We start from the raw sequence: 72,089 nt of genomic DNA on the forward strand, positions 1-72,089 counted from the left end.
GTTTTAAGTCATAACACGTGTATTTTTGTTTTTATTATGATCTGTAGTTCTAAAAAGGAAAAAATGTTTGAAAAATGTTCTTTTCGGTGCACAAGCTACTGTTTTGCAAAATTACTAAAAAGGATAAACAAATAATTGTATTACTACATGCTTTTATTTAAAAATAATAATAATAATACAAAATGCTATGCGGCTTTTTGCATTAGCTCTATTAAACTTTATTTTTTGAGTTAGATTACTATTTCTTTTGGCTTTATATTGTGCTTTGCACTTAAACGGCCTCCCAGCGGAGATTCTGTTTGACCCTTTGGGCATTCCACTTCCTGAAATAGATGTCGGTTGAAGTTTTATTTTTCTACCTTTCTGTCTGGGTGGAAAAATTTTACTTATTAAATTTAATTTTTGATTCAATTATGTGCCCGTTTTGATATTTATCAAATAGCCAACTTTGTTTTATCAATATTTTCATATGACACTAGTCTTTTAAATTCGTCTACAAATAACTGCTTATCTTAAGCTGAGGCATTAATAATTTGAGAATTAGTAGAGGGAGCCTGTATTTCGTTTTTGATTTCTTGATGGTCAAGAGTGTCACTGATTTCATTGACTTCACTATCTAATATGACATTTTCAAATTCCATCTCAAAGATGATGTTTCAGTTAAGCAAAGAAAAAAATTAGAGGCGGGACATTTGGGACCTAAAGCAATTTTAGCGAATTCATGCCTATCTATATAATTAAGTTTGGTACTATATTAGGGGCAATATAAGTCCGTTTTTATTCTGCAGCAAACATTCGTAAATGAAGTCATTAGTAAAATAGAAAGAATTAGTAAAAAAGTTAGAAATTTAAGCGGCAATCGCGACTTGCGCTTGCAGCTCGAAGGTTGGCGATGAATCCCTTCCCGAACGTTTCTCCTCGCCAATCGATCGTAGCGCCATCTGTGCGACCTGCGTACGCGGTTGTGTTTCTAAATTCGCAACCCGGAACCCTCCATTCACTAGTCCAACGCCTTACCGATCAAGCTACCAGGGCCGACGAGAGGCTGTGTCAGCATAGTCGGAAACTAGGGGCCCACCCGTTGAAACGGTCCAGCTCGGAATTGGAACAGTATAAATTTAACAAAACTTTTGAGGGAATGGGGGGGGGGGGGGGTGACCAATCTGACAGTTGGTCCTGCGGCCAACATACTTAACAGAACAGTACTGTACTACAGTGCATAAGATGCAAATTAGTCAAAGCTTTGAAATTAAAATCATTTAATTACACAAAATTTCTCACTAATAAAAGTCATGTCGACAGCGTTCGAATTAAAGATGTTCGACTGTAACAGATATTAAACTAACTTCTCGTCCGATTTGACATTTCGAACAATTCTATTGTCGCCGCATTTACGTCACATTCTGTTCTTGCATGAAAATTAAATCCGCGATTTACATACAATAAAAAAGCCTTCAAACCCGATTAAATGATTCCTCAAATAAAGCAAAAAAGTACAGAAATACGACACAAAATAAGTCTTCGGAACAAAGTTAAACATTTCAGTTCAGCCATCATGACGTGAATGGAGATAAATCGCTTCCTTTGGTAACCAAAGGGCGAAGAAATGCTTTGGCAAGGAGCCAAAATTAGTGCTCGTGCACTCGGCCTTTATGGAAAGAAAACGTTCGCTTTTAAAATCTCTAAATTCATTCTTTTAACTATACCTCAAATCGTTGTTTTGTTCTCGGCTCTTAAAAACTCTCTCCGTGTGTGAAAATTATTTTGCAGAATTTTAATGAATAAAAATTTCAAACAAGAGCATATTGTTTTCCAAACAAAAATATTTGTTATTTGGAAAATGCTGCGAGATATATTTAAGAAATATTCGGATGAATTGCATGCTTTTCCGTGTTACAACTTGTGTGTGTGTGTGTTTAAAAGAAACGTTGGAAAATCTTATTGAACTTGAATGTATTGTTCAAGATATCCGAGGTTGATTAAGTTTCAATGAATAGAGCTTTAAAAACTAAAAAAAAAAAGGAAGCCGTCAAACTTATGAATATGTTTTTGTTATTTCATTGCAATCCAAGGATGAAAATATAGCGCAAAAATAGCTTACTTCCCCCAAAAACCGGAAACGTTTTCTGCTATAAGTCAGTAACCTTTCTGAAATTATTCTTGAAACTTTCTGAAAAATCGGAAAATCTCCATGTTAAAGTCAGTCACGTCTCTGAAACTTTCAAATTTAATTAGGTAGGTTTGAATTGATAAGAACCTTCCTGATTTTACCAAGAAAGCTCCAGAAACATTAAAACAGCCGTAGCCAAGGTAGAATTGCCTTGACACCCTAGCATATCCATTGCTTTGCAAAAAAGGCTGCAGCTATCTAAGCCAGCTATCCAATGACTATTCTGCCGTGAGCGGGGTAAGCGGCAGTATCTGCAGAAATGGAGTTTTCGAAACATTTGAAGAAATGTGTGTTGGATTCAATGCTAACAATAGGGAAATGTTGAAATTGGACGTTTTTATGGTGTCTTTTTTTCAGTGGATACCAAATAAGCAAGCTTGCACAATAAATCTTACGCATAAGAGATGGCAAAAAATGCAAACGAAAGAGGAAATTCGCATTCACCATCCTTTACCCGCACACGACAGACAGTATTTGCTTTTATTGGGATCACGAACTTTGAACCGAGTACAGATACAGATACAGATCATAGATAATATGAACCAGAGCGAAGCTCTTTTACTCAGTATGAAGGATGAGACGTGATGGAGTTGACATGAGTGAGGTCGTGAGGGGGGAGGGGGGGGAGGATAAAAAAAAAAGGAGTCGTTTCAGGGCCACTCTATTTACATATTTACATACATACATCATGTGTTAAGTGCAGTGTGTAATGGATAAAATGAGTTGGAAAATATACCGAATAAATAAAAAATACTAGGATAAGAATATATACATGAAGTTGAGTACATGAGAATGAGTATAATACAGTGACGAGTCCGCATTCTTACATCTTTTAGCATTTCAGAAAACTTTTTACCAAAGATACTTTATTTTCTCAGGAAATGGATGAAAACCTGTGAAATCCCGAAACTTCCCACGAAAATAACCAGTAACGTTTCGGATTTTTTAAATTTTTTTTACAGTGCATGGTTTTGAAACATAACGTGGTTTCGTCAAATACTAGCTTGACAAATTTGTGAAGCAAAACCGAAAGAACTGAAGAGTACAAAATGTTCGTAAGGGCATAAACTTTTCAGTTTTCTACCTGTTTTTGCCTTAGTGGTGTCCTATAAATATCAAATCTCGTGTTTAAACACGCTCGCAGAGTCAACAGAAGTTCTTCTTCCTTGTTTAACTTTCGACTTGCGCGGTTTATTTCTACTGATGAAAGAGATGTCCGTGAAACAGCTACAATTTTTAGTTTGTTTTATTTGGACTGAAATATCACTTAGTTGGTAAATTTTCTTCCCGAAACACAGCCGACAGATTCGAAAATTTTTAACCCTTCATAAAATGGTAAAATTCTGGCACTGTAATTGTTTTATCGGCCTCACTTCAAGCATAATGTCAAATACAAACAGAAAATTTTTCCTTTATTGAATTTTATCTGTTTTGAATAACAGGGGGTTACATTTTTGGCAGGGCGGAAATTTTCAATTTGCCGAACGAAACTCCGAATTTCGCCGAAAAGCACTCCAAATGTTGCCAAACGGAACTCCAATTTTCGCCTAAAAATTATAGTTTTGCCGAAAAAGAGCTCCAAATGTTTCCGAATGATGATAATTTTGCCGAATCGTCAGACAAAATTTGTCCTATAAGTACATTTTTGAAAGGTCACTGTGACCTCTCATGACCTCCATCGGGTCCTGTATGGTCCATCCTGTAACCCAAATAAAACTATCCAAGTAGCAGTGAAGAAGTGTACAAAAGATGCAAAGAAAGAAGTTACTTGAAAGGGAGCCACGAGCTTAAATTTTTGAAAAGGAGAAATTTTCAATTTGCCGAATGAAACTCCGAATTTTACCAAATAATAAATAAGCGCATTGCAACATTACAATTTTTTCCCAAAAAATTCTGTCTATAAATTTGAAGACAGCATTGCAAAATGGTTGCCTTGGTGACTAGTCTCCATGGATGCCCCGATAGCTGATTATGAGAGGTCAGTGTGACCTCCCAAAAAATTACTTTTCGGGCAATTTATTTTGTCTGGCGATTCGACACTTTTATAGTTTTATTTTAATGATGCAATACCGTCTCTTCTCATTAGCTGTGTGTGTGAGTGTATGGTCTTATTTTATCATTCTGCAAAACTTGGAGTTTCACTCGGTAAATGGAAAATCCCCCCCCCCCCCACCCCATTTGAACTTCAGAGCGTCCCTGTCCGTCCCACGGACGAGTCTCCTTCAAGACATGACAGGGGGAGGAAGAAAAAGAGGTTCTGTCCGAAGTGTAAATAAATCTCTCTATTTCTACTTTAGTCTTAAAAACAAAAAAATAAATAAATAATAAAGTTTATTTTTTGTATATGATAAAATCTAGTGATGTGCCGGATCGTCAAAAGAAGTAGATCCGCGGATACGGATACGGATCTCAACTTTCTTTCTTTTTTTTTACCCATTTCAACTATCCAAGTGTTTAATTTGTTACGAAAGGTATTTCCGTCAGAATAATAACGCTGCTTCTTCAAAAAATGTTCTGAATAGGTTAAGTCAGTTTTTATTAATATTTCCGGTAATTCAAGTTCTACAAAACCGAGACCAAGCTAAGAATACTTTCGATCAAGTCACCTTTTGAACGAAAAAAGAACTATCAAAATCGGTTCACCTGTTTAGGAGCTACGATGCCCCAAATAGACACACAGACACACTTTTAAAACTTATTACCCATTTCTTTTTGAAACAGGGGGTACAAATTGGCTTCTGAGATGATACCTTATAATTTAAATAGGGAATAAAACCTAATTTAAACGGAATTTAAGAGTTTTTTATTCAAATATTTAAAAAATTTTAGAATAGAAAAGATCCGTTTAAGATCCGTCAAAAAAGGAGCGGATACGGATACGGATACAGATCTTTATTTTCCCTAGGATATCAGCGGATACGGATACGGATATCCGGAACATCACTAATAAAATCAACATTATGAAAGCTTAAAAGGTAGCAAAACTATTCCAATTGAGGATTGCAAATCTTGGGCATACAATTTTACTAAAAATCTACCCTCCCGGAAATTATAAGATAACTAAGAAAGAGCAAGTGTTAGAAACGTAATGCATCCTCTATTATTTCGAAATTTCGTAATCTTCATTGCAGTTTATTTTGTAATCGCTTATCATGTCCTACTCCGATGCATGACACAGCCATCCTTTCGACACAAAATGGTACATGCCTTCTAAAAGCTGTGTCACGTGATGCAACATATTCGATCATGATCACATAGTAATCAGGGAGATTCAATATGCAAGCTGTTCATGAAGGGGAAAGAAAAGAAACGGAAAAAAAGAAAGAGGAAAAACGAAGAAAGAAAAGTTGTTAACTCTTGTTTATGAGTACAATCAACTCTCGATTATCTGCGAGCGGCTTGTCCGCAAACTTTTACACTTAAAAAAAAAAATGTTTTTCGACAATGATTCACTGAATGAATAAAATCATCAATATGAACTTAAAAAGTGAAAAAAATTCTATTTTTAGACATTCAAATATTTTTCCTTCCCCCTCCTTTCCAATGACATTGAACCTTCGAAGGTCACCGAAACCTGAGTAGTGGAAACCTGTTTTGTAGATCTGAACTACTCATGCCTTCAGATCTACACTACTTTCTGATTTCTAGATCTCTACTACGGTTGAAATCTGATTTTTAGATCCATACTACTTACGCGTGTAAACGAGTGACCAGACCTGTTTATTTTTTCGAAAAAAAGCCCTCCCCTCTTCCCTTATTCGTTTTTGGTGTTACCAAGCTAGAACTGTTTCACTTAATCGTTTGCGCGATTTTCACGCGTATGAGTGTAATTAGTTAGTAAGAATGAGCAATCTTTATATACAATAGCTTTTACATACACTGTCATCGTTTCATCGTTTTTGGCTAAAGTTTTAATGTAAAGTTTTAATGTGAGAAAGTCCTTCAAAAGAAACATTCTATTATTTAAAGCGAAAAGTAAATAAATTAGCAAAAACAAAGGCTCACAAGCTGTTTCTTATATGCAGTAAAATGTATGGAAAATAAATATTTGTATCACAAATATATACTCCTTTGTGTTCGGGGAAATTCGCAGTTTTTCAGCATTATTATCTGCATTTCTGCTTCTTTTGTAATCGTTAGTCATCTTGCAACGTATGACTCGAGCTTGAACCATCTTCATGGCTTGCAAATAAACTTATCTTTTCGATTCTACTGATGCAAATCAACTCGGCTAGCTGACAAAATACTGTATATGAGCAACTCAGATGATAGATAAATGACTGTATGAATTTATTAATAGATAGTTTATTCAGTGGCGTCACTAGGGAGGGGAGGCGTTATATCGCAGCAGTTATTTTCATTGCAACAAAATTACTGTAAGAAGCACAACTTAGCCGTTCCTTCTTCCTAAAAAAATTTATGCATTTTTATTTGCTTTTTACCTTTTCTTTTCCTTTGCATGCTTTTAAGTATCCAAGTCCAAGATCAAAGGCTTTGCTCAAAGTTTAAATTTGGAAGTGACACTATCACTATCCCAACGTTGTTATTATGCTACTAGAGGTACCCGCACGGCCTTGCCCGTAATAGAAAATTAAAAGGTCATTTGGTTCGCCTGTTTATTAATGGATGATAAATTTCTCGCCCATTTGCTACGTTAATTAACCCGCCCATGTTATAGGCTCACGTTATGGTAATTTGCTGGTCCATGTTATGATAATTTAATCTTTCATGTTATGATAATTTCCTCGGTAAAATGTTCTTAAAATTGGAATAGGAAAATAACAAAATCGAATTTTTGAAAAATTGCTTCGAGGTGTTCACCGCTATGCTACGAACTAATTTTGTGCCAAATTTCATGAAAATCGGCCGAACAGTCGAGGCGCTATGCGCGTAGCAGAAATCCAGATATCCAGGGGTCCAGAAACACGGACTTTCAGCTTTATACTATTTGTAAAGAAGACGATTACTATGATAACTTGCACACGGGGCCTGGTTATTTCAAGGGGAGCTAATATACAATGCTCCTGTCAGAAGAGGAGATAGGCAGGCAGGGCGGGCTGCCTTAGGAAAAACGCTTAGGAAGAACCCTGAATCATCCTATCTGTGTTGCAAAAAAGTGTTTTTAAAATTCTAATTGTTTTTTAAAAAATAAAAAATAAATCCTTAATTGGTGAACGGAACTTCAAGCCTCTATAAATCCTTTTTGGTTTAGAAACAACGGATCTTCGATTACACTAGTCAACAAAAAATAACTTTTTGTCTGCATCCTGGTTTTAAATAGTCAAGTCCTACTAATTTTGGGTCTAGAAAAACGAATATGGTTGTGGATTCTTTTTATTAGCTCTTGTTTTCAAGATGCATAATAGCACACTGGAGAAAGATGTACAGCAACCACACATTGATTTCAAGGTAATGTTGAAAAGGAAAAACAAATTCTATGCAATAAATGTTATTAAATAGGTCCTGTTTTATTAAACAGCTAGAAAATCGCCCGTCATGGTATGATGGGTGAAAATTGTTTCTACATTTGAACGAAGTCATTGCCTGTTTGACGATATTTTGATAGTTGAAATTTTAACCCTAACAACCAGTATATTAAACCTTTTCGTTTCTTTGTTCCCCTGAAATGACACAATCCTACTGGTAAAACTGTTAAGTTGCTAGATCGAGTTAAGTCTTGTCACAATAAAGCCTTTCCCCGCATGTTAAACAATACCAATATCAAATTATCATGCCATTGCACGAGTTTCATTGTTGAAACACGCGGGTTGCTTCATCATCGGCTATTATTTATGTAAGGATGTTTCTTTCTCGGAAAGCAATGGTTGCTTTTGGCTTATTGCAGTAAACGCTTGATTTTCGATTGCTATTTGCATGTCGAACAAGAAGTTCTGTCTAGAACTAAATGAGCCTACTTTCCCATATACCCATACTACTTTCTACTACCTGTTCAATATTCTGAAAAATAGCTAAAATCGCAAATTGTTTCAAACATATTTTTTTAATATCTTAAGCTGATTTCTAGGAATAAAATATTCCTCACTCATCTTTAAAAAAAAAAAAAAAAAAAAAAAACAGCATCTTTCAAACAAAGCAGCTAATACACTTTTTTCCATTAAACAAATTCTTTAACAGCTTTCAAAACGAAAAAATAATAATTAAAATTAATAAGCTTATTGAAATAAATACATCATATAAAAAAATCGTTTCTTTTTCCCCTGTTGCCAAAAATAATTTTTTAAATGAATTAATTCAATTACCAAAATAAATAAAAACAATAAAATGTCAACTCAAAGAAATAATTTTCATTGTCAAAAAAAAAAAAAAAAAAAAATCGTCTGCGTATATCTTTATGTAGAAACATGAATGACTTCGAGTTTATTCGCCGAAAACTGAATGCCTAAATTAAAACTTTAGCGTGAAAATAAAAACAAGTCATATCAGCAATAATTATTTCACAGTTAAAACCATAGCTGAGGAGTCGGAGTCAATCTCATTTTGGGATAAAGGAGTCGGAGTCGAATATCCAAAAATCGGAGTCAGTCATCTGTCCTCCGTGTATAAATTTTTGCCAAAGCTACGAAGTCAGAGTCGAAGTCGGGGAGTCGGAGTCCACGGGCACAGGAGTCGAGTCGGAGTCAGGTGCCCCTAAATTCTCGGAGTCGGAGTCTGGAGTTTGGCGTCAAGAGCTGTTTCCAACAAAATTTGTTTGAAGTAAATCCGCCTTCAAGTACGGAATCTACATTGACTTTCAGTTTCCCCGTAGGCGCTAATGTTAAGGGATTTGAACTGTTCAAAATTGAACGGAAAATTGTTCAAATCAAAAAGATATTTTATATACAAGTTTTTCATCAAAAGATTTTTCCTACAAAGTTTGTTTGAAGCAAATTCGCCTCACAGTTCGGAATTGCCTTGAATTTTCCCGTAGGCACTAATGTTAAATTTTTTGAACTGCTCAAAATTGAACAAAACATAGTTCAAATCAAAAAGTGAAATATGGGAATGAGGTGTACTCGCCGAGATCTTTCGAACAAAAAAAAGTTTGTTCGAATCGGACTATTCAATCAAAAGTTATTAGAGGGGGACAGACAGACAGACCGACAGACAGACCGACAGACATTTTTCCCCATCTCAATACCCTACTTTCCTATTTTTAATTTTTCAATATTTATTTAATTATTTTACTTTTTTTTTTTTTTTTTTTTTTTTTTTCCACGATATTTTTAAGATGCATTAATTCTCTATCCCAACCTGGGGTCCAAGTTTAGAAAGCAGTCAGTCCCTTGGGGGGTGTTTCTTTCTGCCAGGAAAAAACACATTTGTGCTAGTTGTACTAGTGCTAGTGCATTAATGCTAGTCTTAAAAACTAGAGCTAATTTCAACTTTTAATGGTGAGCTTCGTGTTTAGCAAGACAAAATACCTCGGAAATAGCATTTCTCAGTCGGATGCATTTTTGCTGTTGACTAGTGTAATAATTCCAGCAAAACCCTTTCCCCTTCTCCTTCTTTTCAGTTTTCTGATGTTGTTAACTCAGCTTTAAGAACACAGCAGAGCGCCTTCAACAAGTTGCAAGGCGTGATAAAATGCCTGCGTGTGGTAAATCTATCCGACGAAGATGGCATTCCGATCTTATTTACACAGTTGTATTTTACACGTACTACACTCTCAGCTGATAAGATGCATTGTTATAAAAGTGCTAGCATTTTTATTTTCTCACTTTCATTCTCTCTCTCTCTCTCTCCCTTTTTTTTTTTTTTTTTTTGGTTATCATCATTATTTTTATTTTTCAAAAAACTTGTTTATGCTATTATTAAATTTCTCTGTAAAACAAATCAGAAACGTTACAGGTTATTTTCGTGGAACATTCCAGGATTTCACAGGATTTTCATCTCTTTTCCCGTAAAATCATGTATCTTTGCAAAAGTTTCCAGAATTGCTACACGAATGCTGACTTTTCCTTGTTTTGAAAGATATTTTTAGCTACCAGTTTAAAGACTGACTAAGCGTGTCATACATCGGCAATTGTTGTCGGTCCAACTTGACTAAGCTGTCTATGAAAGCGATTAAGTCACTGAATAGCAGTAGCTCTGCCAGGCAAAAGCTGCAGACGAGGGAGGTGCTCGATTCGTCCTTACAATCCTGTCTTAGCTTAGTCCATCATTGTATTAAAGTTTCTACTCAACTGCGTCAAGCCTATCCAACTTTTTTGAAGGTTTCTGAGACATATCTGGCTTTAACCGGTTAGATTTCGAAACTCTTCGGAGAGTTTCAGAATGGTTACTCTCATTTAGCGGAAAATGTTCCTTGCTTTTGCCAAATATGTTACTGGCAGAAACAGGGAACATCAGCCGCCGATTATTTTTCAGGAACATTTCTGAATTGTTTTTACAGTGTAAGTAGCTGGTGATAACTATTCTTTCAATTGCAATAGTCATGTTTTTACTTGAAACAAATCTTTAAGCGACATTAGTTGCGTCTTTAACACATTATTGCACATCATTTTGTGCACATTAGCACAAGTTCCTGCAGGAAAACGAAGTAAAATGTTATAGGCTTAAACTTTGCGATTACGACGGGCTCGCAAAAAAAAATTAGTGATTTTACAGCATGAACCCCTATAGTATGAACCTTTATTATTACCCCTGGTAAACTGTGAATGGGAGTAGATTTAAACCAACGATGATAATAAATGATACAAGCAAATAGATTTCAACATTTTATTTCTTACATTTTAATGTTTAGACATTATTGTGTAAGAAGAAACACTTTGAATGAGGAAAATAATTTGAACAACATCAGCATTGGTACAGGGTGCGGCGAAAGGTATGCCCTCATTTTGGAGAGCAATAAATAAAATAAATGTAGAGGATTGGATTTTTTTTATTACCTTTGGTACTTCAAACAGTTTTTACTTTCTTCTATATCTAATATATAGAAAAAAGTATTGGATTCGTGCAAATTTTCGAATTTCGAATTTTGACGGATTTGAACGTTTTGAGGTGTGCTGAGTCCATTTCGACTATTTTTGGAAAATGTCTGTCTGTCTGTGTGTGTATGCGTGTCACGTCTGTGTGTGACCAGTTTTTTGTGGCCGCTCTACAGCAAAAACTACCGCATGAAATCGAACGAAATTTGGTACACATATGTGCCCGTATGTGAACTTGTGCCCATTGGTTTTTGGCGCGAATTCCTCCAAGGGGGGTGGAGCAATGGGACGTTTTTTGAGTTACGCGTGATTGCTATTCCTCAGGAAGTAACTGGCGGAATCAAACAAAATTTGGTTCATATGTTGCCATTAACAGGAACAGGTGCTGATTCAATTTTGGTGTCAATAACTCAAACGGGGGTTGAGCTATAGAACGTTTTTTGTCGTCAATTGTGACTGCTGTATCTCAAGAAATAATGAACGGAAGGAAAGAAAAATTTATCGGCAAGTAGCCCTTAGTGGGTATAAGAGCTGATTTTATTTTGGTGTCAACAGCTAAAAAGGGGTTAGCGCAATCGCCCGTTCTTTTTTTCCATTGTGAGTGCCCTATCTCAAGAAGTAATGCTACGTTCTGGTTGAAATTTGGAATATATGTGAATCCATATGTAAACAGGCTTTGGTTCAATTTTGGCGCCAATCGCGCCAAGAGGTGCTGATTTATTTTTATTATCATTATTTTTTAGCGAATTAAAATAGTTTTATTAATGCAACAATAAGAAAGATAAATCGTAATAGATTGTCGTCTGCGTATTTCTCGTGATTTTAATTGTATGGAAATGATCGGGAATATTATCTCAATGATTTAAAATTATTAACTGTTGCCATCTTATATTTGTTAAAAAATAAAATATTTGTAATTAATTCAAGCAAGGTTTTTAAAATAACTTTCAATTTTCGCTCTTTGCTTTGCTTTTGCAATAATTCAGACATTGGGATGGTCGTCAAGTTTTTGCATGTGTAATTTCGTTTTTGTTGGGAATATTGCTTCCTCGTCAAGCATGGGGAGGGATCAGAAAAAAAAAGAAAAATATAGAAGAAAGTTTCGTGATGGCCACAACATACTAGTTTTACATTAACGTTTAGAAGCAATATCTGAAAGATGGCGACCTCCAGTAGCAATGCACTGATATAGCCGAGTTTGGAAGCTTCTGGTTGCGTTTTGACACATCTGAATCGGAATGGGGTTCACCTCTTCGACGATTCTCCCTTTCAGTTCTTGTAGGGTATGGGGACGATGCTAAAACCGAAATGAGAAACATTTGCTGACTTAATTACATTTACTTTAGAAAATTATGAACTCAAGGAATAATTGCACATAATTACCGTACATTCAAAGTTATGAGTACAAACAATAACGAATAAAGAACTTTCGATAGGGTAGAAATTGAACAAGAAGAATGAAAAGCAGAAATATTACGATTGTCGTTTAATGTTAAACGATACAAACCAAAGCCTAATTTAAATAAAAAGCAAAATTTGTCAGTGAAGCGGAAACTCAATAGAAGACTTTTGCTTGTCACTGCCGCAGGGAATTAACGAAAATAGTTCAAAAAAAAAAAAGATTGGTAGGTAAAAATCAGAAAAGCAAATTAATGTTATCGGCATTTCCGGTGGAAATGGAAAAATTGAATAAATGCAACGCTAGCCAAACCTCAATCAATACGCTTTTCGATGGTTTTTCACGGAACTGCCAGGACTTTACTTTAATGGAAAAACCGATCATTACACATTTAAGAGCCATTGTCTGTAAGGATCAGGCAGGTTGTGATTGTTGACATTTTTAATATTCTTTATTTTCGCATATGTTGTTCCTTATCATGAACATAATGTTTGTGCAAAATATGAGCTTTGTACGCCTTACCATTTTTGGGAAATTATTTTTTTAAATTTAGGAGGCGTGGCACATTTTTGCGTGTTTTTCAAATTCGCAGATTTTAAAGTTCTTGTTGCTTTAAGCGCCCCTATAATGACATGGATTTTTAAATTCTATGCTATTATAAGGTCTTCTTAGATACTATTACAGTTATCAAATCGGTGTCACTACGAGGGCGACGGCCACGAACTCCGTTTAAAAATGACCGAAAATGACTTTTTTACTACATTCATTGCCAATTTTCTCAAAGCGCCTTCATGATGGCACCAACGTTTTACATCAATTCCTAGCTACACTTGCATATCTCAAAAATATGTAATAAAATTGGTGTCACTATAAGGGCGCCAGAAGATATTGGAACTTTTATGTGATACATTTCACAAAAATGTAAATGTTTAAAATCTAACCACTACTCTCGCCCTCATAGCAGAGATCTGAAACTAATTAAGTTTGATAACCAACATGTTCGTCTAACACATGAAGTAAAAAAATCGGTGTCACTCCTATTACTTTCGAAAATATAATCATTCGAAATTAGTATGTTATGGAGTTATTTAAAAAAAGACTTTTCTAATTCCAATGTTTTTTGCACGGTTTGTTTCAAACTTTAATATAAAATTACAGTAGTGACGCCTAAAATAATATGTTTCTAATGTTTTTTTTTTTATAAAAAAAAAGCTTTATAAAAAGCATTAGAAACACAGTAAATCGATATAGGCACAGATGGACGTATTGTGTAATGTGCATTATGGCTAAAATAGTCGTACTATATTTTTTCAACCATACTAATTTTTTATCTGTTGTTTATATAAAAATGCAACTATTTATAACATAATGTCTTAAATAGTGATGAACATAATGTATTATATAGCGAGCATTCAGAATCTGAAACATAATTTGAGGATGACGTAGACTAAAATAAAGAAAACATAAAAAATCAAATCACCCAGTTTCAGAAAGACGGTCATCTCTTATTGATATCTGATAATTTTGAAGCACTAAAGCTTGGGAAAGCATGATATTCCGGAGAAATAGTAAAAGTTGACCATTTGCTAATATGAATACAACTAGCCCCCTCATAGCAGAGATCTGAAACTAATTTGACAACCAACACGTTTGTCTAACATTTAAACTAATAAAATTTGTGTCACTCCTACTGCTTTTGGAAATATAATCATTCGAAGTTAGTATGTTGTGGTGCATTTTTTTCATTTATTATTATTTTTTTAAAATTATTTTATTTGTTTATTTATGTATTTTGTTAATTTAATCTTATCACACCCGGATAGTGTTTTGACCATAGTTATTTTTAATTTATTACAAAGAAGCAACGTTTAACATAAACAGCTTTGGGCAGTAAGAGCGTCTTTATCTTGAATAGAAAATGCTCGTTTTGATATAGGTACAGGTGGATCTATTGTGCATAATATGTTTAGATTATCACACCAATACTCGCCTTTTTTGCGGTCAAATAAATTTATTTATTCCAATCCTTCTTGCCATGCATTTGACCTTTACTTGCAAATGGTAATCTTCTACTATTTCTCCAGGATACCATGTTTTCCCAAGCTTTAGTGCTACAAAATTACCAGATATCAATAAGAGATGACCGTCTTTCTGAAACTGGGGGATTTGACATTTCATGTTTTCTTTGTTTTAGTCTACGTCATCCTCAAATTATGTTTCAGATCCTGAATGCTCGCTATATAATACATTATGTTCATCACTATTTAAGACATTATGTTATAAATAGTTGCATTTTTAGTATAAATAACAAATAAAAATTAGTATGGTTGAAAAAATATAGTACGACTATTTTAGCCATAATGCACATTACACAATACGTCCATCTGTACCTATATCGATTTACTGTGTTTCTAATGCTTTTTATAAAGCTTTTTTTTATAAAAAGCATTAGAAACATATTATTTTAGGTGTCACTACTGTAATTTTATATTAAAGTTTAAAACAAACCATGCAAAAAGCCATTGGAATTAGAAAAGTCTTTTTTTAAATAACTCCATAACATACTAATTTCGAAGGATTATATTTCCGAAAGTAATAAGAGTGACACCGATTTTTTTATTTCATATGTTAGAAAAACATGTTGGTTATCAAACTTAATTAGTTTCAGATCTCTGCTATGAGGGCGAGAGTAGTGGTTAGATTTTAAACATTTGCATTTTTGTGAAATTTATCACATAAAAGTTCCAATATCTTTTGTCGCCCTTATAGTGACACCAATATTATTACATTTTTTTGATGTATGCAAGTGTAGCTAGGAATTGATGAAAAAACGTTGGTGCCATCATGAAGGCGCTTTGAGAAAACTGACATTGAATGTAGTAAAAAATTCATTTTCGGTCATTTTTAAACGCAGTTCGTGGCCGTCGCCCTCGTAGTGACACCGATTTGACAGCTGTAATAGTATCTAAGAAGATCATATAATAGTATAGAATTTAAAAATCCATGGCATTATAGGGGCGCTTAAAGCAACAAGAACTTTAAAATCTGCAAATTTGAAAAACACGCAAAAATGTGCCACGCATCCTAAATTAAAAAAAATAATTTCCCAAAAAACGGTAAGGCGGACAAAGCTCATATGTTGCACAAACAATACATTCATGATAAGGAACAACATTTGCAAAAATAAAGAAAATTAAAAATGTCAACAATCACAAATGCCCTAAACTGCCTGATTCTTACAGACAATGGCTCTTAACTACTTTGAAAATCTCCTTCAATAAGATCTGTATGTTCTACAGAAAAAAAAAAAAAAAAAAAAACACGAAACATTGGGAGAATTTCTTCAAGAGGATGTCTTATAATGTAGGATGAATGTTCGATGAACCACTGTTTGGCTATAGAAGGCGTAGACAAAACCAAAAAAGGTCAGAAAGGTTCAGACAAAATAATGAGGGGTGTCACCATCGTATTTGACGGTGACTTTCATCCAACACTTCCTGTGGTGCTTTAGAGGAACGCGTGCAGATATACTTTAATTCTGATTCAAGTCTTCCCCTTTACAATCTCTGTACTGTAAAAAAATTCCGAAACGGTACTGAGTATTTCCGTGTAACGTGTCGGGATTTCAATGGTTTTTATCCACTTTCTGGAAATATCAAGTATCATTGTTAAAAAGTTTCCTGAATGACTACAAGTTGCAGGTATGCACACTTCTCACTGATGCAAAAAACATTTTTAGCTCCCAGTTAAAAGATTAACTTAGTGTATTTATAAAGTGATTCGGCTTCGATTCAATTAAGGCTCGTCCATGCTGATTAAGCTCCCCGAGGGAGCGAATAAGTATGGACTCCGCTGCTTTGCAAGAATTGCAGGCGAGTAAAATTCTCGATACTTGCTAGCAATTTTGGCTTGGCTTAGCTTTGGCTATGTTTGCAATACTGCTTACGGAACTTTCTTAATAAATTAAGAAGAGGCTAAGGTATCTACCAAAGTCTCTCGAAAGTTCCAGAGACACGACGGGCTTCAAACGGGAAGATTTCCGAATTTTTCAGGAGGCTTCAGAGATTATTTTAAGAAAGTTACTGAATATTATCGGCAAACGTTCCTGGCTTTTGTAAAATATGTTACTGGCAGAAATTGGGCATATCAGCTGCCCATTATTTTCCAGGAACGTTTCTGAATCGTTTATACAGTTTATAAGATCCCGTTTAGAAGATGGTGGTAAGAATTACTAGAGTCTTTTATGACAAGTAAATAAAAATGCCTGGAAAAGAGTGTCTTATTAAAATAGATGAGTTGGGAAGTTCTCTCTAAATGATTCGATTCTCAATGTTTATCCTGAAGCCAAGACTCTTAGTCAAAATAATTACTCGTGGATATGCGAGAGGGCTATAGTTTTTGCCAAAAACGCTGTGCATTATCTAAAAGAGTTCCTTAATTCCCTTCACGCCTTAGAACTTCTCTTCATGCTTTTAAAAACAAAGGCAATGTTCCAATAACTTTAATGCGCAACTTTAATCTGCCTAACCTGTGCAATGGGGAGTTCAACCCCAATTAAAATCACTACGGAATAATATGATATAGACTTAGAGTATTTTCAGTAAGTTACCGCCCTATAGCCAGGGCTAAGGCAGAAATACATGAAATACACCACCAGCTCAGTCAATTCCAGCAGAGGACTGCAGTTTCGTGCTTATTAGCACTCATCAGCCCGGCATAGGATTGACTGAGCCGGCTGGAATTGACTGAGCTGGCGGTGTATTTCATGTATTTCTGCCTTAGCCCTGGCTATAGGGCGGTAAACTTACTGAATATACCTGCCTTACCTGCAATATTCGAGTTGAACCGAACCATTGTTTCGGTCACTCGTCTGGTCAGTGCTAATTCTATATTAGCTACCAGTTTGTTTGACACTCTTGGCTTCCTTAAGAGGTTTTCCACCTCCAGCTCAGCTTGTCCTATGCCGGGCTGATGAGTGCTACTAAGCACGAAACTGCAGTCCTTTGCTGGAATTGACTGAGCTGGCGGTGTATTTCATGTACTTAGAGTATTGTTCTTACATCATCTGCAGCAGATCAGTTGGCTCTAGAGCTCCTCGAAAAAGACAGGCTGACTTATCCGACATTTTGGTTCCAAGACAAAATTGGATCCAACCTCGTTTCTAGTATTTATAAATACGTTATAATATTCGCTGGTTGCTATGTCGTAAAGCAATTGATGATAAGTTGAGTAAAATGTCAATTAAGGTAAATCGAGAAAGATTACTTAGTTCACAAATTCAACAAAAACGTATCAAGAAATGTTTACTGTAATAAACCTCATTTTTTCACCTTATTCGTTTTTAATTTGTATAAATTAAATCGTCTTCATCTACAGAATAAAATACTCAAACATCAATCAGGTAACACATCTAAAGCTTTGCCACCACTTTTCTGAAATGAGACTTTTGCAAAAATACTATTTTTTTCGCCCGACAATTTTGGAACCAAAATGTCGGATAAGTCAGCTCCCCTTATATAGGAGCCTTAGTTGGCTCATGTTCCTTGCATCCTTATGGTCCTTCAATATTTCCTCTTTCAATTTAAGTGATTACAACTCCCAATGAAAAGTTCTTTTGAATGTTACATATGGGAATATTATATTGCTCAGTGGGAATTATGTGTTGGTCTCTCTTGATCAGGAAATGAGGTAAATCAATTTGTTTCAAACCTCATAAAAACGAAACAAAAAATGTTGTTTACTATTATAATTAAAATTAAAAAAATCTGCATAGTACTTTTTAAAGATAGATCGCTTTTTAACCCGAACAAGATCGGGACGGGCCTCTAGTATTTTATAAACACGCTCAATCACTCTTTAAACTGGAAGTCAAAAATATTTTTCACAGCAGTGAAAATTTCGTGTAAATTTGAGCAATTCAGGAAACTTTTTTTGCAAAGATACTTGATTTTACGAGGAAATAGATGAAAACCTGTGAAATCCCGAAATGTTCCACGAATAGCCAGTAAGATTTTTTTACAGTGTAGGCTTGCTCCAACGATAGGAACTGTGTGACTAACTACACACGCAGTCCGACTGCATATAAATACTCTTTTTTCATTAGCGATTCCGTTTCAAAGTCCAAATTATTTCTCAACCTATGATATAAAATGCAGGCTAAAAACACAAAAATAATAATTTTCGAATTTCTGACAAATACATATTTTTTTAGATCACATTTAATGTTAAAAAAGAAGGTGATTGAAAATTGTAAGATTATTTTTAGGCAGACGTAAAGAGGTTACATTTTTAAATAAATGCTTGATTTTTTTTAAAGTAAATAAATGAATAAAACATGGTGATGACCTCGTTCTAAAATTTATTAATGTTTTCCTTGGAAAAAAAAAAAGCTATTTAATGCATAGTTTTTTTTGTTTTGTTTTTTGAGCAATCATGAAATGCTAATTGATTTGATTAGCAATTCGCTTCAGTTGATTGAAGTTGGAATTCCGTAACATTTTTGAGGTCCACCGGTCTCTTTATTCGGTTGCTCCTCCTGGGTGATAGCGAAGACGGACTATTCCAGCTTCTTCTTGTCCATGTCCTCCAGAATCGACTTTATTCATACACGACTCTGTCAACTTCTCACAATCCTCTTTAGACAAAAACAGCATCCAGCACACATCATCCAGCGCATCACATCCAGTATCTAGACACAATGTCCAGAACCTAGTCCACAACTTCCACTATGTAGCACACAACATCCAGTATCTAGACACAATGTCCAAAACCTAGTCCACAACGTCCACCATATAGCACACAATATCCAGCACATAACATCCAGTATCTAGACGCAATGCCCAAAACATAGTTCACAACGTCCACTATGTAGCACACAACGTCCAGCATCTAGCTCACAACATCCAGCACACAACATTCAGTATCAAGGCCCAGGCATTTGTTAAAATTTGAAGTCTTGAATTCAAATTATGTTTTTCACGATTATAATTGTGATAGCAGCCATTTGCAGAAACAAGAAACCCAACGAGTAGGTCCCTTCGCAATTTGTGATTGCATAGTTTGAATTCAAGGAGTAAAAAATTAAATTAATGCCAGGAGCTGGATGCTAGATTTTTGGGCTAGATATTTTTTTTTTTTTGAGCAATCACGATTGCTAATTGTTTTTACTTGATCATTCTTGACGTTCCGGTTTCTCTTTCAACCCCTCCATCCTCTACAGGCGCGGCTCCTTCGGTCCTGAGCAATGTCCCCCGGAATCCGCTTCTCCCGGTCGGTGGTGTCCATGTCCTACACACACACACGCTCATACACATACACACACGCGCCTTTAAACACATACACACAGGTCTACGCAAACACGCAAGCCAACACATACACATCAATATACACACATAACTGCCCAAGAGGAGGGGCAGGTTTGGAGGAACAGAAGCCGTTTCTAGAAACAAGTGAGTAAGGTAGTATAACCAACGAGTAGGGTCCTGTCGCAACTCGTGATTGCGAAAAACATAATTTGAATTCAAAATTTTAGAATTCAAATTAATTCCCTTTTTTTGTACTAAAAATGCTTTAATTCAGTAAATTTTCAGATTTTAACAGGGTGTGAGGTTTTGGGAAATTGTCAGTTAAGAAACCGCAATTACTTAAAAGTTCTAAATTCAAATGTTTAATTTATATAGTTGGGGAAGTCCACTTTAAGCTTACAATCAACTAACGTGTGAAACTTCATTTAAAGAGCTTTAAATTGATTAACTGACAATCAATTTAACCAAAGCTCTCTTTTTGTTAATCTTTATCTTTACTAATAATAAAGCTCAAAGTCTCTCTGAATGGTTGTCTGGATCTCTGGGACGCACATAGCGCCTAGACTGTTCGATCGATTTTCATTAAATTTGGCACACAGTTAGTTTGTAGCAGGGGGGTGTGCACCTCGAAGCGATTTTTCGAAAATTCAATTTTATTCTTCTTCTATTTCAATTTTAAGAACTTTTCCGGAGCAAAATTATCATAAGATGGACGAGTAAATTACGAAATTATCATGACGTGGAATGGGAGAGCGAATGAACATAGCCAATTAGTGAGAAATTCGTCATCCATTATTTGTTAATATACAGGCGAACCGAATGACCTTTAAATTTTCAACTACGAGCAATGCCGTGCGGGTACCACTAGTAAAATTATAAAATAAGAAAGAACAGTTTTTCTTCCCCTCAATTTTTTTTTTTTTTTAAATACCCATACGTTTAACTAAGTTCATCATCGAAGTATTGTTCTCGGGGCTTCTATTTATTTGAAAATGGGGCTATATTGTTGTAATAAGAAAGAATCTGTTATGAACATTCCTCAATCAAAGCTGCATGACCTTCAAAAAGGGATGTGCACTGCCGCAAGAAGGTAAAAGGTCAGAAACTGCAAAATTTTCAGTGTTTTGCATTTTAGTCATCTATTTACAGGGTGTCTTGAAAAAGACTCACTGTTCAAAAAATTTAAAACAGGAAAACAGCAAATGATAAAAAAAAAATTCTTGCAGAAAATTCATACGGTGGGACGTAAATCCCCCCCCCCCCTGTTCCAAACTTTAGTTGAAAATTTTTCCAATAGTGCCGCTGCAGATAGTCACATCGTACATCAATATATATATATATATATATATATATATATATATATATATATATATATATATATATATATATATATATATATATATATATATATATATATATATATATATATATATATATATATATATATATATATATATATATATATATATATATATATATATATATATATATATATATATATATATATATATATATATATATATATATATATATATATATATATATATATATATATATATATATGTATATATATAATTCCATCATATTTTTCGGAAATAATGAACGAAAGAACAAAACAATATTTCCAAACAATCGTCGGCTGCAATCCCATGTCGCAGTCGGAGGAAAAATTGGTGAATTTCAATTCTTCCGTTTCGACTTACCGGATTACTATGTGCAGCACCATCTAGTGAAACATTTTTTAACTAATATTTGGAACTCTGAGGGAAAATATTTAGCCCCCAACGGATTCATTTTCTAAAAGAATTTTTTTTTTTTTTTTTTTTTTTTCATAGACCATTCTCCTGGACATTGACCATTTATTTCTCTTGCAAATTTTTGAAAACAGTCAGTATTTTTCAGAACGCCCTGTACCTTCTCATCTATCTTCCTTTTCGCGAAAATTACGGCTCACGAAAATAGTCGCTTTTGCAGAATTCAATATACAGCAGAACGACAAAAATCTGCACGCACTCCCTCGAAGTTTTAATAAACTGTTCGACAGTAAAAAGGAACAGGCACATTTCGCGAAATAAATATTTACACACCATGATGAAAGAAGAGAAACTAACGAATTAGTAACGAACAATCCTCAGTACTACATGCTTGACTTAGAGCCCTTTTTGAAAGGGGCAGGTCGACTTATCCGACAATTTTGTTTAAGAACACCTTTGTCTTCGGCTTTAATATGGTGAGGCCTGCAGGACCGGTGAGGTCCTTGTGCCATGCTCTTTTAGTAAGAACACCTTTGGATTCTACTGTATTTCTAGTATTTATAATATTACCTTATAATATTCGTTGATTACTACGTCGTAAAACAATTCATGATAAGTTGAGTAGAATGTCACTAAAGATAAATCTATAAAGATAACATAGTTCGCAAATTCAACAAAAACGTATAGGGGAAATGTTTACTGTAATGAACCTCATTTGTTAAAAATTTGTATTCATTAAATCTTCTTCGTTTAAGAATGAAATAATCAAACATCAATCAGGCAGCACATCTAAAGCTTTGGCACCAGTGTTCAACAAGGAGGCTTTTTTACGAAAACTCATTTGCCCCACGACAATTTCGGACCCAAAATGTCGGACTCGAATATAATTTCTTTACCACATCGCAGGCGAAACGTTGTTACCGCTACTGCGTCTTTTAATAAAGTTTAGGATATTGGCATGTATGCAGCAACTTACAGAACTTCAATTTAATTTATATACTACAAAAATGATAAAAAAAAACTGGTATTTTCAAACCGAAAATATCCTAATACTACGGAGAAAGGAATAAATGATGAGATTTTTGCATTGAATGAGATTGAAATTTCTTCGGTTCATCATGTCGCAAATCAACAAATAGATGAAGAAATAGAACACTTTCGTAAATTTGAAGAGTACAAAAACGAAGCACTGTCCTAAATCGACGAAAATGTAAATGAGATCTTCAACAACATACCTTCTACCTTGATTGTGGTATTAATGTTGAGTCGGCTGTTTGGAACTCACGACCAACTTTTCAACTATTTAATATTCAGTAAAACGTCAAATATCCTGAAGTCAAAAATCCAAACTTCAAAGAGTTAACAAGTGCTAAGATGTCTTAGAAACAAACACATTTTGCTAAATAAATAATGGGGTCGTTTCCGAAATTTTAAAAGTATTTTTTTTTCTGCAAGAGCATGTTTAAAAACATAGTATTAGACCATTTTTTAGAAAAATTGACAAAGTTTACTACTGAAAAAAAAATCTTTAATCAGTGAGCAGACTCTATTTCATTTTTTAAGCGTCTGCGCATGACATTACAAATGATGAACTGCCACTCACTGTTGCCATTAGCGCAGAGCGCAATTTTTAATTCGTTTTCTTTATACTCATATGTAGTGGCAACGATATGGTTGATAGCAAGCGCAGAGCGCAACATTTAAACCACTTCTGAATTATCATAACGTGGAAATGCGGTAGACAGCAAATGTAAGCAATCAGCGCAATAATGGAATGAGCCAAAGTACATCCTTGTTACGTCATAAAGACCACGCCTTGTTTGAAAAATCGGACATTTAAAAAAATTAATTAGAAAACAACTGCTGGGAGAATAAAAGTATTTTCCGGGATCATGTTATTTTATTTATTTATTTATTCATTTATTTATTTATTAATTTTGTTGCTTATTCTATCAACTTCAGTAACTAAAAGTAGTAGTAGAATATCATAGCACTCTCAGTCGAAAATCAGTTCATTTTTTAAAAATAAGTTTAGATCGTTTTTCCTTACAGAGATTTTTTATATGAAGTTGGTGTATTTTTCATAAGTTTATTCAAGTTTCTTTGTTTTTAATTATTGAATGATGAATCAAGTGAAAAACCAGCGTTAAATAAAGCACAATGTCTTGAGAAAATACAGCATATATAGCTACTTCAAGGATACAATGAAGCCTCTTCATCAGTGCAAAAAGCTCACAAACACGTCAAGAAAGTCGCGAGCGAACTAACGTCAAGAAAAGACATTTTATATTCAACAGGCCTGAGTGAAACCGATTTACCTGACATTGTGTAGGGTAAGTGGAGTAGGCGAATTATGTAAAAACACACAATATTTAGAATAAAAAGGAGGGGAAAGGCGAAGAAATGAAGGAGCACAGGAGGGGGGGGGGGGAGAGGAAGAGAAAGCATAAAAAAAGGACATCGTCAGGGCTACACATAAAAAAAATAATAAAAAGTGAAAAAAAAAAATGAAAAACATTCAAACTACATAAATACTACACACCGGTATTTATACCAAAGAGGGCCAACCAATAGGAATTTAAGACACAAGACGACAATTCATTGTAACCTTGAAATATCTATATGCTGTATTTTCTCTAGAATTTGTGCTTTTTTACGTTGGTTTTTCACTTTATTCATCATGCAGTTCTCTATGGCAATGAATATAAAATATTTGTTTCATCGGAAGTTTAAGGTCTGCTGTGATACCGCTACAAAGGAAAATTGAATGCTGCTATACTTTTTTTCTTATACAATAATTTTAAACTCTTATCGACCCACAGATCCTATAGACATACTTAAATCATAGTGGATTTGTTTGTCACGTTGCATGCAGGCTACTGTTATTGCACCTGCGTTTAGAAAATTTTCCGATGTAGCTATTCTATATATTTCTAAGACAAATTTTAGAAAAAAAAACTGGTAGCGTTAAAAACGAGGAACAGATTGGAGAAAGAGAAAAGGTTCATCGGAAGGTCTGCCGAGAAACCGCAACAAAGTAACACTGGAAAATTGCAAAACTTTTCTCTTTCTTTTAAATTTCGGTATTATTATATATTTTAAAAGTGTTGGAATCACGACCCACAGAATTTGAACTCGATTCACAACCATACTTTTGTTACGGGAAGGGATTTACCAAACACAGTTTTCGCGAGATCAGTTTGATTTTGTTTATGATTTTTGCTGCAGTTTCAGGCAAATGTAAAAGTTGATTAATCTATTTCATAAAGAAAAATAATCTGACATGTACACAACATTAATTCCTTGAGCCTGTAAAATAACCGATGTCTTTCCGGTAACTCAAAAAAAATGCATGTATGTATGTACTCATATACGCCTATTCGAAGTTCTGTTTCTTAAATTCGCATTTTTCGACAACGATAAAAATACATTAAATACTTAATTTGGCATTTTTAAATCTAAAGAATTTCGATGTTTTTGTTTCCGAAGGAAAACACTGTACTGTTTTGTAAGAAATGTTGTTTTCACCAACTGCAAGCAAAAAATAATAATAATAATAAACGCTGCAGATATAACACTGAGTTTGCACAATTTTTCAATAATAAAATTTCCGTTTTCTAAATAAAACTAAAAATATAGAGAAAACTGAAAAACAAAATGAGAACGAATAACTTTCAGCAAAAAAAAAAAAAAAAAAAAGCACGATAAATAGCACTTTCTGGGATACTTCTGAAAAATTCGAAGTTCTTGAAACTAAAAACCCGCCCTCTGAAAACGGCTCTGGCTTATATAGGCCAGTGCCAATAATGTTTGAGACCAAAAAAATTTAAAACAGGATAAAACCAGTTCGAAAGGTAAGAAAATCTAATAACATTAATAGGAAAAATAAATTACGGGCGAGCTGAGTTCGGGAAAGGGGGTGTAGGGGGGTTCAAGGGGGGGGAACGGTTTATCCGATTTCCGGAAAAACTAAGAGTCCTATCGAAAAAAACTAAATTACAAAGTTGTTGTTAATAAAAAGATCTACAACTTTTGTATTTGCACTTTTTTTTTACATAACCTCAAAATTTCTGCGAAAAATTCAAAAAACCGACTTTTTGGTTTATTTATTTATTTTTTTTTATCTCCCACAAAAAAAAAAAAAATTCACTAAATTTAATGGAAAGTTACCTTATTATGTTCAAATACACTGTAATTTTTTGGATTTAAAATATTCATTTTTTCTCCTTATTTTAATTCAGTAATAAAAAAGCATCAGAATTTTCAATCAAAAAATCTCACGTCAAAATATCTGATTTTTTAAAAAAATCGGAGCAAGTTTTTTTTTGTTGGAATCTCTACGTTTTAATGGTATAAAAAAAATACACAATACTATGGAAACTTTTCGCAAAAAATGAAAAAAAAAATAAAAAATAACTCGAATTTGAAAAAAAAAAAAAAAAATCATCACTATGCAAAACTTCAAGCTATTTATTAAAATTTGCACTTTAATTACACAAAAAAGGTATAGAACATTTATTTCGTTTAAAAAATACTTCATTTATTTTAACAAAACGCTTTATTATCTTGTTATTTATCAATATTTAATCGTTGACTATAATCACATCCTTTACTTATCCGTTAGTTTTCGCTTCTTTGATGGCTTTTCTTCATCGTTATGCTCAACTCTATTGTTCTTGATTCCAGTAGATCTTCGAAATTTTCTAGACCATCATCATCTTCGTCTCCAATATTTTTTCCAGTTTGCATTAGTTCTTCATCCCCAATTTCATCTAAATCATTAACTTCCTCGTAGGTTTTACTTCCACATTGGCGCATTTTTCAGAACCGTGACAATTTGAACATAGATTCGTACACTTTAAACCATGTTTTCGGCATCCACATTTTTGACTGTTGCATCCAGTTTCACAGCTGATACAACTAATTCTCAGCAATATTTCCGGAATTAATTCTTTTTCGGTCAATTTGGGCATAATGCCTGTGAGATGTTGTTTCCAGCCCCAATCTGTTGCTGTCAGTTTATTACTGAACCAAGTTTGAAGCTGGTAATAAGCCCTGCAACAATGTTGTTCTGCTGCGCTTTCTGTAGGTGGAAGATTTGCCAATACGAAAGATGATTTAATTCTTGCTAACTGATATTTTTGAAATCTTAATTGATTTAATCTTATACTTTCATGGTTACATTTATAAAAAGATTTGATTAATTGCAAGCCATTTTTAACAATATCTTCTTTGTTTGCATCTTTTTTTTATAAAAAATATCAGCAGCATTTGATACATTTTTACTGTCTAATAATGAGTTTACGATGGTTTTCTTTCCTTTTCCGGCAAATCCAGTTGTTGTATCGCAACCAGAAAAACAATGCAGAAACGCAACGATATTTTTGAAGGACTCACATTTGAAATTGTTGAACTTGAAATATTGATTTTTTACATTTCTTGAACCTGGTTTGTGAAAATACATGTCATAATTATTTGAATTCAACTGATTCAAAAGGACCAAAAAATCAATATCTTGACCAACAACTACGATAGTTTTATTAGTATCTCTGGAAATTTTCAATTGAGGTATTAATTATGTCAGCATCAGCATCTTCTTCTGCTTGTTTGCAGGAAAATCCCTGTGACTGTAATCTTTCCATTAATGTTTTTATTATTTTGTCCTTGTTTTTCTCGTTATATAAAAACTTTTCTTGAAAAAATGGTATTTTAGTGTGACTTTGATAGTTCAACTCTGGAACATTATCAGACGTTCTCCTGCGATCACGTTCTCCTCTTATTTTAGTTGAATTAGCAGATGCTACTACAGTCGTCACACTTACTGATATTTCATTTTCTGGGTACCCATCATCAAAAACGATAGAGCTGTTAGCAGAGTAATGTGTCTCTACATAGCGCAAATATTTTTTCATAATCTCTTCTACCGTTTCAATTTTGTGCCAAATTAATAATTTTAATAATCAGCTTAAAATTTTACATAGTGATGATTTTTTTTTTTTTTTTTCAAATTCGAGTTTTTGTGATTTTCTTCATTTTTTGCGAAAAGTTTCCATAGTATATCGTATATTGTTTTTTATACCATTAAAAAGTAGAGATCCCATCGAAAAAAAATGGCTCCGATTTAAAAAAAAAAAAATCAGATATTTTGACGTGAGATTTTTAGATTGAAAATTCTGATGCTTTTTTAAAATTGAATCAAAATAAGGAGAAAAAATAAATATTTTTTTCCAAAAAATTACAGTGTATTTGAGACATAATAAGGTAACTTTTCATTAAATGCAGTGAAAAAAAATTTTTTTTTTGTGGGAGATAAAAATAAAAAACCAAATAGTCGGTTTTTTGAATTTTTCGCATAAATTTTGAGGTTATGCAAAAAAAAAGTACAAATATACAAAATTAGTAGATCTTTTTATTACCAACAACTTTGTATTTTAGATTTTTTCGATAGGACTCTTAGTTTTTCCGGAAATCGTGATAAACCGTTCCCCCCCCCCCCCCCTTCCCGAACTCAGCTCACCCGTAATTTATTTTTCCTATTAATGTTATTAGATTTCCTTACCTTTCTAACTGGTTTTATCCTTTTCTAAATTTTTTCGACTTTTTACCATTTTTAAAGCTATTGGCACTGGCCTATATAACGCTACCGCTGCGCCGTAAACTAGTTTCTTAGACGGAATATAGTTCTGTGGCTAATTTTTAAATTTTAAAAACGGGGTAATATTTGCTGTAATTTTTCAGGCACAACCACAGAATCAAAAATGGACATCCCTCTGTGCTTGAAGCCTGAAATAAAATGTCGCAGATTGAGGAGTATGATCCTACATGCGCATATTTTATTTTTTTGTTTTTAATTTACGTGTCCCGTACAGTTCCACCGGTCTTTCGTTTTATTTATAAATAATGAAGGCAGTTAAAAAAAAACTGGTAGTACAGTGAAACCTGTGTAAGTTGACCACTCGCGATGCAGCACTTCGCCGGTCAACTTAGACAGGTGGTCAACTTATAAAGGGCGTTTTTTTTTTTTTTTTTTTTTTTTTTATTTCTTGCACCATGTATTCATTTTTTGAGGAATTCACCCTTACTCTTTCTGTTCAACTCACTTTCAGTGTTTAACATTATTGAAAGTAAAACAATAATTAAAAATACTATTCAAATAACTTTGTTATTTTTTTCTTGTTTTTAATTATATTAGACACTGTAGGCTTAGAAATTCCATATATACCAGCTAATTTTCTCTGGTTTTCTCCATTTTCAATTAATTTTAATATTTCATACTTTTTATTAATCTCAAGTTCAACTAACTTTCTTTTTGAAGCCTTTTTATGTATAGCACAAAGAGTAACAAGCTCGACTCTCCCAGTTCATAAAGGAAAAATTAAAATGTCCTATCTCTTAATCCCTTGGACCAGAAACATGTAACTTTACTCATTAGCAGGCCCAGACCTGTGTACCCGCAGTGCGAGGGGCCCGCGTCCTTAAAGGGGCTAACGGCCCTAGAAATTGAAGAAAAAATAGAAAAAGACTAGCACTAAGACTTATGCACTTTACAAATAGACACTGCTGGCCAGGAGGGAGGGGCCTACATATTTTGTTGCAGGGGGACCCAAAATATATAGATCCCGGCCAGCTCTTTTTGCACAATTCCTGTGTTGCCACAGCATATTGCAACTGAAAGAAAAGATTTTTGAACTTTACTACTGACACCTATTTTCATTGAACAGAGTACAAAAAGCTATCTCAAGTAGAACAACAAATGAAAAACAAGTTTTGAGAATAAAGTGCAGCATAAGCTTTAAGCTGCTGGTTAGTTAGTAAAATGCTAGTCTGTCATCAAAGCATTAAAAACATTCTTAGAAAGCTATCAAAATAATAATAATAATAATAATAATAAATAAATAAATAAATAAGTAAATAAATAATAAAATAAAATAATTTGCTGAAGAAAGTTGAAAAAAATAAACCAAGTGGTCAACTTACAAAGGGTTGTTTACAATACTCCAAACCAAATTTGACGTACATTAGTGGTCAAGATAGACAGGTGGTCAAGATAGAGAGGTGGTCAAGTTACAGAGGTTTTCCTTCGCTATATGAGATAGGAAAAATTCCGTTTCCGACAAAAGTTGTCAACATAGAGAGGTGGTCAACTTACAAGGGTGGTCAACTTTACAGGTTTTACTGTATTCCTCGCGTTAATTTTGAGCTGTATCTTTAATAACTCTATTATGATCAAAATAGAACAAAAGAAATAACTCTATTATGATCAAAATAGAACAAAAGAAATAAGGCAATTCGAAGCAATGGAATACTCTAAGACTCCTTATAAAGAAGATGAACTTTACGTGTAGTTATTCATTTATCTTCTTGACTCTACAGGGTGTTCCAAAAATGACTGAAACATTTGAAAAATCAATAAAAACTAAACGGGCTGCGATAGAAATACACCGTTTGTTGCATTATACTTGGTACAGCCATGGAAAAAGAAAAAAAAAAAAAACACTCGTTCGTATTTGAAGACTATTGACACTAGAGACACGTGCAAGGTGTTGTTTTTTCAAGAATAATGTGTCCTACATAATTATGTTAATAAGCTGCTGTTAAGGGGTCGTCTTCATATTAAAACGAGCATCAACTTCAAATTTTTCAATGAGAAACCCCTTTTTTATCACATATTTGTGATCAGCATCCTTTTTCAACTTTGTGTACTTAATTTTGTTTAATTGAATCCAGCCATTACTTCAGAATTGAGTTTTGAAAAATCCCTTTCTTAATGTTAAAACGTATTTTGATATTTTTGCACATAACACAAAAACTAGAATAGGTACGGCAAAGATTGTTTTTTAAATCAAAATATGTATCAACTCAATAATAAAAAAACATCATTTACAAAAGCGAAAACGTAAATTTAGATTTTTTATGAATTATAATAATATGTTTTGAAAAAAATATGATTTGAAACCATATTAAATTTTAACAGAAAAACAATTTAGAAGAGCTTTTATGCAGGAATACGAAATTTGAGCTCAAAATATTCAGTAGTTTCTGCGCTATGCTTAAAAATTCATTTTTTCCCACTTTAGGGGACCGTATACCTTTTTAAAACAGAAATTATGAAAGTTTGTTTCTTAAAACAACAAAAATAATAAAATTGTTTAACAAAATAAGCAAACCAATTTATAAATTTATTCACTGTTCTGCAGAACAACACTATGTTGCAATAGTCTGTTTTGTGTGGATTACGTTTGGCCATCAATATCTAAATAATGCGAAACACTATTTTATTGTCTAATAAAAGATTATTTTATAGAACATTTTAAATTAAAATCTACACTTAAAATACTCCTGTTTTTTCTTTTCTGCGATTAGCCATTGCAGTATAATCCTTCTGTAAAGCAATAACTTTGAAAAAAAAAAATAACATGCACAAATTTTTCACACGAACATACAATAAAACCTCATCGTCTTGCTAGTCATGTTGCAATAGGCAGTGTAGAATGGCTCGTCACAGTGATAATTTGCTTAAAGGAAATCTATTGCCCTATCTGGATCAGGAAAAACACACTGGAAAAATGGCCGATAGTGTGAAATTTCTCCTTAACAGTATCCAGATGGGGCAGTAGAAAATATTTGCTCTTAGATCAGTTTGATGATTTTTACGAATTATTTATTTTTTTGTAAAGTGTTTGAAAATTTTTCAATGTGTTAGGATCTAGGAGGGAAATGTCTGTAAGCTTCCAGGCCGAATTATGCGCGCAAAGTAGTTGTTTTGGCTAATTGTGACTTTTTTTTTTTTTTTTTTTGACTGCGTCAAAGATTTAACAAAACATAAATTTAGATGTAAGATTAAGTTGAGATCTTGTCTATTTTTAATTATAATTTAAATACTATCTTTTATTTACTTTCTCTGTCATTGTCTGCTTTTCACATTTAAATCGTTCTCGCAAGATAAAGATAAGATTTCAAAAAAATTTCTTCTTTTTTAAATGATATTGAAAAATATGAGAAAAAAAGTTTCCTAAAAATTGTTATCAGCTACTGGAAGCCTATTTATTGAAGTGTTTCAGAAACCAATTTCCGAATATTCGATCCCAACTTTATGCCATTGAAACCAGGGTTGTCCGGATTGGACCCAATGGTTTTTTTTTTGAAAAAACCCACTTAAAAAAACCCATTGTTTAGCCTACTTTTGATTTATTTTTTTAATTTTCTGAGAAGTCTTTTAAAAAAATTACTAATTTAATTTGTTCTTCGCCACAGACAATGCACATAAAAAATGAATTTTGAACTTGAATAGTATTTCTCAACTCTTAATGGCATTAAAAAAATACTTCAAAGATTTTAAACAAATATATTTAACTTTTTTCTTTAACTGATCAATAAATAACTCAAATTATCTTGACTAAGTAATGTCACGTCTGATTTCCTCAGTATTTGTATATTGTACAGAGAAAACTACTCTAGCTAACAGGCTTTCATTTGAATTATTTTCTGCAAACCAACATGTCACAAATCTTGAATAAACAAGGTATAGTTTTTAGAAACTAACAGGTGTTACAAACGGTCGGACAGAAAACAGAATAGGATGTACAGTATTTTCATTATCTTACGAAAAAGTTTAATATTTGTTACTCTGTACACATAAATAGAAAAACAGTCAACGTAAAATTCAAAGAAATTTCTTGATTAAGTTGAAATTCAGTAAAAAAAGGATTTAAACTACTTGAGGTTCTACAGTAGTTTTGCATAACAAAATGAAATACAATAAAGTAAAATGCAAAAAATAAAAATGTTGTAATTAAAAACGAGCAATAGATTTTATCACTCGAGAAGTAACTTTGCCCTAACTGTTAGTAATCATGGAATATTTGAAACTTCGCCATTCTTGAGTTTCGTAGTCTTCTATACCTTTCTTCAGAAAACGCTGAATTTTAACTAGTTTTCCCGCTTTTTTTTACCCCAAGACAATTTTTGCGCTTCGTCCATATACTTACGCTACAATATGCTACACAAGTACCCCACATTTTCCATAAAAAAGACAAAAAAAACCCACGTTTCTTTTTTTTAAAAATCAGCTTTAGTTAGTTTTTTTTTTTGAGTTTTTTAAAAAAAACTCAAAAAAAAAAAAAAAACACTGGGTCTATGGACTTTAAAAAAAAAACCGGGTTTTTGCCAACCTTGGTTGAAACTAGAGCCCCTTGAAAAAGACAGGCTGACTTATCCGACATTTTGGTTCCAAGACAGAATTGGAACCAACCTCGTTTCTAGTATTTATAAATACGTCATAATATTCGCTGGTTGCTAAGTCGTAAAATAATTGATGATAAGTTGAGTAAAATGTCACTTTAGGTAAATTTTGAAAGATAACTTCGTTTACAAATTCAGCTAAAATGTATCGGGAAATGTTTACGGTAATAAACCTCATTTTCATACCTTATTTGTTTTTAATTTGTATTAATTAAATTGTATTCATCCACAGAATAAAATAATCAAACATCAATCGGGCAACACACCTAAAGTTTGGACACCAGTTTTCTGCAATGAGGCTTCTGTACAAATGTTTATTTTTTTCGCCCGATAATTTTGGACGTTTTCTGATATTTTACTTTCAACAGTCAACGGGTAGGTCACATAGTCCAGCTTCACGGGCTGAATATGGCACGCGTAACCACAGCGAAGCACTAAAGGTTCCGCTATCCTATCCAAAGACTTCTTTGATCCATCATAACAGGGGGGTATAACAGCTCTGAACTTTGATCATTCCAGCAGTAAAGCAGATCTCATGTGAGTGAAGCTGAGAATGCCAACAAACTGGTGGGTAAAGAAAATTTATCTTGCCAAAGAAAGACTGGAAACCCATACACCAGATAAATGTACTTTACCTACGTGTTTGTTCGCACTCTCAGCTTCAATGAGAAGACTTCTACCTCCAGCACGTTTAATTCCGAATAAAGAGTGCGAAGTCCACAGCAAGGATGAAATTGCAGCTTCTGGAAAGGCTAACATGGTTGTAAGGTCTGTTCCGTGTAAAGTTACCGTAGGTGTGACAGCATAGTGCTTGATACAAAAGAAGTTGTTCTCTTACAAGTATATGGCGCGCAAAACAAAACCAAGTAATGCTAAGTTTTGTATGCATGTGCAAAGTTACAGCATCCGAGAAACGTCAAGAAGTCGGGTTTCGATTCATCTTGGTTTAAGCTAAAATAACTTTTGTCTTTTTAAATTACGGGTTGAGTCCATCTCGAATCTCGTTGCTTGAAATAGCATTGGCAAATTACTTACCTAAATTGCTTTTAAGAGCCATTATATGTTTAACTAAACCCGCCGATTGCATTATGCTTTTTTAATAATACCATGAATTGTAATCTTTCGCATCAAATTTGGATTTGAAGCAAAGACTCATTTTTTGATTACAATACAGTCGCTGGAACAACTACTGTGTTTGTCCACTGTGTTAATTCAAATAATTAAATGTTCCCAAATAAAGTTCGAGCATGAAGGGTTTGCTCATTAATTGGCATTTATATTCTTCTCCCTCTGTTTTATTTTTTAGATTGACACTCCGTTCATTTTATGTATTTAAAGCAAATTTTCACGGAATAAATGGGCTTTGCTTCGCTCGAGTCACCAATCTATTTAATGCTGCGACTTCCCACGTTGTGCGGTATATTTCTTATATTTTTGCATGCGATGTCCTAAACTTCTTCCAATGTCAGCGAAATTAAAAACGCGAATTCCAATTTACATCAAAAGACCTTCTATTAAATTCAAAAGAAACCAGTAACACCAGGTGCAATACATTTATCAAACATATTTGCATCATTTTTCTAGGTATAAGGATCAATATTTACATTTCTATGAGGTTAATAGCTGAATGATTAAATAAGCAATTCAATAGGTTCATATTATGAAAAGTCAAAAAAGTTCCATTACTTACAATTAGTCATTATTCGATTTATTAAACAACGATCTATGCGAGGGACCCGCGATACCCCATCCGTCTTCCTAAGGTTAATTCAGACAGACAAAAATCAGTAAATATTTTATCTGTTTTTTTTTTCTTTTTAAATAAGTTTTTGACCCTACATCGCGTTGTGGCAACATTATCAAAAAACATCGAATTACAAAAAAAAAAAAAAAAAGAACTTAAAAAAAATCATGAGTTTAGCTGGATAATCCCGATCTTTTCTTTGTTTACATACCGTTACTTGATAAGCCGTGACCTTGAAAGTAGCGTTTTACATGTGGTGACGGTCCCTAAATCGTTTTTTGTTAATAACTTCTGTTCTACAGCATGGAATTCAGTGAAATTTCGTACCCAGGCTGCATTTTGCTGTCCAAACAAAATTATGGAGCAAAAAATAGGGGTTCCCATTTTAAAATCAAGACTTCGTGCTCATTTTACTTTGTATATGGTCCCTTATGAAAATTTTACCAACGTAGTTTTAAAAAAGACTTTAAACCATGTCGGATAACACCTTTTTTTCCCTTCTAGCATGCATAGTGGCCGAATAATTAAGAGTGTTTCGTTTTTTCTATGACTGTACAACAGTAAAATTTCAGACAGATTAACTTTCAAAATTAATTACAATGTTTCTCAACAGATGACGCTGCAAGTATTTTAAAAGTTGTAGAAGAAAACGCAGTCTATAAGATCTCCAAAATGATCAGCATGTCTGAAAAATCAATAAAAACTAAAAGGGCAGCGACAGAAATACACTGTTTATTTTCAATATGCTTGGAAAAACAGTAAATTTTTACTCAGGGTCATTTTTGGAGTACCCTCTGTTGATGATAGCAGGGCCGGACTAGGAGATCTGCACTTGATGATAAATTAAGTAAAATGTCACTTTTAAGGTAAATCTAGAAACATAACTTAGTTCACAAATTCAACACGAATGCATCGAGAAATGTTAACTGTTGTCATTTTCACACCTTATTTTTTTTAAATTTATATATATTTAATTTTTTTCATTACGGAATGAAATGATCAAACATCAATCAGGCAACACAGTTTAAGCTTCTTACCAGTTTTCTGCAACGAGGCTTACGTACAAATACGAATTTTTGTGCCTGCCGATTTCGGAATCAAAAGCCAAATAAGTCAGCCCCCCCCCCCCCCAGGCTTAGTAGTGCGGTGCAATTAGACGAAAAAACGGCCTAACCTCTACATCCAAAGTAAAAGTTTTCGTCCAACTCCAAATTTGTTCCACTATATACAGTACGATAATATTAGACCAAAAAACGGCATAACCTCAACATCCAAAGTTTAAGTTTTCCTCCAACTCCAAATTGTTCTATATAGTCCACATATTGTCTGGTAAAAAGTTACACCATTTTGAGAGTCGTTTTTTGGGGGTAAGGGGGGGGGGGGATTGGCAAATTGTAGTTTTCATCAGTTTTTCTGAAATATTTAGAAAACTATGCCGTTTAGCGCAAAAAGTGCAATGAAAAAATACCGTTAAACGCAAAAGTGCACACAATGAAAAATGTGACAGAATACCGATAAAAAGAACGACTTCCCCTGATCGAAGACCACGTACTGCTCGGCGGCAGTTCAAAGCTGTCGTACAAGATTGCTGTAAAATTCGCAGTAAAAAGTAAAAATCACTGGTATAATCAAAAGAGTGTTTCATAAGTGATGAAAAAAAAGTGTCCCTAAGAGTTATGAATTGATGTAAAAAAAGGAGACATGTATCAGTCTCAATTCTAAAATGCGTTCCCACAAGTGTGCTAAACCAGGTAAATGTTCTGAAAAGTGTTCTCAGTTAAGTGTTCTGAAAAGTGTTCACAGTTAAGTGGGTTTGAAAGTTGTATCAAAGAGCATGCTTCAAAGTGTTCTAAAAAGTGGGAGTTCAGAAAGTGTTCACAAAACGTGTTCAAAAATTTGTAGTGCAAAACTAAATACGGAAGTTGTCAATATTCTGAACCCAGTATTCATCTAAAGCAGTCAAAAATTCAACTCAATATAACAAAATTGTGTCAGCTAAAATAACCTCACTTTTCCCATTAATTCGAAGTTTAATTTTGAATTCTAATTTCTTTATTGCCAATCGAATTATAACTGATCAATTCCATCTTTGAACTCAAGAATTAAAAAAATAAATAAATAAACATTGTAAACTTCCTACCAACTGCTCTTTTTGAACAGTAATATAACCCTCAATATATATATATAACCCTCCCCCATACGAATGCAGTCGAGTCCCGACTTACGCGAGGGATGCGTTCCATGACCCCTCGCGTAAGTCGAAATTCGCGTTGTAGAAAAATGTATGAATACAAATTTTTTAGAAACATACAAGTTCTTTTACACATTTGTAAAAACCCCTCAAACTGCTTTAAAGCATTCCTCAACTATACATTATAGTTTCTTGCATAAAAAACTGAACTTTTACTGGATTAAAAAATAAAAAAGCTGTTTTATTCAACATAAAGTACTTTAAGATGCACAAAATGAATGATCGATGGGAGGGAAAGACATAAAATAAAATAACACGGTACGCACAGTGTGTAGTAATAATAAAATGCTGCACTATAATAGTACTGTACTGTGGATACAGTAATAATATTTCTGAGTTAAAAAATGAAGATAAGATGATGATTTACGCTCCATGATCAGATCATTAATCTTATCTGATACATTTTAAAATATGGTTGCTTCGCCTTGGCAACAGCCTCTCTCCCTGATCTCTTAATCCAAAATACGACATCAGCTTCCATTTTCATAATGCTTACTTTGCTTAGATTCTGCAAGTTTCAATATTGAAACTAAGTTCTGAACTTTTATGAATATCTTTTCGTTTTGATTTTTAATTGTACGCATGGAAGATTCACTCAAACTTATTGATGTGTGGTTATTTGATGCACTAACAATGCGATGTGTAGACTAGTTTGATGTGGGAACTTTCGCTGTCAGTGGTGCTAAAGGGATGTAATAACATTCACGAAATCAATATTGAGTAGTCAGTAACAAAGCCAATAAATACTTCCTTCCCAAAAAATGTATTTTGTAGACGAGGAATTCGCATCAACTCTAAAATTCGTTTCTCGTAAAAAATTCGCGTTATATCCGTTTCGCGTTGAATCGCGTTGTAGCGGGAGTCGACTGTATTATAAAAAGAGAGAGAGAGAGAGCGTGGATTTTTGTGTGTATATATGTTCGAGGTAATCTCCGGAACCACTGCAACTATGTATTTGAAAAAAAAAAACGTTCACTACATGAAAGGTGCATTCTTACTGAGTGACATATGCTATAAAATATGCATATATGTATTCATACTACTTTTTTAAATTAATAGTTTGTTTTCGCAACCAGTTTATATTTTTTACTGTTTTGTTTTTAAAAACGTAAAAACAGTTATCAACTGTGCCGCAGTCCCAGTAACAAAAAAGCAAAAGCTCCTCTTTGAGCTGTGTGTTGAGGAATGATAGCGCGATGTTAGCATATGAACTGCCAAACGTTATTAATGTATTTGAAGCTATTGAAGTTGATGTGTATTGTATTCTGTTGACCTTAAACATAGTAAATCATGACGAGTCACCGAATGTTTATGCTTCAAAATTTATTTAAACGACTTATAACTGAGATTCACTGTGGGAAAATTAGTTTTTGAAGTCGTTTAGTGCAGATAGACGATATTAATTCGTGTTTCTAAAAGTTGTAATGTTGTATGCATTTCAGACTATCCTTGGAGGATTTTTATTCACACTAAAATCGAAAGGAAATACATCTGCGAATGCATTCACTTAATTGCATTAATTTTGGAAAAAAATTAAACTAAAAAACGTAATTGCACATAATTTCCGTACACTCAAAGTTAAGAGTTAAAACAATAACGAACACAGAACATTCGATAGGAAATAATTTGACAATAAAGAGGAGAAAAAAATATTTGAAGAAATATTGTTCATGGTGACCGTATTTAAGCATTTAAAAACGGTATAATTAAATAATATAGCTCACAAATATCCTATCTGAAAGAAATTATCAAAAAAAGTAGAGGCATGTGAAAAAAGCAAATTTTCCGAAGAAAACGAGTAAAAGAGGTTGAAATTTATCCCGGGATTGAAAAAGACTCACCTCTTAGTAAAATGTACAATATTAAACCTACTAGCCAATCGGAATTTTGTTACTTAAGAATTCATTTAGAAAATGTTCGTGGTTCAACATATTTCCAACGTTTTTTGACAGTTAAAGGTCCTGCCAACCTATCAAGCAGCATGTATAGAACTAGGTGTTATAGAGGACGACAAACCTATGCAGTGAAATGAAACAGTAATTAACATCACTAAAGAATAATAGTATAGAAAAATTTAAAGTAATAGTTTTTACAGCATCAGTAGTATATCAGTTGGCTCATATTCCTTGCATCCCCATGGTCCCTGCATATTTGCTTTTCCAATTTAAGTGATTACAATTTCGAACGAAAATTTCTTATGCCATCACCATCATCGAATCAGAAGTTCAAACGTACAACTTTACGGTACGTAGTACAACGGTGCATACAGGAAAAATGTACTGCTAAGTGGGAATAATATGTTGGTCTTTCTTGATCAGGAAATGAGGTAAATCAATTTGTTTCAAATCTCATGAAAACCAAACAAAAAATGTGCTTACTAAATATCTTTAAATTAAAAAGTTACAGCATAATATTTTTTAAAGGTTGATAGCTCTTTTTAACCCGAGCGAAGTCGGGGGACGAGATACTAGTAAGTTATACAGCTAATTTAATTACAAGTATCTATTTTACATTGTAATAACAGGGTCGCCCTAATAATTAGTTTTTTTTTTTTTTTAAGGGATACGCTTGCTATCAGAAGCGAGAAGCTCTGCTTTATATTATTAAGATAGTAAAAAAAAAACTGGTAGTAACAAAAACAATAATCAGAATTTAGAGAGAGGAATGAATAATGCGATTTCACAGTAACGATAATAACTGATATTGAAATTTGTTCGAGTCATCATGTCTCAAACAGATTAGATGCAAGATATAGTACACTTACTTAAATCCGAAGAGTACAAAAATGAAGCACTGTCTTAAACCAATGAAAATGTAAGTAAGATCTTCAACAAACTACCTTGATTGTGGTATTTATGTCGGCTGATCGGAACTTACAACCAACTTTTCAAGTATTTAATATTCAGTAGAACGTCAAATATTTCCGTTCGTCAACAATCCATAAGCTCAAAATCCGAACACACTGCCCCGAAGTTTTGATAAACTCTTCGACTAGTGCTAAGAAACCATTAAATTTCGTGAAATAAATAGTTGCATACCATAATGAAAGATTCGAAACTAAGTGCATAGGTAATAGAGGTGTCGTGTAGAAAGTAATCTCAACTTTTACATCTAAACTGACTTATGGACTTAGCAGGTATTAGAATTTCATTGCTCTCTCAGTCGAAAATCAGAATTTTTTTTAAAATATGAGTTAAAGTCATTTTTTCCCTGTAGAGATTTTTCCAACTTTCCTTGTGTGAAGTCGGGGTATTTTTTATTGAGTTCATTCAAGTTTCTTTGTTTTCATTATTGCACGATGGTTCCTCTTTCTTTACGTTCAAAGCACAAGAAGAGGTGATTTTTGTGAAATTTTTTAAAGAATGAAGTGAAATAATGCAGCGTTAAGCACTATATTTCATGCTATGTTCATACATATTGTATAACCTCTTTATTCAATAAAATAGCGTACTATGTTACTAAGTGGTATTGTCTTGGTCGTTTTCAAAAATCCGAGCACTTTGTTAATCCGAACTAACTATGGTCCCAGTTAGTTCGAACTGGTACGTTAATAGCTAGTTCAATCAATAAATAGTTCTTCTGTGCGAGAAACACAATTTACTAAGCACTCCCTGCTTATAGATTAACTGCGCGTCCTAGGAAAAATAAATGAATAAATAACTTTGCATAAAGGAGTTCCAGTTGAGCTTTGAAATTGCGTAGCGACTTTGACATGTCTCTATCGCAGTAAAAATAAAATACCTGACAAAGGAAAATTGGAATGCTGCTATACTTTTTTTCTAAGTTTTAAAACTCTGCAGTATTATATGTTTTGAATGTGTTGGAACCGCGACCCACAGGTTATGAACCCGTTAACCAGGGCTGTAACCAAACTTTTGTTTCTGGGAAGGATTTACCAAACACATTTTTCGTGAAATCGATATCATCAATTAAATTTGATTTTGTTCATATATTCTATTGATTTTTGTTGCAATTTTAAGCAAATGCAAAAGATGGTTTATCTATTTTATAATGATATCAGGGCGGCCACCGAGTCCTAAAAATAGTAGTTTTAATTGCTTCCTAAATGATCATAATAGATCCTAATGATCATAATAGATTTTTCCTAAATGAAAAATAGTCTGCAAAATAGTCACTAAAAAAAGAGAATGTAAAATAATCTTTTAAATCACAAAAGCAAAATGCTTTATACTGCTGTGTAACTCATTATCACTTTCGCAAATAAAACAACCGTGGGCTTTTATTTACATAAATGAAAAATAAAAATAATGATAATTAAAAAGTTGAATGCTCTATGTTCATTAAATACCATCGTCCAAACACTGCAACTTCAGAAGAAATCAAGCAGAAAAAATATGCAGGTTTGCTAGAAGTCAATGATCCATAGTAGCCTAAAATGCCTAAAAAAAGGCGCCTTTACCCCTTTAAACTTTGCTTCGCTATTAAATCAACATTGTTAAAATTAAGTGCACCAACAGAAAAAAAAACAAAAACGAAAAGGGGCTGTTTTACTTATGCTTGGCTATCAATCAGGCCACGCTAACCCATTTGGCGACTTTTCGCGCAATTTCGCAGGCCTGAGCGAGTTTGAAATTAGAAAAGTTTGGCTGATGGTAATAATACTTGAAACTGAAGATTTTTTTTTTTTTTTTTACTTTTTTCAATTTTTTGTACATCCCTTGAACTTTTTTTCTTTTTAATCGCTCTTAGGCTGAATAATAGCAGTTTTTTCTTTTCCTTTTTTTTTTTTTTTTTTTACAAAATAGTCGTTTTTGTCTTAATTTAAGCTAAACTAGCCGTTATATTCTGCAACTCTTCATGATAGTCGCAATAATCGCTTTTTTAGTTGCCAGTAGCAGCTCTGTGATGTGTACACAACATTAATTCCTTGAACCTGCAGTTAATAACCCATGTCTTTCTGGTAACTCAAAAGAATAGATGCGTGTACTCTAAGGTGGTTCAAATAACTTTTTTCCAGCTAGAGTCAGGACACCCCCTATTTTTTAGGCGTACTAAATAAAAGTTTTAGCTTATTACTCAAATTTTAAGAGGATGCTCAATGATCCCTCAATTTAACATTAGTCGTAGCATAGAAAATGTCACAAATTTAAAAACATTTACTTTCTCTAGTTTTTTTTTTTTTTTTTTTTTTTTGAGCAATCACATTGCTTATTGTTCTCACTTGACTGTCCTTGGCGTTACACTGATTTTATTTTCCTCCCGCCTCCCTCTGCAGCATCACCGTCGACCGGCCTCACGATGCTGCTCCTCTAGCGAAAACCGTCTCCAGGTTGCGTCCATATCCTACACACACACACACACGCGCGCGCGTGCGCATACATGCACACCTACACATACACACACATACATACACACACAAACACACACGCCTACATATACACACATACATACCCATGCCTGTACACAGACACAAACACACACGCCTACACACACATACACACACATATCCACACAAACACACACGCCTACATATACATACTCGTGATTGCGAAAAACATATAATTTGAATTCAAAATGTCAAAGTTAAAATTATTATTATTATTTTTTTTTTTTGTAAATAATTATTTTATTGCAATATATATGCATATTACTCGGATATATTATAATGTGTAGCAAAGTTTTTTCAGATCAATGCATTTTTAACCCCCTCCCCATACTCATGAAGTTTAGGGGAGAAGGTTGAGCACCCTTTTTCAGTTGGAGTAGGAAGCTAAAATTCTTTCAGTATATTACTGTCCACAAGTCTAAAAATATTGAGAGGTGTCCTGTTATGCAGGAGAAACGTTTTTTTTTTTCTAACATGTATTTTGAACCACTCTGACAGATATGCCCCCATTCTTAGTACAGTCGAGTCCCGACTTACGCGAGGGATACGTTCCAAGACTCCTCGCGTAAGTCAAATTTCGCGTTGGGGAAAAAAATATATAAATTTTTTAGAAGCATATCAAATTCTTTTAGACACTTACAAACACCCCTCAAACTGCTTTGTAGCATTCCTCAACTGTACGCTTCAGTTTCTTACATAAAGAAATGAACTTTTACTGTATTTAAAAAATAAAGAAACGTTTATTCAACATGAAATACTTAAGATGCACAAAATGAATGATAAATGGGAGGGAAAGACAATAAAAACACGGCACGCACATTATGTAGTTATAATAAAAGCTGCACTATAATAGTATTCTAACAGTGGATACAGTAACAATATTTGTGAGTTAAAAAATCAAGATAATGATGATTTATGCTTCACTAGCTCTTGCCCGCGGCTTCGCTCACGTTGATGTAGTTTTTTTTTTTTTTCAATTGATTCAAGTTAATGGTCATTACAGGCAGAGGTCAAATAGTTACTAAAACATTGTTTGTCTCTAGTTTCGCCAACATTTCAAATTGCCTGCCCCCTTAAATGTATCAAAAGGTATGATTAAAATGAAAATTATGGGGAAAGGGAGTAAATGAAATGTTGGCAAAACTGAGAAGAAACCCAAAAATCACAAAAAATAAATCACGAAAACGTTCAGGAGTTGTAAGGAAGTCAGTTTGGGTAATTCCCAAAAAATCCAATTCGAGTGAGGTCAACTATCCTTATATATTATTTCTGTAGCCTGTTTTTGGTTTCTACGCCAAATTTCCCTCAATTTTTTATCGATTTCTTTGATTTACGGCTTATTTTATAGCTTATGGTGCTGGCTACTGACGAAAAATAGACCCAAGGTCTGAAAATTGTTTCTTTTAGCCGAAAAACCTGTTTTAAAGAACCAGAATAAGGTTTTCGGTCAAATTTATAACTTTAATTTGCGCTATGACCGACAGAGCTGAGTAGCTTGATCGGCAGAGCGTTCTCTTCGTAACCAGGAGATTACGTGTTCGGGCCCATGTCCGAACAATCTGCAACAAAAAAAATTAGAGAAATATCGCGCATTACATGAACACTGAATTAAATGGATAACAACTGAGAGAAGGAAATGCTCCTTGCTGATATGAAAACATTCAGTGATTTTGTGCTAAATTACTTCGAAATTGCACGTGTTTTTTTTTTTTTTTTCTTGAAGCTTTGGCTCTAGAAAGAAAATTAAAGCATATTGTAAGCGAAAATATAAGTAAAAGGTTTAAGAGTTCAGACTACAATAGAATTGTTTTTTGTTCAGAAAAAAAATAATAAATCGTATATTGAAATATATATTCTTCTAATGAGTTTTTGACTCTTTGTACAAATAAATAAAATACTATCTCAATTTGAAGGGTAAAATATATATTTTTTCTTCTTTTTGCTAAAAAACAAATAGCTTATCACATTTTTACTACAATTGAAAGCATAGTTCAATTTATTTTGTATTTTAACCGTGCTATTAAATGATGAACACGTGCTGCCATCTAAGTTATAACGGTTTAAGCAGCCTGCGATAACAAATTGTAAAAATTTTCAAAAATAAAAACATTTTTCTTCAATATCTTATCTTATATATTAATCCCCTCTCATTTTAAAACTTATCAGGCTGGCCAATGACGAAAAAAAGACTTACGGTCAAAAATTCAAGTTTTCGAAATCGCCTCTTGCTGTTTCAAAACCTTGATGCTGCCTGTAGTTCTTATGCATTTTTTAAAGCAAAGTTCTAATGCAGTTTTCCATTTTTTACGTCGCTTTCGGCAAAAAAAAAAAAAAAAATAGCCTGTGTGTGTGCGTTTATATTTTAATAAAGCTTAACAGCACTGGACTTAGTTGTTCGGTTAAATTGATAAGTTTTTTTCGGTAGAGCGTTCGGCTATAAACTATCTGAACTTCGGGCAAGCTTGGGCTGTCCGACATAATATCAAATTTATATTAGTATTACGCATTACATGTGCTCATAACATACACACCTAATAAAATAAATGCAGTGGGAATGCTACTTGGTGTTTCGACTCTTTTATGCAGGCTACAGTTATCATTCGGATAAGTTGATTGTTAATCGAACTGTGTTCTTTGACTACATCCAGACCACTCAACATAATGTAAGCATAAAAAAGTATTAGATTTACCTAAAGAAATCCTTTTTGTGCAGAAAAACATTTTTATTGTATGCTAAAATGTAGATGTTTCTAATAGTAGTGTTCGACCTTTTGTACAAATGAAAAAATACTACGCCCGATTAAAACTACGAGTTTCACTCAGTAAACCTTTAATTTTTTATTCGCGCGAATACGATATAAAGCATTAAAAGTATTTCAACTTCATTAGCAAGAAATTATTTTCTACTCCTCTGCTTTCTGCTGAAAAAAAAAAATACATTTTGTCTACGTTCGAAAAATTACACTTAAGAACGGACTCAGTTCAACTGGTTTTGGTTTTGAATTTTAAGTGTTCGATTAAAAGAGAAACATGTGAGGGCATTTAAGCCGTAACGGTTAAAGCAACCTTCTATGTGAAATAGTTCAATATTCAAAGATAAAAACACTTATTTTCAATCAAATTTATTACTTTTCTAGAATGTTTGTTTCAATCGCTACGTGAGATCTTCGTCATTCTTTAATCAAATTCCATGCTTTGCGAATAATTTTAAATCGTATCATGCTGGTTAATGACAAAACACAGATGCATGATCTTATTATTATTATTATTTTTTTTTTTTGGCAAAAAGCTTTTTTGCTGTTTTTTACTACGCATTCCTTCAATGAATAGCTTTCGAAAAGGAAGGCGGCATTGCTAGGTTTGTTGGGGTGTCGGGCTGTTAGTTAGAATGGCGCCAATTCGAATATGTGCCAATAAATATCTCTTTAATGTTTCTTTTTTTCCCGTCAGATGCTGACATGTGCAGGACTGTATTTGCCAAAACCTGTTTTTTCACATGCACAATTATTTTTTCACGAGTCACCACTCAGCCACACTTTTAATGACATTTATGTTTGCATTGAAAATATGTACGATTAAAAGGGGAGCTATGATCAAATTATCACAACGTTGTATTTAACGAGGTTTTGTTACTGAGGTCTTTAAATTACATGCCTTCTCTTCTGCGCTTACTTTTTTTTCGGTTCTTCGTCATAATGTTCTTCCTTTGAAATTCTTAAAGAGCGAAATGCCTTATGAAACGATTTGAAGCACAGTGCGGAGTTCCGCACGGGTCGACTAGTCCTTATATATTATTTCTGTAGCCTGTTTTTGGTTTCTACGCCAAATTTCCCTCAATTTTTTATCGATTTCTTTGATTTACGGCTTATTTTATAGCTTATGGTGCTGGCTACTGACGAAAAATAGACCCAAGGTCTGAAAATTGTTTCTTTTAGCCGAAAAACCTGTTTTAAAGAACCAGAATAAGGTTTTCGGTCAAATTTATAACTTTAATTTGCGCTATGACCGACAGAGCTGAGTAGCTTGATCGGCAGAGCGTTCTCTTCGTAACCAGGAGATTACGTGTTCGGGCCCATGTCCGAACAATCTGCAACAAAAAAATTAGAGAAATATCGCGCATTACATGAACACTGAATTAAATGGATAACAACTGAGAGAAGGAAATGCTCCTTGCTGATATGAAAACATTCAGTGATTTTGTGCTAAATTACTTCGAAATTGCACGTGTTTTTTTTTTTTTTTTCTTGAAGCTTTGGCTCTAGAAAGAAAATTAAAGCATATTGTAAGCGAAAATATAAGTAAAAGGTTTAAGAGTTCAGACTACAATAGAATTGTTTTTTGTTCAGAAAAAAAATAATAAATCGTATATTGAAATATATATTCTTCTAATGAGTTTTTGACTCTTTGTACAAATAAATAAAATACTATCTCAATTTGAAGGGTAAAATATATATTTTTTCTTCTTTTTGCTAAAAAACAAATAGCTTATCACATTTTTACTACAATTGAAAGCATAGTTCAATTTATTTTGTATTTTAACCGTGCTATTAAATGATGAACACGTGCTGCCATCTAAGTTATAACGGTTTAAGCAGCCTGCGATAACAAATTGTAAAAATTTTCAAAAATAAAAACATTTTTCTTCAATATCTTATCTTATATATTAATCCCCTCTCATTTTAAAACTTATCAGGCTGGCCAATGACGAAAAAAAGACTTACGGTCAAAAATTCAAGTTTTCGAAATCGCCTCTTGCTGTTTCAAAACCTTGATGCTGCCTGTAGTTCTTATGCATTTTTTAAAGCAAAGTTCTAATGCAGTTTTCCATTTTTTACGTCGCTTTCGGCAAAAAAAAAAAAAAATAGCCTGTGTGTGCGTTTATATTTTAATAAAGCTTAACAGCACTGGACTTAGTTGTTCGGTTAAATTGATAAGTTTTTTTCGGTAGAGCGTTCGGCTATAAACTATCTGAACTTCGGGCAAGCTTGGGCTGTCCGACATAATATCAAATTTATATTAGTATTACGCATTACATGTGCTCATAACATACACACCTAATAAAATAAATGCAGTGGGAATGCTACTTGGTGTTTCGACTCTTTTATGCAGGCTACAGTTATCATTCGGATAAGTTGATTGTTAATCGAACTGTGTTCTTTGACTACATCCAGACCACTCAACATAATGTAAGCATAAAAAAGTATTAGATTTACCTAAAGAAATCCTTTTTGTGCAGAAAAACATTTTTATTGTATGCTAAAATGTAGATGTTTCTAATAGTAGTGTTCGACCTTTTGTACAAATGAAAAAATACTACGCCCGATTAAAACTACGAGTTTCACTCAGTAAACCTTTAATTTTTTATTCGCGCGAATACGATATAAAGCATTAAAAGTATTTCAACTTCATTAGCAAGAAATTATTTTCTACTCCTCTGCTTTCTGCTGAAAAAAAAAATACATTTTGTCTACGTTCGAAAAATTACACTTAAGAACGGACTCAGTTCAACTGGTTTTGGTTTTGAATTTTAAGTGTTCGATTAAAAGAGAAACATGTGAGGGCATTTAAGCCGTAACGGTTAAAGCAACCTTCTATGTGAAATAGTTCAATATTCAAAGATAAAAACACTTATTTTCAATCAAATTTATTACTTTTCTAGAATGTTTGTTTCAATCGCTACGTGAGATCTTCGTCATTCTTTAATCAAATTCCATGCTTTGCGAATAATTTTAAATCGTATCATGCTGGTTAATGACAAAACACAGATGCATGATCTTATTATTATTATTATTATTATTTTTTGGCAAAAAGCTTTTTTGCTGTTTTTTACTACGCATTCCTTCAATGAATAGCTTTCGAAAAGGAAGGCGCAATTGCTAGGTTTGTTGGGGTGTCGGGCTGTTAGTTAGAATGGCGCCAATTCGAATATGTGCCAATAAATATCTCTTTAATGTTTCTTTTTTTCCCGTCAGATGCTGACATGTGCAGGACTGTATTTGCCAAAACCTGTTTTTTCACATGCACAATTATTTTTTCACGAGTCACCACTCAGCCACACTTTTAATGACATTTATGTTTGCATTGAAAATATGTACGATTAAAAGGGGAGCTATGATCAAATTATCACAACGTTGTATTTAACGAGGTTTTGTTACTGAGGTCTTTAAATTACATGCCTTCTCTTCTGCGCTTACTTTTTTTTCGGTTCTTCGTCATAATGTTCTTCCTTTGAAATTCTTAAAGAGCGAAATGCCTTATGAAACGATTTGAAGCACAGTGCGGAGTTCCGCACGGGTCGACTAGTTCTTAAATAAAGTGAAACAGTTCCCTTATAATCCCGATCTCCATCAAATACATAATCGCCAGCGCTACACCGGCAATCTAAATTATTGTATAATGTGTAACTTCTTACCGTAGAAATCGTCCCAAAATAGGGTCAACAATGATGCTACCCGAAATGTTTCCAATAAACAGTAAAAATTTGGCAATTGTTTGAAATTGTGTGCAAAGACAAAGTAATGGAAGTTTTTGCGCTGTTTATGAATTTGCGAATTAGTTGGCGAATTATTTTACGTGTTAACAAATTTAAAAAAAGAAACATCAAAGAAATGGCGATATTTGGTTACATGGTGAAAACCGAGAAACAGTATTGCGTAGTCTTAAGCTTCAAAAACAGCGACAGTTGAAAAAAATGCCAAATGCCTTAGCTATTGAAATGATTCCACAAAAAAGGTTTGGCTAGATTCCAGCTGATCGACCCAGTCAATACAAATAAATAAAAAAAAAAAACATTAATTGCCTCAAAGTTGCATTAAAATGGAAAAAAATCAGCCAAATCCATGTATTATTTGCCAATCTTGTGCAAAAATCTTACTTCAAGATTTGACTTGAGAAAAGCCTTGAACAGTCACGAAAAGCAAAGATAGTCAACAATACAACAACTGTCGCTATCGACAGGGAATTGAGATGATAAACTAAATATTGTATTGAGTTAAGGAAAGCCTTCGAACATGGAACTAAAAAGCTCATAACTCGTTTTTTATTCTACTTAGAAATTTCGAACAGGTGCCATCTTCAGCAGAAAAATCAGAGCTTTCGATGGACATATAATGTTAATATGTGGAAGTATTTTTTCACCCCCATATTAGAGAATTTATACGAAAATTGTGTTTTATTGCCCCCTAAGGGGGTTTTGCCCCCATAATGGGACGAAAACTACCCTATGTGTTATTCTGATGCGTAAGCTATATTATTGTAAAGTTTCATCAAAATCCATTCAGTAGTTTTTGCGTGAAAGAGTAAGAAACATCCATACATCCATACATCCATACAGACAAACTTTTGCATATATAATAATAGTAAGATTATCAAATCGTTATTCAGATCTAATACATTTTTAAATACGGTTGCTTCGCCTTTTCTTTTGCAACGTTTCAATTTTTGGCAACACACACAGCACCTCTTCCTCATTTCTTTAATCCACAATACAAGATCAACTTCCATTTTCATAATATTTACTTTGCTAAATTGCTCTGCAAGCTTCAATATTGAGACTAAGTTCTGAAATTTTACGGATATCTTTTTGTTTTGAATTTTAATTGTACGTATGGAAGATTCACTCATACTTATTGTCGCTTTACCGTCGACGTTTTGTACTTGTTCAAGCATATCGAAAATCTTAGCTTTTACCCTTTTTTTTATCAGAAATTTTCTTTTTCTTCCCATCTTCATGAACTTTAGATGAAGGTACCATTATATTTCATCAACTTTAATATGTAGAATGAAAATAAAATAAAATAAATGAAAGATGCTGAATGGTTATTTGATACACTAACGCGACACGTAGACTAGTTTGGTTCGCTGTCAGTGATGCTTAACGGGATATAATAACATTCGCAAAATCAATATTTAGTAGCCAATATAAAGCTGATACTTCCTTCCAAAAAAATTCGTGTTGTGGACAAAAAATTCGCATTAGCTCTAAAATTTGTGCGTAACTCCAATGTAGAAAAACCACGTTATAATTGGTTTGCTTATTTTCTTGACCATTTTTTTTTCTTTTTTTACGAAGAAACTAACTTTCATAATTTCTGTTTTAAAAAAGTATACGGTCCCTTAAGTGGGAAAAAATGAATTTTTAAGTATAGTACAAAAGCTACTGAATATTTTTAGCTCAAATTTTGGATTCCCTCATAAGAGCTCTTCTAGATTGTTTCTCTGTTAAAATTTAATATGGTTTTAGATCATATTTTTTTCAAAAAATATTACAATAATTCATAAAAAATTAAATTTTCATTTTTGGTGTTGTAAATGATGTTTTTATTATTGGATCGACTCACATTTTGACATAAAAAAACAATCTATGCCGTGCCTTGTCTAGTTTTTGTGTTATGAGCAAAAATATCAAAATACGTTTTTACATTACGACAGGAATTTTTCAAAACTCGATTCTGAAGTAACGGCTGGATCGAATTCAACAAAATTGTGTATACAAAGTTAAAAAAGGATGCTGATCACAAATATTTGATAAAAAAGGGGAGTTCTCATTGAAAAATTTGAAGTTGGTGCTTGTTTTAATATGAAGACGACCCCTTAACAACAATTTTTTGTCATAATTATGTAGAACTTTCAATCTCGGAAACAATAACACCTTACACGTACCTCTAGTGTCAATCCTTATATATTATTTCTGTAGCCTGTTTTTGGTTTCTACGCGAGATTTTCCTCAATTCTTGATCGATTTCTTTGATTTACACCTTATTTTAAAGCTTACAGTGCAGGCTACTGACGAAAAATAGACCCATGGTCTGAAAATTGTTTTTTCGGGTAAAAAAACCTGTTTTAAAGAACCAGAATGAGGTTTTCGGTTAAATTTATAACTTCAACTTGCACTGTTACCGACAGAGCCGAATGGCTTGATCGGCAGAGCGTTCGACTGGTAACCAGGAGAATGCGTGTTCGGGCCCACGTCCGGACAATCTGCATCAGAAAATTAGAAAAATGTCGCGCATTACATGAACACTGAATAACAAATATGAGGGAATACATGAGGTAGAAACGCTACTAGATGTTATGAAAATTTGATGCAACACGGAGCTAAATTGTTACTCAATTGTAAGGTTTTTTTTTTTTTTTTTTTAAAGCTTTGGCTACGGGAAGAAAATTAAAGCATAATGTAACCGAAAATATAAATATCAGGTTTAAGATTTCAGACTACATTGGAATTGTTTTTTGTTCAGTAAAACATAATAAAGCGTATGTTGAAATATAGCTTCTTTTAATGAGCTTTTGACTCTTTGTACAAATAAAGAAAATACTACCTTAATTTAAAGGGGAATGTATATATTTTTCTTCCTTTTGCAAAAAAAAAAAAAAGTATCACATTTTTACTACCTTTGAAAAGCTACGCTTAAAAAAGAACTTAGTTCAAATTATTTTGTATTTTAACCGTGCTGTTAAATGATGAACACTTGCTGCCATCTAAGTCATAACGGTTCAAACAGCTTGCGATAAAAAATTATAAAAAATTTTTCAAAAATAAAAACACTTCTCGGCAAGAAAAAAAATTTAAAATTACCTGTGGTTTTTTTTTCGGTAGAGCGTTCGGCTATAAACTGTTTGAACTTCGGGCAGGTTCGGGCAGTGCGACATAATAGCAAGTTTACAGTAATATTACGCATTACATGTACTCATAACATACAACAGATAACACACGTAATAAAATAAATGCAGTGGAAATGCTATTTGGTGTTTCGACTCCTTTATGCAGGCTACAGTTATCATTCAGATAAGTTGAATGCTAATCGAAGGGTGTTCTTCCCTGTTTTTTAAGCTTTGACTCCGTCCAGCCACTGAGCATAATGTAAGCATAAAAAAAAGTATTAGATATACCTCAAGGGAATCCTTTTTGTGCAGAAAAACATTTTCATTGTACGCTGAAATGTAGATTTTTCTAATAGCAGTGTTCGAACTTTTGTACAAATGAAAAAATACTACGCCAAATTAAAACTACGAGTCCCAACAAGTAAATCTTAAATTATTTATTCGAATACGATATAAAACATTAAAATTATTATCAACTTCATTAGTAAGAAGTCATTTTCTACTCCTCTGCTTTCGGCTGAAAAAAAAAAAAAAGTTTTGTCTACGTTCGAAAAATTACGCTTAAAAAACGTACTCAGTACAACTGGTTTTGGTTTTGAATTTTAAGTGTTCGATTAAAGGAACAACAAGTGCGGCCTTTTAAGCCGTACAGGTTAAAGAAGCCTGCTATGGAAAATTGTTGAATATTCACAAATCAAAACACTTATTTTTTCAACCGAATTTATTACTTCCCAAGATTTTTTGTTTCAATCGCTACGTGAGATCTTCCTCATTCTTTAATCAAATTCCATGTTTTACGAATAATTTTAAATCGTATCATGCTGGCTAATGACAAAACATAGACGCGTGATCTTATTATATTTTTTTCGGCGAAAAACTTTTTTACTGTGTTTTATTACGCATTCCTTCAATGAATAACATTCGAAAAGGAAGGCACATTTGCTAGGTTAGTTGGAGTGTCGTACTGTTAATCAGAATGGCGCCAGTTCGAATTCGTGCCACTAAATATCTCTTTAATGATTTTTTTTTCCGTCAGATGCTCACATGGGCAGGACTGTATTTGCCAGAACCTGTTTTTTCACATGCAAAATTACTGATTTTTCACGTGTCACTCAGCCACACTTTTAATGATATTTATATTTGCATTGAAAATACGTACAACCAAAAGGGAAGCGATGATCAAATTATCACAACGTTGTATTTAACGAGGTTTTGTTACTGATGTCTTCAAATTACATGCCTTCTCTTGTGCGCTTACTTTTTTCCGTTTACTTTTTTCGGTTTTTCTTCATAATACTCTCTCTTTGAAATTTTTAAAGAGCGGAATGCCTTATGAAACGATTCGAAGTACAGTGCGGAGTTCCGCACGGGTCGACTAGTAGTCTTTGAGTACGATCGAGTGTTTCGTTTTTGTTTTGTTTGACTGAACCTAGTATCAAGATCCACATTTACAAGAATTGGCTTGATTCACTCATTGCTTTTGAAGCAAAGCAATCATATATTTTACTTTTTTTCACGACCTTAAACTTTGACCCCTAATCAAGGACAAACAAATCAGTTTTTTAGAAAAATAAACTTAATTTTTTCTTATCATAGTACCACTAACACATCCTGAAATTTTTACGAAAATTTAAGACATCAAATATCAAAAGTGTCCAGCTTTTTAAAAAAAAATGTCTCCTTAAGATATCAAAAGCAAATTTTATGTGAGATGCCGAGTAGAACATGGATTGTAAAAACGATTCAGAAACGTTCCTGGAAATTGATGAGCAGCTCATGTGACCAATTTCTGCCAACAACATCATTTGCAAAGACCAGGAACGTTTCCCGCTAAAACTCAGTACTCTTCAGGATATTATCCTTTAAACTTCCTGAAGAATACGGAAACCTCCCATTGAGATATAAGCTCCTATTGAGAGCAAAGTCAGCATAGAGAGATCGTAGCAGAACTCACGACGATACACTTAATCAATACACTCAATCCTTATACAGTAGAGCGCCGATTATCCGAACACGTCGGGACCGACCCTAGTTCGGATAAGCAAAAGTTCGGATAATTGGACAGACAATTTAAAGGATATCCCTATCTATACAAAAACCTTCACACTTTAGCCAGGCTTAGGACTGGCAACACTGTTAGTGCTGGCGTGTTTAAAAATGTTTTTTTTTTTTTTTGTCTTTTTTTCATTTTTTAAACTTTTTTTTTGTCTTTTTTTCATTTTTTAAACTTTTTTTTGTCTTTTTTTTTAAAAAGATTATAATTTAAGTAAAAAAGCTTTTGATTTTTTCTTGCTTCAAAGAAGACATTCTTTTCAATGCTGCCATATCTCTAATGCTTCTTAAATGCATTGCTTGAATAGGATCAGCGTCTTTCTGCCTTTCGAGCCATTTCATAGCTTTTTCCAAGCATTCAAAGGCTTCGCTATGTGATGGACCTGGGTCATTTTCAGAGCATTCATTTTCAATTTCATTTTTATTTTCTTCATTTTCGCCTTCAATCTCAGCCACAATCTCATTGTCATTTAAAATCTGATATCCGGGGTCTTGCATGTCACAATTTAGCCACTCATTAATTTCTTTTTCCTCATAATTTAGGATTCTTCCCATCTCTTTTATAGTTTTACACTCCTCATTTTCCTTATCAGATGCTTCTGCTCCAGTATCAATTTTTTCCCTGTTTAAAATTTTATTCCAGGCATTTTTTAACGTTGATGATTTTACAAGCTTCCAGGAATCGGCAGCCATAATGCAACTATCTTTTAAATTAATGTTTTTGGCATTCTGGGAATCAGGCTCTTCAGTGTCTTCTGATAGAAGCATCTTTCTCAACATTTGCTTTCTATAAAAGCGCTTAAATGTCTCTATTACACTCTGATCCATGGGTTGCATCAGTGATGTAACATTAGGTGGCAAAAACTTTACTCGGAACTTCCCATTTTCCCGTTCAAGGGTATCTGCACACGGATGTGAAGGTGCATTATCAAGAAGTAGGAGTACTCTGCCCTCTTTCTTCATATCTTCTTGATGTGTCTTAACTTTAGGAATGAATGTGTGATCATACCAATCAATGAAACCTTCTGATGTCATCCAAGCCTTCCTTTGAGAAGTGTAAATTACTGGCAGATTTTTCCAATTATTAAAACATCGAGGCTTCTTTGAATGTCCTATCACGAACAATGGTATTCGATGGTTACCGTTTGCATTTGCGCAATTAAGAACTGTGATTCTTTCTTTGTTTAATTTAGTTCCAGAAGCACTTTTTTCGAACCCAGATGCTAATGTTTTTCGGGGTAAAGATCTCCAAAACAGGCCGGTCTCATCTGCATTGTAAATAAATTCTTCTTCGTATTTTTCTGATTTTACAAATTCAATAAATTCTTTTACGAATTTCGTAGCAGACTCTGTAGATGCAGATAATTTTTCACCATGCAATCCGATTTCGCGTATACCATGCCGTAGCTTAAAATTTCTAAGCCACCCTGAGCTTGCTTGAAATGTATTAGTATTTTCTCCATTCAACTTTTCGTTGAAAAATAGTGCCTTCTCACATAATAAGGGTCCAGAAATGGGATGACCAGATGAGCGTTTCTGCAAAAACCACATGTGCAAAGCTTTATCTACTTTATCATCAAAGGATTTTTTCATCGATTTTCTATCTAAGCTTCCTTGCTCACTTTCAAGTCCCGTTAAATACTTCATAATTGATTCTTCATTATATCTGATATTGTAGACTTTCCTACACCAAACTCCACTGCTAATTTTGAAGCGGCTTCATTATTTTTCAGCCTCTTCAATATCTTTCCTTTGTCTCCTAGCGAAAGAACAACTCTTTTTCGCTTTCCAGACATCTTTTCACCTTCGTTGCAGAAAAAGAAATGAGCTAGATCGCTGGTGCAATCAACAATCGCTATCAAGAAACCTTTAGTAACAACCACTAACAACTCTATTAACAACAAGAATTAACAGCGGCTAGCAACCGATATCGACGATAACAAACTCTAAAAAAAACAGAGCACATGATTCTGAGCAACTCACTTTGTCAACGTAGATACGTCACACAAACCAGTTTTTCCCCACGTGTCCACAGCGAGGGTGGGGGGAGAAGAATGCAAACAGGAATTTTGTGCTTTGACCTTGGTTTCTCAGCCCCTTTCTTCAAACCTTTTGTGTTCTCTCTTCCCACTAACAAAACTCCCCAAAAATACCTTGCAGTTTCCGGATTAAAATTTGTATGCCAAGAAAGAAAAGAAAAAAGATAGATAACAGGGTGAAAAAAAAGAGTACGTACGTAATTGAAAGCTTGGTTGGAAGGGACAGAAAAAAAAATTAGGTTTTGGATGAAAAATATGCCGTTCGCATAAAGTTCGGAAAAAAATTTTAAAAGGCGAAAAACACGGTTCGGATAATTGGAAGTTCGGTTAATTGGAGTTCGGATAATCGGCGCTCTACTGTATATTATTTCTGTAGCCTGTTTTTGGTTTCTACGCCAAATTTCCCTCAATTTTTTATCGATTTCTTTGATTTACGGCTTATTTTATAGCTTATGGTGCTGGCTACTGACGAAAAATAGACCCAAGGTCTGAAAATTGTTTCTTTTAGCCGAAAAACCTGTTTTAAAGAACCAGAATAAGGTTTTCGGTCAAATTTATAACTTTAATTTGCGCTATGACCGACAGAGCTGAGTAGCTTGATCGGCAGAGCGTTCTCTTCGTAACCAGGAGATTACGTGTTCGGGCCCATGTCCGAACAATCTGCAACAAAAAAATTAGAGAAATATCGCGCATTACATGAACACTGAATTAAATGGATAACAACTGAGAGAAGGAAATGCTCCTTGCTGATATGAAAACATTCAGTGATTTTGTGCTAAATTACTTCGAAATTGCACGTGTTTTTTTTTTTTTTTGAAGCTTTGGCTCTAGAAAGAAAATTAAAGCATATTGTAAGCGAAAATATAAGTAAAAGGTTTAAGAGTTCAGACTACAATAGAATTGTTTTTTGTTCAGAAAAAAAATAATAAATCGTATATTGAAATATATATTCTTCTAATGAGTTTTTGACTCTTTGTACAAATAAATAAAATACTATCTCAATTTGAAGGGTAAAATATATATTTTTTCTTCTTTTTGCTAAAAAACAAATAGCTTATCACATTTTTACTACAATTGAAAGCATAGTTCAATTTATTTTGTATTTTAACCGTGCTATTAAATGATGAACACGTGCTGCCATCTAAGTTATAACGGTTTAAGCAGCCTGCGATAACAAATTGTAAAAATTTTCAAAAATAAAAACATTTTTCTTCAATATCTTATCTTATATATTAATCCCCTCTCATTTTAAAACTTATCAGGCTGGCCAATGACGAAAAAAAGACTTACGGTCAAAAATTCAAGTTTTCGAAATCGCCTCTTGCTGTTTCAAAACCTTGATGCTGCCTGTAGTTCTTATGCATTTTTTAAAGCAAAGTTCTAATGCAGTTTTCCATTTTTTACGTCGCTTTCGGCAAAAAAAAAAAAAAATAGCCTGTGTGTGCGTTTATATTTTAATAAAGCTTAACAGCACTGGACTTAGTTGTTCGGTTAAATTGATAAGTTTTTTTCGGTAGAGCGTTCGGCTATAAACTATCTGAACTTCGGGCAAGCTTGGGCTGTCCGACATAATATCAAATTTATATTAGTATTACGCATTACATGTGCTCATAACATACACACCTAATAAAATAAATGCAGTGGGAATGCTACTTGGTGTTTCGACTCTTTTATGCAGGCTACAGTTATCATTCGGATAAGTTGATTGTTAATCGAACTGTGTTCTTTGACTACATCCAGACCACTCAACATAATGTAAGCATAAAAAAGTATTAGATTTACCTAAAGAAATCCTTTTTGTGCAGAAAAACATTTTTATTGTATGCTAAAATGTAGATGTTTCTAATAGTAGTGTTCGACCTTTTGTACAAATGAAAAAATACTACGCCCGATTAAAACTACGAGTTTCACTCAGTAAACCTTTAATTTTTTATTCGCGCGAATACGATATAAAGCATTAAAAGTATTTCAACTTCATTAGCAAGAAATTATTTTCTACTCCTCTGCTTTCTGCTGGAAAAAAAAAATACATTTTGTCTACGTTCGAAAAAGTACACTTAAGAACGGACTCAGTTCAACTGGTTTTGGTTTTGAATTTTAAGTGTTCGATTAAAAGAGAAACATGTGAGGGCATTTAAGCCGTAACGGTTAAAGCAACCTTCTATGTGAAATAGTTCAATATTCAAAGATAAAAACACTTATTTTCAATCAAATTTATTACTTTTCTAGAATGTTTGTTTCAATCGCTACGTGAGATCTTCGTCATTCTTTAATCAAATTCCATGCTTTGCGAATAATTTTAAATCGTATCATGCTGGTTAATGACAAAACACAGATGCATGATCTTATTATTATTATTATTTTTTTTTTTTGGCAAAAAGCTTTTTTGCTGTTTTTTACTACGCATTCCTTCAATGAATAGCTTTCGAAAAGGAAGGCGCAATTGCTAGGTTTGTTGGGGTGTCGGGCTGTTAGTTAGAATGGCGCCAATTCGAATATGTGCCAATAAATATCTCTTTAATGTTTCTTTTTTTCCCGTCAGATGCTGACATGTGCAGGACTGTATTTGCCAAAACCTGTTTTTTCACATGCACAATTATTTTTTCACGAGTCACCACTCAGCCACACTTTTAATGACATTTATGTTTGCATTGAAAATATGTACGATTAAAAGGGGAGCTATGATCAAATTATCACAACGTTGTATTTAACGAGGTTTTGTTACTGAGGTCTTTAAATTACATGCCTTCTCTTCTGCGCTTACTTTTTTTTCGGTTCTTCGTCATAATGTTCTTCCTTTGAAATTCTTAAAGAGCGAAATGCCTTATGAAACGATTTGAAGCACAGTGCGGAGTTCCGCACGGGTCGACTAGTTAATCTTTAAACTGGTTGCTAAAAATAATTTTCACACCATTGAAAAGTCTATATTCGTGCAACTTAAAGCAAGTCAGAAAAAGTGCTTCCGAAAATTCTTGATTTTACGGAGAAATAGGTGAAAACCTTTGAAATTCGCAGCATTCCGCGGAAATAATCAGTAAAGTTTCATATTACTTTTACAGTGTGCTACTAACAACATCTGGCGATGGTAGTTTCCCTACAATTTCATTTCACGATATTTGGGACACATCTTATCTATCGTGGAAAAAGAATAATTTTCTGTGCGTCAAAGAACTATTTTGTTCGCCATTTTTTCAGAAGAAATGCATAGTGAAATCAGTTGATTTTCATACGGCCTCCTCTCGCCCAACATAGTGCAAAATGCTATTTTTTTCCATAAATATGACCAACACAAAGGCTTATGTCATTGTTACTTTGAATATAAAAATAAATAAATAAATAAATGTGTGAAAAAACAGAATTCCTTGGTAAATTGGATTATTACCTTTCAATAAGCAAACTCATTTAGTAAAAATAAGTCTTAAAAATGTGCAAAAATCCTTTTCGAAATGTCATCATTTTATCATTTTCAATAAATCATTCTATTTTATTCCCAAAATATAATAAATAAAACCATTTGAAAAAGAACTCAACACAAGAATCAATCTTTTTTTGTAAATGAAACCTAAAATATAAAAAAGGGACATAAAATCCTTTGTAATTGAATGCATATTTGTGAAAATTAATCTAATCAGGCTAATAACATAAAATATATTATATTTAACTCCTTATTTTTTTCTCACTCAAAGCTGCAAGGGATTAGTGTGTGTATGAGTCGACATAGGCATCATTACCATGTGTCCACAGTAGCCCCATCACCGTGTGTCCACTCTAACCAAACGGGGCTTTTTTTTTCTTTTAATCTTTTTAATTACTAATTAAAACTATTCATAGCAGAACTGAATATCAAAATATATATTTGATACATTTATTTATGATACATTATCTCATTTTACTTGAAATAATAAATTAAAATAGTCTAATCTAATAATTAAAAGAAACTCCAAAATTTAATTTAACACTATGAAAACCTTCTTTTGTAATTTGCTACTGAACTATCAAGTGTTTTGTCGTGAAACTACACATAGAAGTGCATGTTGGTGTTGTCATTATGCATAAATTAACAGAGAAATTTTGAAAAACAAATAAAAGAATTATTACAGATGTCCACACTAACCTCTTGTCCACACTAGCCCCCTTCTCTCCTAAAATACATCGCCAGCTCAGTTACTTCCTATTCCGGGCTTATGAGTGCTAAAAAGCACGAAACTGCAGTCTTCGGATGGAATAACTAGGCTGGCAATGCATTTTATGTAAAACTAATACATTATTTTGAATTAAAAAAATCTTTAATCACTTTTAAAAAGAATTAAAAATAATAAGCTCATTAAATTAAATACATCATAACAAAAAATTCGTTTGTTTTTCCCCTTTTGCTAAAAAACAATTAAAAAAAAATAAGTGCACTTTCAAAATAAATAAACAATAAAATGTCAACTTAAAGAAATAATTTTCATTATTAAAAAAAAAAGAAAAAGAAAGAAAGAAAGAAATCTTTATGTTAAAACATGAAGGACTCCGAATTTCTCCGTAAAAAACTGGATAGATAAATTGAAGCTTTAGAGTGAAAATAAATACAAATCATATCAACAGCAATTATTTCGTAGTAAAGACCATGGCTGCGGACTCGGAGTCAATCTCAGTTTGGGGTTACGGAGTCAGAGTCGGGAGTCAAAGATTTTCATTTCAAAGAATCGGTAATTTTCCCTTTAAGTCCGCAACTCTGCCAATGCTTGCGGAGTCGGAGATAGACTTATTTTGGGATAAAGGAGTCGGAGTCGAAGACTTTAAAATTCCAAGAGTCAGTCATTTCCCCTCAGTGTCTAAATTTTTGCCAAAGTTACGGAGTCAGAGTAGGAGTCCAACTAAAATTCGGGTGCAGGAGTCGGATTTGGAGTCGACTGCCGTAAAGTTCTAGGAATCGGGGTCGAGAGTTTGTCATCAAGAGCTATTTCCAACAAAGTTGTTTGATGTAAATCCGCTTTGAAGTTCGGGATCTACATTGACTTCTAGTTTCGCCGTAGGCACTAATGTTAAAGGATTTGAACTCTTCAGAATTGAACGGAAAGTCGTTCAAATCAAAAAAATATTTTCTATACATGCTCTTCTTCAAAAACTTTTTCCTACAAAGTTTGAAGCAAATTCGCTTCTAAGTAAGGGATTTATATTTGCCTTGAATTCCCATAGGCGATAATGTAAAGTTTTTTTTTTTTTTTTTTTAACTGTTCAAAATTGAACGAAAAATTGTTCAAATCAAAAAATGAAATGTGCGAATGAGGTGTCCTTGCCGAGATCTTTCGAACAAAAAAAAATTGTTCGAATCGGACTAGTCACTCAAAAGTTTTTTTTTGGGGGGGGGGGGCAAACAGACAGACAGACGGACCGACAGAAATTTTCCCCCATCTCAATACCCTCCTTTCCAATTTCTATTTTTTCGATATTTATTTAATTATTTTTGTTTATGTTCGACTGTTTTTTTTTTTTTCGCGGTATTTTTAAGACGCATTTTAAGACTTCTTTCATAATCTTTTCTTCCTTCTCTGACTTTTACTGGAAAGCAGGCTAAAAAGACCAAAAGAACAAAATAAGGCTCATCAATTCGAAGCTTTGGAATACTCTTAGACTCTTTATACAGAAGATGAACTTTAGGTGCGGTAACTTATTTTGCTTCCATAGATAATAGCAGGGTCGGACTGTGGGATTGAAAGGGCCTGAGGGTCATTCCATGTCAAGTGATTTTAAGTTTTTTCCATCACATTTTTATATTTCTTTGATATTTGAATCCTCAATGTACCCTTCGAGGTAATTAAAAGTCCAAATTTTTATATTTTTATCTCTTTTTTTTTTTTAATCATGATACTTTGATTTTAAGAAACACAAAAGAGTTGAGTTTTGTGAAATTTTGTTAAAAAATGTAGTTAAACACTTTAAAAAAAATTCCGGAACGTTGCTGGGTATTTCCATGTTACGTTTCGGGATTTCGATGGTTTTTATCCACTTCCTGGAAAAATCAAGTATCATTGTCAAAAAGTTTCCTGAATGGTTATAAGTTGCACGAATCCAGACTTTTCAATGTTGTGTAAAATATTTTTACCTCCCAGTTTGATGATTGATTGAGCGTATTTATCGTTGCTTTGCAAGAATTGCAGGCGAGTAAAATATTCGTTACTTTCTCGCTTAGCTTTGGCCATATTTGCAATAATGCTCTTGGAACTTCCCTGATAAATCAGGAAGATGTCAAACTATTATGTTATACCTTTAAATTTACTCTAATTTTTTAGAGAACCGACTGCTTCAAACGGGAAGATTTCTGAATTTTTCAGGAGGCCTCTATGATAATATCAGGAAGGTTACTGAATTTTAGAGGAAAACGTTCCTGGATTTTGCAAGATATGTTACTGGTACACTGTTATAACCAGAGGTTCCAGACGAGTGAATATATTCCCCCTAAGGTGAAAGCATGGTGACCAAGGGTGCCATACTGGCCAGGAAGTAAAGCAGAGGTGCGAAAGTAGCAGACAATCGTAGACAGGGGTGCCAAAACAGCAAGCAATCGCTAAATGACTTGCTGGCGCATGCGCTTCCGGCATACATTCACCATTCAACCACTTCAATATGGCGGACGAATGATAGGTTGCACTACGCGTGTCTTCTACGTATTTCACATTGAATGAAGTACACTATTGGATTAAATCTCAACTTTTGTAGGATAATTCTTTCAAATAACAAGTAAGTACAGCTTTTGATCACTTTGTAGCTTTTAGGGCTTTCAAACATAGTTAAAAGTACGTTTAATGCTTTTCAGTTACCGTTAGTCCGTTACGATACCGTAGTACCGTTAGTTGTTTATTTTCAGGTTACCGTTACTGTCGTGAAAATTCCATCATTCAAAACGCTACTAAATGTATCTATCACTATTTTCTTGAGTACTCGATAAGCAACATTTAATCACCGAAATAGTAACCGCAATGATATTTTCAATAATCAACAAGTGAGAACCTAAATAAAAATGATTCTTGTGCTTCGTGTAGCGAGCGCAAAAAATAAAAAAGAAATCTCTCTCCGTCTATCTTTTTCTTTTGCTTTTTCGTTCAAGTGTTTGAATCATTTCCTGTTAGCGGTTATTCGATAGTGTTAGGAATTTCTTTAAATTTTAAACTGTCGAAAAATTTTATGCGCATTTTATTTTATTGTTATTTTGATTGAAATTTTGAACGTTTGAGAAACGATTTTGTTTTTCCGTAACTTTAATATCCCAGAATATTTTTGGCTCTTCATGTAAATAATTCATAAGTACATCTACACTTTACTTTCGGTGCGGTTATTTCTCACAAATAATCATTAACTTAACTATGATTATTCAAATAATTACTCGTCTTTAACTTTAAATATATTTGTGACAACTCTTTGATACCAAATAAAGTCTGTAGATATTTATTGTTTTATTCATTTTTAATATTACTTTGTAAAACAAAAAAAAAAAAAAAAAAAAACTCATCAGTACGCAGAATTTTTTCACAAGTTTTTTACCGCCCCGAGAGTTATTATAATTATTATTATTCATTTTATTTATTTTTAAGAAAAGGATAAAAATTTCACAGGTCCGCAATGTTTTTCATTTGTTTTTACCGACCCGAGGGTCAAAAGAGGTTGAGAAACACTAATGTAGAGAACGATCAGATGAATTAAAGCAACGAGCACTTCTTAACTATGTTGAAAACTCTGAAATATGGTCAAATGCTGTAATTACAAGTTTTAATCATTTCCAGTACTGAATTCATGCAATGTGAAAAGTGTGCAAAACGTAGACTATCATGAATCAAAACAAAACTATTAAAAAAAGAAAAATACACAACTGTATTCAAAAACGCACACAATACCGGGGAGGATCTACAGTAAGGGTGCCATTTCTCTCTCCGAAGGTTCATTCTTTTCACCCCGGCTGCCTATTTTTTAAAAGGTGCCTGTTTTTCACCCTAGTTAGAGGTGCAATTTCGGCTCCGTATTAGGTGCCGCTGGTGAACAAGCGTTTCACCCTTGAAAGGTGCCGAATGCAACCTGTAGTTTTAACAGTGTAGCAATTGGGCACATCAGCTGCCCATTGTTCTCCAGGGACGTTTCTGAATCGTTTTTACAGTGAAGAATGCAGTGTTAAGCACTGTATTGCATGCTGGTTCATTCACATTGCATAATCACTTTATTTGATTAAATGCAACACATTATTTTTCCTGAACGATGCTTAATGTCTACCGTAATGCCGGAACAAAGCAAAATCGGAATGATACTATACTTTTTCTCTTAGCTTTAAAAGTGTTGGGGTTGTGACCCACGGGTTGCGAACCCGTGAACAAGTTTCGTAGACGAAATATTGTTCTCTGGCTATTTTAATTTTAACAAATTGGCGTACTTACTGCCGGTTCATTTCACGTCAAATCGCCTAATGCCATGTGATGTCATATCTCCGATTTTCTCCATTATTTTTTTTACGAATAGATATCTATGAGATGAGCTCAAATTATTTTTTTTTAGATTTTTTGAATAAAAATTACATTTTGGAGATTTTTTCCAAAAATTCGATTTTTGATCATTTTTCGTAGTCACCTTTTTGGAATGAATTTAGAAAATCTCTCTAATTTCTTAATTTTTCAACCAATTAAGTTGAATTTGGTATCAATTTCAAGCTAAAACTTTTCTCTTTCAGTGTGAATGACAGAAAGTATTCTGCGAATAGTTGAGTGTTGCCACTCTTTATCTAAAGTCAGTTTTTATGCTTTATGCCAAATTGAGAAGCAAAGGGATGCAAGTGGCAAAACTAAAAATTTGGAGATAATCAGTAAAAATGGTAGATGAATCCCTCCTCTGTCTTGGAGCAAGAGACAGTACTAGTAGCCCAGATAGGTGCTGCTCTACAGCATAATTTAGAAAAATAATTCAATGAAAGCCTACCTAGGACGTAATCTTTTTACGCGTTTTACTCGAAACTTGAAAATGTCCATTAACATCCCTTGGCTTCTCACTACCTCATTTGGGAGATTAAATAAGTCATATCTCCGGAGTACCTGTTATGATCTGCATCAAATTTTTTTGTAGCATATTTAAATCATTCTCTTGCTATGTAGAAAAAAGTAGATGGGTGTTTTTTGTTGTTTCGAAATAAGAAAATAAAGTGTGTTTTGCAGAAAATACAAATTTTCTATGACTTTAAATACCTTTAAAGCTTAAAAAAGCCCAAAATCTTTTCAGAATAATTAATACTGGACTGTCAAAGGATAAAAATTGATTTTTATCAATAGTTGATGGCTAAAAAGTTGTTCACTTTGGAAAAGAATTGTGCAAAACCTCCGTTTCAGAATTCACAAAAGAAAAAGAAAAAAAAAAAAGAAAGAAAAGAAAAAACACTTTTGATTGAAAGTGTACTAGATATTAAGAATAACTAGTCGACCCGTGCGGAACTCCGCACTGTGCTTCAAATCGTTTCATAAGGCATTTCGCTCTTTAAGAATTTCAAAGGAAGAACATTATGACGAAGAACCGAAAAAAAAGTAAGCGCAGAAGAGAAGGCATGTAATTTAAAGACCTCAGTAACAAAACCTCGTTAAATACAACGTTGTGATAATTTGATCATAGCTCCCCTTTTAATCGTACATATTTTCAATGCAAACATAAATGTCATTAAAAGTGTGGCTGAGTGGTGACTCGTGAAAAAATAATTGTGCATGTGAAAAAACAGGTTTTGGCAAATACAGTCCTGCACATGTCAGCATCTGACGGGAAAAAAAGAAACATTAAAGAGATATTTATTGGCACATATTCGAATTGGCGCCATTCTAACTAACAGCCCGACACCCCAACAAACCTAGCAATTGCGCCTTCCTTTTCGAAAGCTATTCATTGAAGGAATGCGTAGTAAAAAACAGCAAAAAAGCTTTTTGCCAAAAAAAAAATAATAACAATAATAATAAGATCATGCATCTGTGTTTTGTCATTAACCAGCATGATACGATTTAAAATTATTCGCAAAGCATGGAATTTGATTAAAGAATGACGAAGATCTCACGTAGCGATTGAAACAAACATTCTAGAAAAGTAATAAATTTGATTGAAAATAAGTGTTTTTATCTTTGAATATTGAACTATTTCACATAGAAGGTTGCTTTAACCGTTACGGCTTAAATGCCCTCACATGTTTCTCTTTTAATCGAACACTTAAAATTCAAAACCAAAACCAGTTGAACTGAGTCCGTTCTTAAGTGTAATTTTTCGAACGTAGACAAAATGTATTTTTTTTTTTCAGCAGAAAGCAGAGGAGTAGAAAATAATTTCTTGCTAATGAAGTTGAAATACTTTTAATGCTTTATATCGTATTCGCGCGAATAAAAAATTAAAGGTTTACTGAGTGAAACTCGTAGTTTTAATCGGGCGTAGTATTTTTTCATTTGTACAAAAGGTCGAACACTACTATTAGAAACATCTACATTTTAGCATACAATAAAAATGTTTTTCTGCACAAAAAGGATTTCTTTAGGTAAATCTAATACTTTTTTATGCTTACATTATGTTGAGTGGTCTGGATGTAGTCAAAGAACACAGTTCGATTAACAATCAACTTATCCGAATGATAACTGTAGCCTGCATAAAAGAGTCGAAACACCAAGTAGCATTCCCACTGCATTTATTTTATTAGGTGTGTATGTTTTGAGCACATGTAATGCGTAATACTAATATAAATTTGATATTATGTCGGACAGCCCAAGCTTGCCCGAAGTTCAGATAGTTTATAGCCGAACGCTCTACCGAAAAAAACTTATCAATTTAACCGAACAACTAAGTCCAGTGCTGTTAAGCTTTATTAAAATATAAACGCACACACAGGCTATTTTTTTTTTTCTGCCGAAAGCGACGTAAAAAATGGAAAACTGCATTAGAACTTTGCTTTAAAAAATGCATAAGAACTACAGGCAGCATCAAGGTTTTGAAACAGCAAGAGGCGATTTCGAAAACTTGAATTTTTGACCGTAAGTCTTTTTTTCGTCATTGGCCAGCCTGATAAGTTTTAAAATGAGAGGGGATTAATATATAAGATAAGATATTGAAGAAAAATGTTTTTATTTTTGAAAATTTTTACAATTTGTTATCGCAGGCTGCTTAAACCGTTATAACTTAGATGGCAGCACGTGTTCATCATTTAATAGCACGGTTAAAATACAAAATAAATTGAACTATGCTTTCAATTGTAGTAAAAATGTGATAAGCTATTTGTTTTTTAGCAAAAAGAAGAAAAAATATATATTTTACCCTTCAAATTGAGATAGTATTTTATTTATTTGTACAAAGAGTCAAAAACTCATTAGAAGAATATATATTTCAATATACGATTTATTATTTTTTTTCTGAACAAAAAACAATTCTATTGTAGTCTGAACTCTTAAACCTTTTACTTATATTTTCGCTTACAATATGCTTTAATTTTCTTTCTAGAGCCAAAGCTTCAAAAAAAAAAAACACGTGCAATTTCGAAGTAATTTAGCACAAAATCACTGAATGTTTTCATATGAGCAAGGAGCATTTCCTTCTCTCAGTTGTTATCCATTTAATTCAGTGTTCATGTAATGCGCGATATTTCTCTAATTTTTTTGTTGCAGATTGTTCGGACATGGGCCCGAACACGTAATCTCCTGGTTACGAAGAGAACGCTCTGCCGATCAAGCTACTCAGCTCTGTCGGTCATAGCGCAAATTAAAGTTATAAATTTGACCGAAAACCTTATTCTGGTTCTTTAAAACAGGTTTTTCGGCTAAAAGAAACAATTTTCAGACCTTGGGTCTATTTTTCGTCAGTAGCCAGCACCATAAGCTATAAAATAAGCCGTAAATCAAAGAAATCGATAAAAAATTGAGGGAAATTTGGCGTAGAAACCAAAAACAGGCTACAGAAATAATATATAAGGATAATTTAAAGAGTAGGGTAAAAAATATTTTTAATGGCATTATTTTGCACCTTTTTCGACATTAAAATATGAAAAAAAAAGAAGAATTACTATTGAAAAGTTTCTATAGCATAAATTTGTTTGGATTACACCTGACAATGATTCCATTCTTAAAACATTCATGAAATACGTATCATTCTTCTTTCATTTTGAAAGTGAATTGACATATAACTTTCAACAATTATAAAATGTGAAATGAAAGGCATGCTTGTGCGGACTGCATTTAATTAAAAAACTTACTACAGTAGAACCTCTCAATAAGGGACACTAAGGGGACTGGAAAAACTGTCCCTTAAATAGAGGTGTCCCTTCTTCGGAGGTACATGAATTTATGCATGCAATGCAAATTCAGTATAATTTCATAGTAAACATAAACTAATAATATTTAAGATTATAAAAGACTAGTTGACCCGTGCGGAACTCCGCACTGTGCTTCGAATCGTTTCATAAGGTATTTCGCTCTTTAAGAATTTCAAAGGAAGAACATTATGAAGAAGAACCGAAAAAAAAGTAACCGCAGAAGAGAAGGCATGTAATTTAAAGACATCAGTAACAAAACCTCGTTAAATACAACGTTGTGATAATTTGATCATCGCTCACCTTTTGGTCGTACATATTTTCAATTCAAACATAAATATCATTAAAAGTGTGGCTGAGACTCGTGCAAAAGCAATAATTGTGCATGTAAAAAAACAGGTTGTGGCAAACAGAGTCCTGCCCATGTGAGCATCTGACGGGAAAAAAGAAATATTAAAGAGATATTTATTGGAACGGATTCGAATTGGCGCCATTCTGAGTAACAGCCCGACACCCCAACAAACCTAGCAATTGCGCCTTCCTTTTCGAAAGCTATTCATTGAAGGAATGCGTAGTAAAAAACAGCGAAAAAGCTTTTTACCAAAAATAATAATAATAATAATAATAATAAGATCATGCTTCTATGTTTTGTCATTAACCAGCATGATACGATTTAAAATTATTCGAAAAGCATGGAATTTGATTAAAGAATGACGAAGATCTCACGTAGCGATTGAAACGAACATTCTAGAGAAGTAATAAATTAGATTGAAAATTAGTGTTTTTATCTTTGAATATTGAACTATTTCACATAGAAGATTGCTTTAACAGTTACGGCTTAAATGCCCGCACATGTTTCTCTTTTAATCAAACACTTAAAATTCAAAACCAAAACCAGTTGAACTGAGTCCGTTTTTTAAGTGTAATTTTTCGAACGTAGACAAAATGTATTTTTTTTTTTTTTTTCAGCAGAAAGCAGAGGAGTAGAAAATGATTTCTTGCTAATGAAGTTGATAATAATTTTAATGCTTTCTATCGTATTCGCGCGAATAAAAAATTAAAGGTTTACTGGGTGAAACTCGTAGTTTTAATTTGGCGTAGTATTTTTTCATTTGTATAAAAGGTCGAACACTGCTATTAGAAACATCTACATTTCAGCATACAATGAAAATGTTTTTTTGCACAAAAAGGATTTCTTTTTGGTAAATCTAATACTTTTTTATGCTTACATTATGCTGAGTGGTCTGGATGTAGTCAAAGCTTAAAAAAAGGAAGAACACTCTTCGATTAACAGTCAACTTATCCGAATGATAACTGTAGCCTGCATAAAGGAGTCGAAACACCAAGTAGCAATCTCACTGCATTTATTTTATTACGTTTGTATGTTATGAGTACATGTAATGCGCAATACTAATATAAATTTGATATTCTTTCGGACAGCCCAAACTTGCCCGAAGTTCGAATAGTTTATAGCCGAACGCTCTACCGAAAAAAACTTATCAATTTAACCGAACAACTAAGTCCAGTGCTTTTAAGCTTTATTAAAATATGAACACACACACACAGGCTTTTTTTTTTTTTTTTTTTGCTGAAAGCGACGTAAAAAATGGAAAACTGCATTAGAACTTTGCTTTTAAAAAATAAATAAGAACTACAGGCAGCATCAAGGTTTTGAAACAGCAAGGGGCGTTTTCGAAAACTTGATTTTTCGACCGTAAGTCTATTTTTCTTCATTAGCCAGCCTGATAAGTTTTAAAATGAGAAGGGAATAATATATAAGATAAGATATTGAAGAAACATTTTTTTATTCTTGAAAATTTTTACAATTTGTTACCGCGGGCTGCTTGAACCGTTATGACTTAGATGGCAGCACGTGTTCATCATTTAACAGAACGGTTAAAATACAAAATAAATTGAACTATGCTCTTTTTTAAGCGTAGCTTTTCGAATGTAGTAAAAATGTGATAAGCTATTTGTTTTTTTTTTTTTGCAAAAAGAAGAAAAAATATATATTTTACCCTTCAAATTGAGGTAGTAATTTTTTTATTTGTACAAAGAGTCAAAAACTCATTAGAAGAATATATATTTCAATATACGATTTATTATTTTTTCTCTGAACAAAAAACAATTCTATTGTAGTCTGAAATCTTAAACCTGTTACTTATATTTTCGCTTACATTATGCTTTAATTTTCTTACCAGAGCCAAAGCTTCAAAAGAAAAAAAAAAAAACGTACAATTCAGAAGTAATTTAGCACAACGTCACTTCAAGTTTTCATATCAGCAAGGAGCGTTTCCTTCTCATTTATTTTATTCCGTCATAGTCGTTATTCACTTAATTAAGTGTTCATGTAATGCGCGATATTTCTCTTAATTTTTTGTTGCAGATTGTCCGGACGTGGGCCCGAACATGGATTCTCCTGGTTACGAGGAGAACGCTCTGCAAATCAAGCTATTCAGCTCTGTCAGTCATAGCGCAAATTAAAGTTATAAGTTTAACCGAAAACCTCATTCTGGTTCTTTAAAACAGGTTTTTCGGCTGAAAAATACAATTTTTAGACCGTGGGTCTATTTTTCGTCAGTAGCCAGCACCATAAGCTTTAAAATAAGGCCTAAATCAAAGAAATCGATCAAGAATTGAGGAAAATCTGGCGTAGAAACCAAAAACAGGCTACAGAAATAATATATAAGGATATTTAAGATATTGAAGACATTTAAGATTTGTAAATGTTTCATATTTACTAAATAAAATTCAGAATTATGCAAACTGGGAATTTTTTTTTTTATCACATTCTGTAGCATCGAAATTGGTTACTGATTTTTATAGATTACAGTTTTGAATTAATATGTTACCATGGATTTGTTTGATATCACGTAATTTACAACGCAAAACAAAGTTTGATCACATTTACCTTTTTCTACACAAAGCTTGTCATGGGCGGCACACTATCTGTTGGGGCTGAGCCCATACGAAGAATTTAATGAGAGGAAAAGCATGAATGTAGGACTCAGCAAGAATTTTAGAATACGTGTTTGTTTATTTTCATGTTAATGTCAAAACAAACGTTTACCAGTTAATATTTGAACAAGAAGTGAACCTTGAATTCCAATAAATTCGATATTTCTAATGCATTTATATGTAATTAGTCGACCCGTGCGGAACTCCGCACTGTGCTTCAAATCGTTTCATAAGGCATTTCGCTCTTTAAGAATTTCAAAGGAAGAACATTATGACGAAGAACCGAAAAAAAAGTAAGCGCAGAAGAGAAGGCATGTAATTTAAAGACCTCAGTAACAAAACCTCGTTAAATACAACGTTGTGATAATTTGATCATAGCTCCCCTTTTAATCGTACATATTTTCAATGCAAACATAAATGTCATTAAAAGTGTGGCTGAGTGGTGACTCGTGAAAAAATAATTGTGCATGTGAAAAAACAGGTTTTGGCAAATACAGTCCTGCACATGTCAGCATCTGACGGGAAAAAAAGAAACATTAAAGAGATATTTATTGGCACATATTCGAATTGGCGCCATTCTAACTAACAGCCCGACACCCCAACAAACCTAGCAATTGCGCCTTCCTTTTCGAAAGCTATTCATTGAAGGAATGCGTAGTAAAAAACAGCAAAAAAGCTTTTTGCCAAAAAAAAATAATAATAATAATAATAAGATCATGCATCTGTGTTTTGTCATTAACCAGCATGATACGATTTAAAATTATTCGCAAAGCATGGAATTTGATTAAAGAATGACGAAGATCTCACGTAGCGATTGAAACAAACATTCTAGAAAAGTAATAAATTTGATTGAAAATAAGTGTTTTTATCTTTGAATATTGAACTATTTCACATAGAAGGTTGCTTTAACCGTTACGGCTTAAATGCCCTCACATGTTTCTCTTTTAATCGAACACTTAAAATTCAAAACCAAAACCAGTTGAACTGAGTCCGTTCTTAAGTGTAATTTTTCGAACGTAG

At 33.3% G+C, this 72,089-nt stretch overlaps 1 protein-coding gene across 1 annotated transcript; it reads right to left on the minus strand.

The window, feature by feature from the left end:
• Window positions 1–19,014: 19,014 nt before the first annotated feature.
• Window positions 19,015–54,755, minus strand: LOC129228364 (jerky protein homolog-like). The gene is made up of 2 exons (XM_054863043.1): window positions 54,034–54,755; window positions 19,015–19,204 (listed from the first exon to the last, which is right to left on the minus strand). Exons 1-2 carry the CDS (start codon window positions 54,753–54,755, stop codon window positions 19,015–19,017), a joined length of 912 nt encoding a protein of 303 aa, XP_054719018.1.
• Window positions 54,756–72,089: the final 17,334 nt, after the last annotated feature.

Source organism: Uloborus diversus, chromosome 8 (assembly GCF_026930045.1).
Source record: "Uloborus diversus isolate 005 chromosome 8, Udiv.v.3.1, whole genome shotgun sequence".
Lineage (NCBI taxonomy): Eukaryota > Metazoa > Arthropoda > Arachnida > Araneae > Uloboridae > Uloborus > Uloborus diversus.

Bases quoted from the DNA above. Each gene is read 5' to 3' on its own strand.
- LOC129228364 (XM_054863043.1), bottom strand. From the start codon at position 54,755: ATGAAGAAAGAGGGCAGAGTACTCCTACTTCTTGATAATGCACCTTCA. The intron at 19,205-54,033 runs GCAAGAAAAAAT...GTTGTGGACTAG, and splicing joins AAAAGAATGTCTTCTTTGAA to GTTCTGGACATTGTGTCTAG.